A 72,089-nucleotide genomic window follows, 5' to 3' on the forward strand; every position below is an offset into this window, starting at 1 on the left:
TATTTCTTTGATCTTTTGATTTTATAAATTTTGTAGGAAATAAGTGGAAAAAGAAGCAAAATAGCACAAAATCAGCTCAAAAGAAGAAAAGAAGAATTTTGGGGCACGCTTTGAAGATTGAGCATGCTTTGGAACCTTAGAAAAGCGTGGCCCATGACCATAGAGCCTTGGCATTAGCATCATGAATTATCATGCATTAATGCTTATGCATGCATGAAACATTTAACTAATAAAGCCAATGAATGCATGCATTCTTTGCCAAGGTGTTAATGAAAGCGTGCATGAAACCTTTATTAAGTAATGCCATGAACCAAGGAGAACAAGGAAGGAAGGCCAGCGCTCAACCAAGGGAGCGCTCAACAAAGGCCAACGTTCACAAGGCTGGCGCTCAAAGAAGTGAGCGCTACGCTCACAAGTGTGAGCATTCTCGTGCCTTAGAAGCAAGGAAAGCAAGGCCAAAGCAAGGAGCGCTCAAAGAAGTGAGCGCTACGCTCACAAGTGTGAGCATTCTCGTGGCCCTCACCAAGGAAATAAAGGAAGCGCAGCACTCACAAGAGGTAACACCAAGGCTCGAAGGGGGAGCACCCAAGGGAGAGCTAGACATAGCGCTCAATTAAGGAAGCATAGCGCTCACTAAAAAGAACGCCAAGGATCGAAGAGGGGGCACACATTGAAGCAACAAGGAGTAGCGCTCACAATTTGAGCGCAGCGCTCACTTAGTGAACGTTAGGAGAGCTAAGCCCACGAAGGAAGCATGCTTGGCCAAAGAAAAATGAATGCTACACTCACAAAACCAAACGGAGCACTCCCCCTGGGAGCTAACCACATACACCATGACCCATGCCACTTGAACCAAGCCATCCGGATCCACTCTTCTTCAAATCCAAAATTAAAAAGCCCATGGACATGACTCAAAGGCACAAGAAACAATTAGATTAGGAATTTCATTTTAAATTGTAATTTGTTTTCAATTTCAATTTCATTTTTATTTTGTACAACCTATATAAAGGCATCAATTTCATTTCATAAGGAGGCTGGCTCTGCTAGAGAGCAATAGGAGTAGGAGTAGAATAGAAAACTCTCTTTGATACACTTTTAATTTTCTGCACTCTTTACATTTCAAAAATCAATTCAGCTTTACGCAATTTCCTTTCCTGCAATTCTGTTCTTCTGCACTTTCACAATTTTGTTTCCCTTGAGTTTGATTTACTCTTCTGCACATTTACATTCTACAACTTTACAATTGAGCTTGCTGCAAATCTGAATTTACTTTCATGCAATTTAGTTCTTATACAATTGTTTTGCATTTTACAATTCTTGCTGTGATATGAATTTACTCTTCCTGCAATTTAAATTTTCAGTCACTTATTCTCAAGATCTCTTCAATTGCTTGCTTTACTGCTTTCTTTAATTTCCAGCACCCAGCCCCCTTTACATTTGATACAATTTACTTTTCTTGCTCTTTAAGCTTCTGCCATTTTAAGCTTCTGTCCACTTTACTTTCTGCAATTTACAATTCATTGCAATTTACTTTCTGCCAGTTCAATTTCATCCAATTCACCAATGTTAGCTTGACTAAACTAATCACTCACTAAAGTTGCTTGATCCATCAATCCCTGTGGGATCGACCTCACTCTTGTAAGTTATTACTACTTGATGCGACCCGGTACACTTGCCGGTGAGTTTTGTGTGGAATCTTTTTTCCCTCATCAACATGATCCTACCTTCATGCACATATTCCTTCTTCAATGTCCCTGTATTAGTATGAGCTTTTTAGCTAAACAATGCCCCTGTACTAGTACCATACAATCTCTAATTATAATCAATCAAAACATATATAAAATATTAGGACAATTCTATGCTAAATTTCTTTTTGTTCAAACCCTACTAATCTCTAGGAAATGCTCAAAATGTTTGGTATAGATAAAATTATAATTTATCATCAGTACCTTAATTTTCTTCATGTATGTATGGATATGGATTTTAAATTTGGATTTTGAATTCTGGTGGTTAAAGTGGTTAGAAAACAGAGTGTACAAGCGAAAGTGCGAAATTTATGTAATTGATATAAATGAATACTAAATATTTACTAAAAAAATATGATATAACAAAATTACAAAATTATAAGTAACTATTCTATCCTAACCAAATCTCTAATGAGATACAAAGTGGCAATTGATAACGCTACTCCACCTTAACCAAATCTCTTCTAAAGATATCCTAAACGGATAACTACTCTACCCAAACCAAATATCTCACACAAAGATACAAAGTGGTAATCTGTGATACTCCACCAAAAATCAAGTCCCAATATACATCCAAAATATAAAGAGAAGATACCCAAAACACAAAACCAATCTTCTCTAATCAAAAGAGTGACTAATGACTCAGTATACATAACGAACTAGTATAAAGCCCGCACGATGTGCGAGTTGTGTACGTAATCTATTTTATTGTATTCAGATATAACTTGTTTTCAAATAGATTGGTATATATTAATGAAAAAATTTAATTTACTTAGTATGTAGATAACCTAATTAGTTATATTGATATAGAATTTGACTTTAAAAATTAATGTATAAACCCTGGCATAGTTATATTGTTTAATATTTTAGTTAAAATTAATATATTTTTTATAATTTTTTTCATTTGTTAACCTTCAAAATATATTTTAACTAAATATATAAAAAAATTGTAGGTGAAATTAGTATTATGTATATTTGAAAGTAACTATGGACATAATTTTTCTTAATATATTAATAGACCATTACGTAAAGATATCAATTGTTAAATTAATATTGCGTCCAATTTATAAAAGAATGCTCTCATATTGGTGATAAATAAATTAGTTAAATTTTTTTAATAACATCAATTAGAAATATTTTTTAATTCAACATGAATATAATATTTGTTGATATTTCATAATTTCACTCTACATTCATGTTTAGTTAATAACAAAAGAGTTTATTAGTCCAATAAAAGAACTGAATTTCCTGTCACTCCCAATAAAAATATATAAACAAAAGTGGTCTTATGAATAACAACCCGTTTTTTTGAAATATACAATTGGTTTTCTTACTCATTAATCACTTATAAGTCTTACTGTACACAGTATTTTTTTGTTTCAATTTGAATCTGACTTAAGCCATTGTAAAGATAAAAAGGTGAGTAATAAAAATGAGGCTTCATAAAGATAAGTCACATTTTAAACTTTTTTATGGTCATTGTAAAAATAAGATGATTAATAAGCTTCCTAATTATAAATCACATTGTCACGGGTCTATTTATGAGCCAGCTGTAACGGTTTGCAATAATTAATTACCCTACCTAACAAAGACCAACCCATGAAAGTGGGAAGCTTTTTTCCTTATACCAAATAGAGTGGAATCGGCAAATGAATTTATTGCTTCGGCTTCACTGTGAGTTGAACAGGTTGGGTTGATTGGCAAGTTAATACATAAACCCAACTTAAAATCTTCTCTAATAGAAACTGAGCTTCCCGTTTTCATTAGAACATAGCTGTTTGTTACTATTTAGTTTTGTTTGTAGCTGTTTTTTTAATTCGTCTCCCATTTATGATGGATAATCATATCTTGTGTTGAGTTAAATCAATGAGCTCATCGGGAATTTCGCTAAGTGTGCTAGACTTTGCCCAAGAATTGGGGTGTATGTCCATTGAAGGTAAGCACAAATTTGGGTTAATGTACTCTACTGTATATACTCTTTTTTTTATTTTCTTTAATTTTATTTTTATTTGAACTCCATCTTGTTGATGATGATGCTTTTTTGTTTTGTGAAGGACACTGAGCTCCATATACTGGATATCGAGATGGGAAGCCTAAATTTGTATTGTCGTAAGGTTTAAAATTCAGAGAATTTGCTAACTAAATTAGATTTGCATTTGATGTTGTTGTTTGTGATTGGCAAATCAACGTAGGCAATTAAATATTCATGAAATGTTTAATCTTTTAGGATTGACACGTTTGAAAGAATGGTTGGTGGAATATTCGTAGATATCGATTGCACCAAGGATACAAAGGATCCTCATACATAAGAAATAGGTGTTAAGGTACTATCTTTACAATTTGACCAAAGAATTTTTAGTTTGTTAAGTTTGTATTGAGTGAAACAATGTAATTTGTATTGTTTGCCAACTTCTAGTTTGGCATACGAAGATTTGGAGTTTCACTATCTGTAAGATACTTGGTCACGGTTGGGTGGGCTCCGCCTTTAAAGATTGTAGGCGTCGTGCGGAATATTTGAGGTTAACCCATGTCCTAATAACTTGTGAAAATAGAAAGTTTTGTTTTTTGTATGCTATGGTTGATTTGTACGTTTAATTTACTTTGTTGATAGTATTAAAAAATAGTAGATTAGTTTCTGCCAATCTTATTGAAATTGTAAAGGAAGTAATTGTTGATAACGATAAAGAAATTGTTATTAAGTCTATGAGAACATAAGTATGTTAAAAGTGCTATGTTGACCACACATTTGACTAGAACCATTGTAGGGATATTGCATGGGTAATAACTAATCATGGAATAAAATTAACTAAGCAAAGGGAATGTGAATGCGTAATGACCTCTCAATTAAGTCTTCAATACCATAAAACAACAGCATGTGACATGGAAAGCCAGGTGGCTATGTCTTGGATAATAATTGACAAATTTAATGCATCTAATTGTGCCTATAAACTAAAAGAAATTTGGAATCAACAATGATTTTATAAATAACTTAATAAGGTGTTAATTTGGCCCCAAGTGGTCATTCACAACTAATTTGTTGTGTGTTGAAAGATTTCATTAATAATATAAGCATTGTAAATCTCTGTGGAATAAGTCCTGCCAGCTATACGAATATATCCTACAATTTATATGCGATTGTAATCACCTAATTCTAAACTGAACAATCTAATATCACATTAATAAAACATTTAATAAGGATGGGTAAATAATAAGTTAAATGCAACCAAATGGGTGTGTTACTTTTAATTGGTATGCAGATTCAATCTAATCTACGTTTTGAAACACCTCTTTGTATACCATATTATCTGTTTTCTTCTTTTAGTGATCGTCATCACATATTAAAACCTTGAGCCTCCTCCTATGAGTAACCCTGGATACAGCCACGTACAACTGTCCATGTGTGAAGACAGGTTTCTTCAAAACCAATCCGACATTTGATAATGATTGTCCTTGGCTCTTGTTAATTAACATAGCATAGAAAACCATGATAGAAAATTGTCTCTTTTGGAATCTGAATGGTATCCTATGATCAGATGGAGTTAGCGTCATACGCGGAATAAAGACTTTCTACTCTGTGTCGTTCTCTGTTAGGCTTCTTGCTTCGATGATGTGGTTCTCCAATTTAGTCACCACTAACCTAGTACCATTACATAGACCTGCAGAGTGGTCTATATTCCTTAACAACATAATCGGGGTCCCTACTTTGAATGTTAACTTTTGGTTAGGAATTCCGGAGCATCTAATAGTGTCGAGAAATTCTGGTGTATGTATTGATGCCAACATATCGTTGTTCGCCTCATTTTGACATGTCATGTCAGAACTATAATAAATTTTGGCTTTTTCAGGGTTCAGGCTCATCATGAAACTATTTATTTCATCCACCATTTAGAATATAGGTGCAAAAATGGCTTTGTCTTTAATGTGTGCTATTGGAACACCTAAACAATTCAGGGTATGTTGCTTTGTAAATTTCAAGTATAAGGTCATCCGAATTTTCAATAAGATTATCGTCAGGAATTTGAATATTGTCTATCCCCTCAATCGATGTTCTACATTTACCATCTCCTATTGCAAGAATCCATTCAGCAAGCAATCTAAGATCATTGTTGCTGTCATCATCAACCTTAGCTCTGAGTCTCATGTTCTTTGTTAGTGTCAAAAGCTTGCAACTATTCCACAGGTAAGATGAGTTTATTGTTGCGTTTACAATATCTTGTCTACTACCTTTTATGTATCATCGGTAATATTTGACAAAAATCACTCCCAAATACAGTATTTTTTCCTTCGAATGGCTAGTCAAGGCTTTCTGGATTATTGAATCGCAATAGGTCTTTCATCATCCGGTCAAGAACTTCAATGCAAAATCTATTTACCATCGGAGCTTCATCTCATGTAATAAGCTTGGCCCTTATAATCAAAACTGCCAAAGCACTATTTTGCTTTATATTGCATGTTGAGAATTCATCCAGGTTGATTGGGATTGCAAATCGCAAATGTGATGTTCTTCCACCAGGTAATAACAGGAATGCGATTCCACTCGAGGCAACCAATAGAACAATTTGCCCTTTTGACCTCATCGTAATAACTAGGGTCTTCCAAACAAATGTCTTTTTCAGTGCCGCCATAATCTTATAGAAAAAACACATCACTTTGTCCGTTGTTCATAACTGCCATGATGGTGTCAAATACCTTTTTTTTGTTCATCAATTAGCTTTGTCAAAGAGTCAGCTAGTTCTGCGCTAAGCCTACGTTTATCATAGCGCAATTAATTTAATATCAACCTGTTAGCCCCCGACTGAAACAACTGTTGTGAGGATAGGTCGATGTTTGGAAATGACATGGATGAAATCTCTTTTAAACTCTTGTAGGATTTAAGAATCTTTTCAATTTCTAAAAGAGTAAGATCCATCATCTCTTGACTTATCAGCTGTATATCTGTAAAGAGAAGCCACAGAAAGTTTTTAATTATTAATTATATAAAATCTAAAATAGGTAATATTGAACTAATTTCTTCGAATAAATAATCCAAGAATGCAAAATGTGTGGTATGATTGAGTAAAATCGAATTTTTCAATGGTAAAGATAGATCAATTCTAAATATAAGCCTCGATGCCGAATATGATTACATGTGTTTTAACAAATAAAAATATGTGAAAATAATTATTTATTTTAGTAATTAAAATAATTAAATTATTTATTTTAAAAAACCATATAAAAGACATGCATATCAGACAAATATTAAACATATGTGGTGTTCAAAATATATTTAACACGTGAATATAACAACTTAATAAAGTGCTTGTATATATTATACTTTATAGATTAAAATAAAAGACTTATTAAGCCACTAATATTGTTTTACCAATATATAATTAATCGATAGAAATTATCAAATACTAAAACCAAACTAATAAAAAATATTATGGCACCTACTATATTTAGTAGGTACGATCAAATAAGGCATTATTTTCATTCTAGTGCTAATTTACACTTGTTTGCTTTTGCAAACTCTGATTGCGGGTTAGATTTGGACGATCGCAGATTCACATGTGGCTATGGAGTATATCTTGGTTCAAATTTTATCTCCTGGTCTAGTAGGAAATATGCATTTACCGACCCTTCCAATATTAAGGGTGATTACCGTGCATTAGCAGCCACTGATACAGAAATTGTATAGATATAAAACCTTTTAAAAGAGTTATGTATATACACATTGCATGTAATGAGAGTGGGTTTTGTTGAGTTTTGTCCAATTTGATTGAATTTGATTGTCAACAAAATTTGAATGTATAATAAAACTGTATAACATAATATTCATAATTTTATATATATAATATTATAATTACATATTTATTACATCTAAAATTACACAATTATTCTAGTGATAATCAATAAATGTTAAATAAGATAACTGATGGTTGTTTTGGTTAATTATTTTTTATTTTTTTAAATATTATAGTAATACAAGCATAATTTTTTCTTCTTTGTTTAAAAATTAAGATGACTAATTAGGAGTAGGAGTAGGCAGATACATCATTCTCTTCTTAATTGAACTAAAATCATCTTGATATTATTTTTATTTCCAAAGAAACTGTATTAGTTTGTTACAACTACATTCTATTGCATGGCATTATTGTCGGACGATGAGGAGAATGTTTCCAAACTCTAAGATTTAAAATCAAATCACTTATTACACATAGCAGATCTTACGCACTTACTTGAAAAAGAGTTTGAAAAAATTGTTCCTACTCCATCTGATATTGTGAAGGGAATGGTAAAGATGAACTCATCCCTTGCATTAGGGGCTTTAATGGGTTTGCTATGGACCACCAAGCACTCAAATCTTGGTTACACTAATATCCTCGTTATCTCTTACACCTTCTCCTTCTTCGCCTTCTTGACATGTGCAATCTTAGGCGAGGCCCATCGCATCCATGCCTTCTCCAGACCTAATATAAAAAAAGAACACTATATTTTTAGGTGGTGCTATGTCGCTGGTAAGATAGTGTTTGGCGTAGCTTTTGCTTACGGGGTTATCCTATTCGTGTTGACGGTGGCCTTTCAGGAAAATATGTTGCTAAAAACACATGACACATGTCATAGTGGTCTTCTTTCTTTTTTTTTTTCGTCTGATGAGGACACATTTGTAGAAAGCCTTCCTACGTTACTCTGTAATTTTATTTTTTCTATTTTCCTGTACTTCATCTCGGCTACTGATCTTGGTCTATGGTGTCCTTAGTTTAATTTGCTTCATATCATAAGAATGAATAAATATGTGCAGAAATATTATAATCAATCAAAACATATATAAATCTTAGGACAATTCTATGCTAAATTCCTTTGTGTTCAAACCCTACTAATCTCTATGGAATACTCAAAATGTTTTAGTATAGATAAAATTAAAGTATATCATCAGTACCTTAATTTTCTTCATGTATGTATGGATATGGATTTTAAATTTGGATTTTGAATTCAGGTGGTTAAAGTGGTTAGAAAACGGAGCGTACAAGCGAAAGTGCGAAATTTACGTAATTGATATAAATGAATACTAAATATTTACTAAAAAAATATGATATAACAAAATTACAAAATTATAAGTAACTATTCTATTCTAACCAAATCTCTAATGAGATACAAAGTGATAATTGATGACGCTACTCCACCTTAACCAAATCTCTTCTAAAGATATCCTAAACGGATAACTACTCTACCCAAACCAAATATCTCACACAGAGATACAAAGTGATAATCTGTGATACTCCACCCAAAACCAAGTCCCAATATACATCCAAAATATAAAGAGAAGATACGCAAAACACAAAACCAATCTTCTCTAATCAAAAGAGTGACTAATAACTTGGTATACATAACGAACTAGTATAAAGCACGCACGATGCGCGAGTTGTGTACGTAATCTATTTTATTGTATTCATATATAACTTGTTTTCAAATAGATTAGTATATATTAATGAGAAAATTTAATTTACTTAGTATGTAGATAACCTAATTAGTTATATTGATATAGAATTTGACTTTAAAAATTAATGTATAAAATCTGGCATAGTTATATTGTTTAATATTTTAGTTAAAATTAATATATTTTTTATAATTTTTTTCATTTGGTAACCTTCAAAATATATTTTAACTAAATATATAAAAAGATTTGTAGGTGAAATTAGTATTATGTATATTTGGAAGTAACTATGGACATAATTTCTCTTAATATATTAATAGACCATTACGTAAAGATATCAATTGTTAAATTAATATTGCGTCCAATTTATAAAAGAATGCTCTCATATTGGTGATAAATAAATTAGTTAAATTTTTTTTAATAACATCAATTAGACATATTTTTTAATTAGACGTGAATATAATATTTATTGATATTTCATAATTTCACTCTATATTTATGCTTAGTTAATAACAAAAGAGTTTATTAGTCCAATAATAGAACTGAATTTTCTGTCACTCCCAATAAAAATATATGAACAAAAAGTCACATTTTAAACTTTTTTATGGTCATTGTAAAAATAAGATGATTAATAAGCTTCCTAATTATAAAGCACATGTCACGGTTCTATTTATGAGCCAGCTGTAACGGTGTGCAATAATTAATTACCCTACCTAACAAAGACCAACCCATGAAAGTGGGAAGCTTTTTTCCTTATACCAAATAGAGTGAAATTGGCAAATAGATTTATTGCTTCGGCTTCACCATGAGTTGAACAGGTTGGGTTGATTGGTAAGTTAATACATAAACCCAACTTAAAATCTCCTCTAATAGAAACTGAGCTTCCCGTTCATTAGTACATAGCCATTTGTTACTATTTAGTTTTGTTTGTAGCTATTTTTTTAATTCGTCTCCCATTTATGGTGGATAATCATATCTTGTGTTGAGCTAAATCAATGAGCTCGTCGGGAATTTTGCTAAGTGTGCTAGAGTTTGCCCAAGAATTGGGGTGTATGTTCATTAAAGGTAAGCACATATTTGGATTAATGTACTCTATTGTATATACTCTTTTTTTTATTTCCTCTAATTTTATTTTTCTTTGAACTCCATCTTGTTGATAGTGATACTTTTTTGTTTTGTGAAGGACACTGAGCTCCGTATACTGGATATCGAGATGAGAAGCCTAAATTTGTATTATCGTAAGGTTTAAAATTCAGAGAATTTGCTAACTAAATTAATTTTGTACAAGCAAATTGAATTTCTTATCAAACAATTCAAAAGTATGCTAAGATGAAAATGATTTTCAAGAATCCCCTGCATCAAATAAAATTAGAAATTTAATGTGGGTTTCAGATATATTGCATTTGTAATGAAAACGGAAAAAAGCAAACATTGTTATTACCTTTTGAGGGGATCAATCTCAGTGTATGTACATGTTTGGGATGTGAGCAATCTTGGCCCGATCTTCTCTAATTTCACGGTCGTATTTTTGCTTTAGGATTGGACACCCAGAGATGGTTAGTGTGCGTATGTTGGTAAGGCAACGGTCAGCTTCATCCAATGACTCTAATTTAGGGCAATGATAAATATCTAAACGCCTTAGTGATTGGAGGTTGCCAATCTGCTCTGGTAAAGCCTTCATGTTCCCACAATAACCGAAGCAGATTTTCTGCAGAGAAGAGAGCGCATGAGGAGGACCACGACCTTGTGTGTGTTTCCTGAGGTCAAGCTTGTCGTCATCGAAACTTATATTCAACTCTTGAAGTTGAGAAGGAAGATATTGCAAGTGTCGTGACAGAATCTGAATGGCTGACGATTCGAGAATTTGGAGCGATGTGAGGTTTTTCATCCAGTCCTCTGCCATTGCTTCTATCTCTGTAACCCCCCCAAGCCGCAAATGCTTGAGATGAGAGAGAGGAGAGATGGATGAAGAGTCATGCTTAACCATACATATTTGATGAGTTTGAAAAACTCTAAATTAATATGTGATGACTAAACATTATTAATATAATTAAATTGCAAAATTAATTTTAGATTAAATGCTGATTAAATTAAATTTGCAATGCAGGTGTTTACTATTGGGCCAATAAATAAAAATTGTTGCAGGCCCAAATCAAAATATATATTCAGCTTTTGTTGCATGTTTTTTTGTATTGTATGGCTGAATTAATTATTATACTTGGGCCAGTTTGATTTTTGCATTTGTTTTAGTTGATGGACTTAGTCATCTTATGAGGCGCTCGTCTTCCTTTTTTTGTTGGTTGTTAGAGTTGATGCTTTCTTCTTTTTATCGTAGGTTCTTGCGAAGACATATTCTTTATGAATTGTTGAATTTGATGCACTTTCTATTGTGTTATTTGGTTCCATCTTTGTATGTATGTTCTTCTTTCAAAGATGTGTCTTGAATTTGTATCGTTTTCTTTCTCCTTAATCTCTTGATGGGGTGGTGCTTCAATGTCATTATTTTTCTGAAATGTCATTAGATTTGAAGCAGTTGTACCCAGTAAGTTTTTTGCATCGCCATCAAATAGTACAAAAGTTGTTGTAACACTTTGATCTAAAACCTTTAATTGAATTCTGAACCTAAAATAAGTATTGGGCTAGCAACTAATAATTTAATAGATGAGATTATGAAAAGTATATAGAGTTACCTTATTGTTGGATATTATGGTGTTTGATTATATGTGCCACAAATATAGTTGTTTCTTTTTTTTATATGCTTTCATCTGACACTTTTTACATTTAACATAGTTCCATCCTAATTTGTCATCAATTTCGTTTATAGTTGCTAAAATTGTGAAGCTCTTTTCCTATCCTAATATTCAATTTATGTTATCATTAGGTATATGGTATTTGAGTAAGTATGAATGTATGATGCATGTTGTGATTTTTTTTGTCATACTTGATCATCAGATTCTCATTGCAGTTCGAAAATAAATTTTTTTGTGCTAAATTTGATGTTATGTGAAGGAATAGTGATAAAAGATTTATATATATAGTTTAAATGGTATGGAATTTAAATACTTATAACGTAAAATTATTATGATTAATAATATTATTATGACATTTGTAATATGGATGTTTATTACCTTTAGTGAGTTATTTATAAAAATTAATAAATTAATTGTTATGGTTATAAATTTATTGTATTATTTATAACGGTAAGATATAATAAATATAGGAATATGAATTCAATGTATTTGGAGGTTACAAATTTATTGGGTTCTATTTTTTAGTTTTTTATTTGTATCTAATATGAAAATGTATGTCTAATATCATCTTTTTTGGTTTCGTTTTGATACTCTTTTAATAAATTTGTTTTTTTTTTAGTTTTCAAAATATTCTTTTCAAAATTTATATTGGTAAAATAAAATAGAATTTATTTTTAATAATAAGTAAAAACTATAATAATAGTTCTTTGTACCTAGTGTTACTTTTAAAGATTAAAATGATTATTTTTTTTTACCAAAGATACAGAGACTCGAACTCGCGACCAATATGGGAGACTATGCCATTTGAGATATAACTCATTGGCAAAAAATAAAATGATTATAATAAACATAATTATAATAGTAAAATATAATTTTCATTTTTTAAACTTTTAATTTATAAATTAATTGTTGCAGTTATAAATTTATTGTATTGTTTATAACGGTAAGATATAATAAATATAGAAACATGAATTCAATGTATTTGGAGGTTACAAAGTTATTGGATTCTATATTTTAGTTTTTTATTTGTATATTTTATTTTTTTGCTGATTTGGAAATAATAGTTGATTTGGCAAGAATTTAGTGGTTGATTCTAAAATTGTGCCAAATAAGCAATATTGCTGACATGGCATTAATATGAGAAAAGAAATGTCTCAAAAGTAATGTGGTGCATGCTTATGTATCTACTTTTATATATTAAGAATAGATTTGATGTTGTTGTTTGTGATTGGCAAATCAACGTAGGCAATTTAACATTCATGAAATGTTTAATCTTTTAGGATTAACACGTTTGAAAGAATGGTTGGTGGCATATTCGTAGATATCGATTGCACCAATGATACAAAGGGTCCTCATACATAAGAAATAGGTGTTAAGGTACTAACTTTACAATTTGACCAAAGAATTTTAGTTTGTTAAGTTTGTATTGAGTGAAACAATGTAATTTGTATTGTTTGCCAACTTCCAGTTTGGCATGCGAAGATTTGGGGTTTCACTATGTGTAAGATACCTGATCACGGTTGGACGGGCTCTGCCTTTAAAAGTTGTAGGCGTCGTGCGAAATATTTGAGGTTAACCCCTGTTTTAATAACTTGTGAAAATAGAAAGTCTTGTTTTTTGTATGCCATGGTTGATTTGTACGTTTAATTTACTTTGTTGATAGTATTGAAAAATAGTAGATTAGTTTCTGTCAATCTTATGGAAATTATAAAGGAAGTAATTGTTGATAATGATAAAGAAACTATTATTAAGACTATGAGAACATAAGTGTGTTAAAAGTGCTATGTTGACTACATAATTGACTAGAACCATTGTAGGAATATCGTCTTTTTCTAAACTTTGTGATATGAAATGGTAAGAAGTGCAAAAACTTCCTAATGTCAAATTGAAAACAAATGTCATTTATCTGCGTGGGTAATAACTAATAATGGGATAAAATTAACTAAGCAAAGGGAATGTGAATGCATGATGACCTCTTAATTAAGTCTTCAATACCATAAAACAACAACATGTGACATGGAAAGCCAGGTGGCTATGTCTTGGATAATAGTTGACAAATTTAATGCATCTAATTGTGCCTATAAACCAAAAGAAATTTGGAATTAATAATGATTTTATAAATAACTTATTAAATTGTTAATTTGGCCCCAAGTGGTCATTCACAACTAATTTGTCGTGTGTTGAAAGATTTCATTAATAATATAAGTATTGTAAATCTCCGTGGAATAAGTCCTGCCAGCTATACGGTATATCCTACAATTCATATGCGATGTAATCACCTAATTCTAAGCTGAACAATCTAATATCACATTAATAAAACATTTAATAAGGATGGGTAAATAATAAGTTAAATGCAACCAAATGGGTGTTTTGTTATCTTTAATTGGTATGCAGATTCAATCTAATCTACGTTTTGAAACACTTTTTTGTATATTATATTATCTGTTTTCTTCTTTTGATAATCGTCATGACATATTAAAACCTTGAACCTCCTCCTATAAGTAACCCTTGATACAGCCACATACAACTGTCCATGTATGAAGACAAATTTCGTCAAAACCAATTCGACATTTGATAATGATTGTCCTTGACTCTTGTTAATTAACATAACATAGGAAACCATGATAGAAAATTGTCTCTTTTGGAATTTGAATGGTATCCTATGATCAGATGGAGTTAGCGTCATACGCGGAATAAAGACTTTTCACTATGTGTTATTCTCTGTTAGGCTTCTTACTTCGATGATGTGGTTCTCCAATTTAGTCACAACTAACCTAGTACCATTACATAGACTTGCAAAGTGGTCTATATTCCTTAACAACATAATCGGGGTCCTTACTTTGAGTGTTAATTTATGGTTAAGAATCCCAGAGCATCTGATAGTGTTAAGAAATTATGGTGTATGTACTGATGCCAACATATCGTTGTTCACCTCATTTTGACATGTCATGTTAGAACTATAATAAATTTTGGCTTCTTCTGGATTTATGCTCATCATGAGACTATTTCATCCACCATTTGGGGTATAGGTGCGAATTTGGCTTTGTCTTTAATGTGTGCTATTGGAACACCTGAACAATTCAGGGTATGTTGCTTTGCAAATTTCAAGTATAGGGTCATCCTACTTTTCAATAAGATTATCGTCAGAAATTTGAATATTTTCTATTCCCTCAATCGATGTTCTACATTTACCATCTCCTATTGCAAGAATCCATTCAGCGAGCAATCTAAGATCATTGTTGCTGTCATCATCAACCTCAGCTCTGAGTCTCATGTTCTTTGTTAGTGCCAAAATCTTGCAACTATTCCACAGTTAAGATGAGTTTATTGTTGCGTTTACAACATCTTGTCTACTACCTTTAGGTATCATCGGTAATATTTGTCAAAAATCACTCCCAAATACAATAGTTTTTCCTCCGAATGGCTAGTCAAGGCTTTCTGGATTATTGAATCTCAATAGGTCTCTCATCGTCCTGTCAAGGACTTCAATGCAAAGTCTATTTACCATCGGAGCTTCATCCCATATAATAAGCTTCGCCCTTATAATCAAATCTCTAATGCACTATTTTGCTTTATATTGCACGTTGAGAATTCATCCAGGTTGATTGAGAAATCGCAAATGTGATGTTTTTCCACCAGGTAATAACAGGAATATGATTCCGCTCGAGGCAAGCAATAGAACAATTTGCCCTTTCGACCTGATCGCAATAACTAGGGTCTTCCAAACAAATGTCTTTCCAGTGCCGCCATGACCATATAGAAAAAACACATCACCTTGTCCGTTGTTCATAGCTACCATGATGGTGTCAAATACCTTCTTTTGTTCATCGGTTAGCTTTGTCAAAGAGTCAGCTAGTTCTGTGCTAAGCCTAGGTTTAGCATAGCGCAATTAGTCTAATATCAACCTATTAACCCCCCGACTGAAACAACTGCTGTGAGGATAGGTCGATGTTTTGACATGGATGGAATCTCTTTTAAACTCTTGTAGGATTTAAGAATCTTTTCAATTTCTAAAAGAGTAAGATCCATCATCTCTTGACCTATCAGCTGTATATCTGTAAAGAGAAGTCACAGATGGTTTTTAATTATTAATTATATAAAATCTAAAATAGGCATTATTGAACTAATTTCTTCGAATAAATAATCCAAGAATGCAAAATATGTGTTATGATTGAGTAAAACCGAACTTTTCAATGGTAAAGATAGATCAATCCTAAATATAAGCCTCGATGCCGAATATGATTACATGTGTTTTAACAGATAAAAACATGTGAAAATAGCCACACGCAAAAATATTTTATCTGATTAGCACAAACAATTCTTGATGTTAAAAATATACCAATTTTTTTGTCATTGACACATGTTGCTTAAATACATTGTCCGTATTAAATAGTCATGTTGAGTGGCCTATTTAGTCTTCCTGCTTATAAAATAATATAATCAATGAGATGCCAAAAACTATGTGTGTGCATGTATGTCTTGGCCATGGTATGTATTGTGGTAGGACCATAATTATGTTTCATTCTTAGTTAGCTAATGAATTAAAACATAAATTATGTGTAACATCTAATATGGGAACTTATTATTTGAAACTTGAAATAGTAGTGCACATAGCAACATACCATGATTCTCGTACAAGTTTCGTTAAATATATAGGATATCTTCTGATAGGATTTTCCAACTCCTTTCCCATATATTCTGGCCTTGCTATTGAGTTTGATATTAGAAGAGTTGCAAACAACTTTCTTAGGTATTTATCGGAACTCCAATGGCTTGCTTCCTCGATAGCATCAATGTACTCCTTGGCATAATCAAGAATACCTTTCGCATAACATGCATCTCTATAGGTGGGGTACACAACATCGTCAATGGTTCTAATATCCTCATAGCTTGTTGGGCCTCTAAAAAAATTTAACAATATCGAAGATAATAAATTTCACCAGATCTAAGAGGAACAAAGAATATCCGTCCAATTACGGAATGTGATTTCTGTGGAAACCATTTTCTTGGTGTCGAATTCCAAACAAACTTAGCAGGAAACTCTACATATGTTAGAGTGCGGGCTCCATTGTACTTCTTATTTGCTTCAAATCATCTTAGGAACATCAAGTCTTTTACGGACGCTTTTCTGGCAACATCTTGTAGGTTGTCATCATCTTGGAAAACTACTGGTCGCTCACCAAGCAAGTGAAAACCCAAACGTACAACTAATGGGTCTCTATAATGAATGTTATAACCAAATATCCTCCATGTTGCTTCACATGGGAATATGTATCTATAGTCATAATACATATGGACTTCATCACACTCATCATTCTCTACATCCGTGTTAGCACTGTTGTAGAACGAAGCAGTGACTCGATCATTCCCTTTGTTACATACTTGATTGATCTTGATTAGTTGCACCACTCCACATTAATGTGAGTGCCATACCTCAGTAATAGTTTTCCGTTATGTGGGACAATATATCTATTATCAAGATCAATCCCAGATTTAATTATTGTCTTTCCATCTTCCTTTAGTTTGTGAATAGGATATTCATCCTCATCAACCGTTGTACTATCAACAAATCTCTTGAAAAAATGTCTTATGCACTTTTCATTTTTCATGCATGGTGAGTCCTGTTCAATGGTTCCACCTAGTCCGTGCATCATGTGTTTCTCTACAGCTTCATAGTATGCTGGATCGGCCACTTTATCTAGTATCTCAGCGCATATAATCTGATCAATATCTTTTGGGGTTGGATATTTACCATCTATATGTAAAAACACTAGAATATGCGCATGTGGCAAGCCTCGCTTTTGGAATTCAATGGTGTATACAACTAGAAGTATTTAGAAATTTTGTTAGTTAAATAAATGAATTTTTTTGAGAGACAGAAAAGAGCTATGATGATGCATTATCCTGTGCCCTTCTAACATCCCTGTCAATAACCTTTCTTTGTAAATTTTTCAATGTATGAAATATTAAAAAGTATAAAAAGATGGTTCTGCCTTATAATATAGTTACGAATTGATTTCTAATGTGTTTGATCTATATTTTTTGTCGTAGTATAAGGCTAATGATCTAAATCGTAAAATACTATACAATTAGAAACCCTAAGATTATGAATGGTCAAATACAAATTTAAATCTTAGTATACCAATTAATAGCAAGGTTGGATATTTACTTGCAGTAACCCTTCCAAAAATCCTTTTCTTTCTTATGTCTTGTATGAGCCGATCAAGTTTCACTTTGAAAGCTCTACAAACAACATATGGTCTGTCTTTGGCATTAAGTTTCCTATTCTTAAGAAAATCTTCTAGTTCTAGCCACTTAGGATTGCAAATGAATGTCAAAAAGAGATCTGGATAGCCAGCCACTCTACAAATAGTCATTGCATCTTGATAATTTTGTATCATGTATCTCAGACCTCTTATGAATGATGATGGTAGTATGATACGTTTTTCCTTTGATGAAGGCGTTGTTTCACCTCTCAAGACAGCTTCTGCTAAACCCCTATACATCTCACACCTAAATTTGTCCTAGTCCAAGCGAATATACATCAACCTTAAAAACTCAATCATTGAATATGCATCCACCAAGAATTGTTGAAATAGTCTCTTTGCTTAAGGAAACAATAAAGGATACTGTAATCCCAAGTATCCAGGGTTAAGTTTGTTTATTCTCTGTAGCCTTCCCCCTCGTGTCTCAACCATAATATCCCTATCTATTTTCTCGAGATCAAAATCACTAACTATCAACGCAACTACTTCATTCGTAGATGGGAAATTATACCTTCTTCCATCTTTTCCATGCTTGCCTAATAATCTTAACTTTACATTAGATTTGTTATCAACTGCTATTTTTTCCCAGCCATGCAAAATGCCTTGACTAAAATATTTTGTTCATCTAGCATCAACCTCAAGTCCCCAACTATGTCTTCATGAATCTTATTAGTTTCTTCTCCACTGCATGACACGTTATAAAGGAATACACTTTTAATTGTCAAGTAATCTGGGTAAACAATCTAAATCATGTGTTAATAAAAAAAAGTGTTCGTATTGTACATATATGACATACCTTACTGCTGAAATGCGGTTTTGAATCTCATTATGTGTATCAAAAATATAAAGTTGTGCAAATTTTGCTGTGTCTCCTTCTTGTGATAAGAAATTTCCCATCAAGTGGTAATTTCTCACCATATAACACAAACGTACATGGTCCTCTCCAACAGCTCGAGCACAATCAATCTTGGCACCCATAGAAATGAATTGGAACATACTATTGTATGTCCTAATGTTTTCACGAAAGTGCTTGCTTCTACCGTCATCACCAAATAACAAATCATATAAGACTTTAGGAGCATCTTGTATTTGAGGGATTTGAACTTGGCCGCTTCTACAGCAAAATGTGTATTTCGGGTGATTTGTGTTGTAGTGTTTTTCTATCCTCTCGTCATACAAAAAAGTGCATGGCAATATTCACACTCGTGCCTTGCATATCCCATGTGCCAATATTCTGCAAAATAGGATGAATAAAAGTTTGTGCATATATTACCAAACCCTGAGAATGATCCATTCAATTAAGAGTTTGGTTTTATCGCCAAATTACTTTCGTTATACCTTCGTCTACTATTTGTGCCCGATTAGCAGATCTTCCATTATTGCGGCATCTGCTGTAGCCTATAAATTTTTTTATGTCAACTAAAATTCAGATGAAAATTCATTAACTAATTGAATTTTCAACCTTCCTTATTGTGCTCCTTTTCTGAGCAACTTGGTTGGGCAAGGGATTTACGTTTGATACTCTAGGCTTCTTCTTTTGTTGGGACGCTGTTTGATTTTTCCCATACCACACACCAAATTATTATTATTTAAAACTTGATTTGATAATGAGCTTTGAAGAACCATGACCAAATAACAAAACATGTTTCAAAGAATATTAACTGATTAGCTGATACTTACTGGCTGCTTGAATAATATGGTGAGCTGAGTTCATCTCAGTACTAATCATATCATACTCATTTGAGATCCCCCCGCATGAACTATTTGTATTAGGAGCATTAGTTCTTGACTAGTTCCCTGTTTTTGTGTTGATGTTAGTAAAATATTCATTCTAAAATGACCAAAAATGTTTTAGTTTAATGATATTTAACAACCAACCTAATCGATCTCTCCTGTAATAGTTTTATCTTTTCCTAGCCATCTTTAGGGATCTCTCTCTTCTTGCCTCTCGTCCCCCTACACAAATCCATTTCAAACAATTTGAGGAACAAAATGAATACTATTTTGTGGTATCTTAATTTTGGTAAAAGGTTTACCATAGTGTTGGAATCATATCATCTTTGTTGACTAGATACATATTCAAAATATTGGATTATATTATAGTAAGAAATCACTTTATACATGAAGAAGAAGCTCTTTTGGCATGAACCATATAACCTATGTGGCCGAGCATTTGAGTTCCTGCAGTCGTCGTACTTAGAGTTTCCACCGCTCCTAAGTGAACTTGGTTTTCCTTATCCTCACAGCAAATGGTGGACACAGTGTGTTTTGTATAACTGATAGGTGCTGCAAAGACATGTTCGTTTATAACCTTTGGTCTTAATCTTAAATTCGTTTGTAAGAAAAATGAAAACATTAAACACCTGTCATTCTATCTTTCTGCCCTTGGCTATTTGGGCTAGTTAATTTGTTAATCTTCCTCTTTGTTTTGGTCAGTGTGGAGCTTTGTTGTTCTGTCAATCAACATTGGATATGAAGAAACACGATTTAAAATAATTTTGAAGACTCTAGGAAAAAATTCACATGTGAATAAACTTGAGTCTATGATGTTATGTGAACTTTGCATTATAAATTTAAAATCTATACACTTACCAACATTCTGACTCAACGAGTTCAAGCTTAGTTCTGTGAAGGGTTGTACTTGAGTCACTACATTTCCTTCGGCCAGTTATGATATCCTCATCTTACATTTTTCATCTATAGCACTCCTGTGTTTACTCCTAGCAATAGATCGAGATGGACTTTAATGAACCCATTTGATTACATATAGGTGGACACCGGATAAAGTCTTACTCTGCATACATTAAGGTTCTATTTAGATGCCTTGTAAAAAATAAAACAACTTAGATATATGATATGTTAATACCCATGGACATTGAATGTGTATACTATATACCATGAGAAAGAACAATTGAAAAGTTGAAGTCTCCTTTCTATACCAGCTGGAGCTAGTTAATTTAATAGATTTTTTTGTAAACTTGATTAATCTACTTCACTATATGTTTGAAGAGGTGTTCTGGTAACACATGAGTAAACCTCACCTTTTTATCCCCGCCAAAAAATAACTAATAAATAAAATCTACTTTTAATACATGATTGAAACTTACATAACATTATTCGCAGCACTGGGTCGATGCAACCAGTAAGCCATGTGTCAGCTGAAGCAAGAATGAATGAATACATATATGTATTAAAGGTGATACGATTAGAATAAGTGGTCTTATGTAGGATGCATCCTAATTCTCCGTATCTATATTGTCCTTTCTCACCATTGAACTTGGATTTGTTTACTACTTATGTGTTGAAATCACATGATGCTGGTCACATGAACAGATTTAGTTGAAAGAGTGTGGGGTAACTGCCCTCATTGGATTTTAAATCATTTTCTAATAATATATAATAATAAAATTTATTTGCCTTCATTATATAATTAATTTTGAGTCTATTATGTTATTAAATAAATTTGTTAGATTTAACTTAATAAATGTATAAAATTACTACAAATTGATTTGATTTTAAAAAGATTATTGTATTAAAATTGTTTTAAAAGAAATATTAGAGAATTATAATATTTTTTTATTACTATTAGTAAATATGATATACTAATATTTTACTATTATATTATTAAAATTTATAGTTTAGAATTTAAAATTTAGGAAGTTGGTCAAAAATAAAAAACTTCATTAATGTTAACATTGTACTTATTTTAATAATAAATTTAAAAAAATAACTAATAAAACTATTAGAAACATATTGACGGTTTAATAAAAAAATGAATAGTCAAAATAAATATGTAACTCTAATATGAATTATCCCAAAAGTCTAAACCCAACCTACCGCCACATTTCTCTGCTCTTTGACGTTCTGTATTTTTTAAATTTTTTTCTATTGTTGTGTGTTTTGTTGAATAATTATATTATTGTGTATTTTTTATTGTTTGGTTCATGTTTATTTTTAATTAAAGTTTATTAATATTTTTTTAAAAAAAAGTTTGCTGTGTATCGTTGTTGTGCTTTTAGTTTTTTTAGAATTGTGTATTTTTTTTATAACGATCTTTTATGTATTAATTAATTGTTTAGGTTTATGATTTTTTTAATAATAACAAAACATTTAAAAATAATTTTTTTTTGCGTGTTAGCATTGCTCTTATTTGCATTTTAAATTAAAAATAACTAATAAAAATATTAAAAGTATATTGACTATTTGTTAAACAAATAAAATTCAAAATGAATAAATAATAATTCTAATCTTACTTACCCAAAAAGTCCAAACTCAACCCTCTCGTGGTGCTGCTACCTTTCTCTATTCGTTTATCTTTTTTTTTTTTTTGTAATTTGTATAGTAATTATATTATCATAAATGTACTTGTTGACTGCTTATGTGTTGAAATCACATAGTCCTGCCCGCATGAATAAATTTAGTTGAAAGAGTATGGAATAAGTGCTCCTATTAAATTTTATAAATAATTTTTTAATAGTATATAGTAATAAAATTTATTTGTCTTTATTATATAATTAAATTTTACTCTATTATGGTATTGAATAAATTTATTAGATTTTAATTTAAAAAATGTATAAAATTATTGTGTTAAATTGATTTGAAGTTAAATAAAAATATTGTATTAAATTTGTTTTAAAAGAAATATTATAGAACTAATTTTTTTCCAACAAGTCAATATTTTAGACAAAAATTCAATTTTTATATTATTAGAATTTATAGTTTAGGATTTAAAATTTAATATTTAGAATTAACGATGTTGGCAAAAAATAATTAATTTCGTTAGTGTCAGCATTGAACTTGTTTTAATATTAAATTAAAATAACTAATAAAACTACTGTTAGAAACTTATTGACTATTTAATAAAAAAAATGAATAGTCAAAATAAATGAGTAAGTCTCATATTAATTAATAATTACCCCAGAAACAAAAGTTATTTATACTCCGACCATAACTTTTTCTTTTCATCCAAGGTGAGACTTTATACCTTTCAGGCTTTCAGAACTTATATATAGTGCACAATTATAATAATATTGCAGTAAAATCTAATGGGATGCTTCTATAAAGACGCAGAAAATATTTTTTTAATATTTTTTAATAATTAAAATTTAATATATATAATCACTTAAATTATGTTATTTTTATTAAAATTAGATCAAACAAATTAATTTGATCGAAAAATAGTAAATCAAATTTTGAATTTGTCTAAATTAATATTATTTTTTATAAAAAATGACTATAATACCCCTATTATATAAAATAACTAAAATACTCTTATTATATATATTAATTTTGAGAATTCTAAATTCTATCCCTTTTTTTTCTCTATCATTATAGGGTTAGAATTTGAAATTTTCAAAATTAATATATATATATATATATATATATATATATATATATATATATATATATATTAGTTGTGTTTTATAATAGGAATTTTGTAGTAATTTTTTATAAAAAATATTAATTTATATCGGTTTAAAAATTTAATTTATTAATTTTTTTTGTTAAACTGATTTGTCCAGTCTAATTTTAATAAAAATAATACAATTTAATTGATTATATGTATTAAATTTTAATTTTTAAAAAATATTTTTAATAAAAAAACGTTTTTGACATCTTAATTGATTCTTGAAGCAAGAAAAAGTAGTGAATACAAAAAAAAAAAAGAGAGAAGGCGAAAAAAAAAAGAGAAGAAAGAAAAAGCAAGCAGAAAAAGTCAATAGCCCTTTAAACCAAAAGGCAAGGGTAAAATAAAAAAGATCCAAGGCTTTGAGCATAAGTGGATAGGAGGGCCCACAGGAATAAAATCCTGGCCTAAGCGGCTAAACCAAGCTGTCCCTAACCATGTGCTTGTGGCGTGAAGGTGTCAAGTGGAAACTTGAGACTGAGCGGTTAAAGTCGTGGTCCAAAGCAAAAAGAGTGTGCTTAAGAGCTCTAGACACCTCTAATTGGGGACTCTAGCAAAGCTGAGTCACAATCTTAAAAGGTTCACCCAGTTATGCGTCTGTGGCATTTATGTATCCAGTGGTAATACTGGAAAACAAAATGCTTAGGGTCACGGACAAGACTCATAAAGTAGCTGTGTTCAAGAATCAACATACTATACTAGGAGAGTCAATAACACTATCTGAATTCTAAGTTCCTATAGATGCCAATCATTCTAAACTTCAGAGGATAAAGTGAGATGCCAAAACTGTTCAGAGGCAAAAAGCTACTAGTCCCGCTCATCTTATTGCAGCTAAGTTTCATTGATATTTTAGAGTCTATAGTATATTCTCTTCTTTTTATCCTATTTGATTTTCAGTTGCTTGGGGACAAGCAACAATTTAAGTTTGGTGTTGTGATGAGCGGATAATTTATACACTTTTTGGCATTGTTTTTAGTATATTTTAGTTAGTTTTTATTCCTTGGGCACAAAATTTCAAGCAAGGGAATAGAGGTGGATCAAGCAAAGGTAGAGGTAATTGAAAAATTACCACCACCTGCCAATGTTAAGGCAATCAGAAGCTTCCTAGGGCATGCAGGATTCTACAGAAGGTTTATAAAGGATTTTTCAAAAATTGCAAAACCTCTGAGTAACCTGCTAGCTGCTGACACACCATTTGTGTTTGACACAGAGTGTCTGCAAGCGTTTGAGGTTCTGAAAGCCAAACTGGTCACAGCACCAGTCATCTCTGCACCAGACTGGACATTACCATTCGAACTAATGTGCGATGCCAGTGACCATGCCATTGGTGCAGTGTTGGGACAGAGGCACAACAAGCTTCTGCACGTCATTTATTATGCTAGCCTTGTTCTAAATGACGCACAGAAGAATTACACAACCACGGAAAAAGAGTTACTTGCAGTGGTTTATGCCATTGACAAGTTTAGATCCTATTTAGTACGATCAAAAGTGATTATGTACACTGATCATGCTGCTCTTAAATACTTACTCACAAAGCAAGATTCAAAACCGAGGCTCATAAGATGGGTGTTGCTTCTGCAAGAGTTTGATATAGAAATAAGAGACAGAAAAGGGACAGAGAACCAGGTAGCTGATCACTTGACCCAGATAGAACCAGTAGCTGGGGCGTCCCTCCCCTCTATTGAGATCTCTGAGACCTTTCCAGATGAGCAACTCTTTGCCATTCAGGAAACACCATGGTTTGCAGACATTGCAAACTATAAAGCTGTGAGATTCATACCCCAAGAGTACAGCAGGGTGCAAAGAAAAAAATTAATTTCAGATGCCAAGTACTACCTATGGGAAGAGCCATATCTCTTTAAGAGATGTGCAGACGGAATGATTCGAAGATGTGTACCTAGACAGGAAGCACAAAAGATCCTATGGCATTGCCATGGATCACAGTATGGGGGGTGATGAGCGGATATTTTATACGCTTTTTGGGGTTAATTTCATATAGTTTTTAGTATGAATTAGTTAGTTTTTAGTTTATTTTCATTAGTTTCTAGGCAAAATTCATAATTCTGGACTTTACTATGAGTTTGTGTGTTTTTCTGTAATTTCAGGTATTTTCTGGCTGAAATTGAGGAAGCTGAGCAAAAATCTGATTCAGGCTGAAAAAGGACTGCTGATGCTGTTGGATTCTGATCTCTCTGCACTCAGAATAGAATTTCTGGAGCTACAAGAGTCCAAACGGCGCGCTTCCAATTGCGTTGGAAAGTAGACATCTAGGGCTTTCCAACAATATATAATAGTCTATACTTTGCTCGAGGATAGACGACGTAAATTGGCGTTGTCGTAAACTGGCGTTCAACGCCAGTTCCATGTTGCAGTCTGGCGTCCAGCGCCAGAAACAAGTTACAAATTGGAGTTCAACGCCAGAAAAGGATCCAAAGCTGGCGTTGAACGCCCAAAACAGCCCTATGCACGTGATTTGCTTAAATCTCAGCCCCAGCACACACCAAGTGGGCCCCAGAAGTGGATTTCTGCATCATCCATCTTAGTTACGTATTTTCTGTAAACCTAGTTTACTAGTCTAGTATTTAAACAACTTTTAGGGACTTATTTTGGATCTCATGACATTTTTAGATCTGAACTTTGTATTTTGACGGCATGAGTCTCTAAACCCCATTGTTGGGGGTGAGGAGCTCTGCTGCATCTCGATGAGTTAATGCATTTCTTTCTGTTTTCCATTCAAACACGCTTGTTCTTATCTAAGATGTTCATTCGCGCTTAACCATGAAGGAGGTGATGATCTGTGACACTCATCACCTTCCTCACCCTATGAACGTGTGTCTGACAACCACCTCCGTTCTACATCAGATTGAATGAGTATCTCTTAGATCCCTCAATCAGGATCTTCGTGGTATAATCTAGAATTGATGGCAGCATTCATGAGAATCCGGAAAGTCTAAACCTTGTCTGTGGTATTCCGAGTAGGATTCTGGGATTGAATGGCTGTGACGAGCTTCAAACTCCTGAAGGCTGGGCGTTAGTGACAGACGAAAAAGGGTCAGTGGATTCTATTCCAGCCGGATTGAGAACCGACAGATGATTAGCCATGCTGTGACAGAGCACTTGGATTATTTTCACTGAGAGGATGGGAAGTAACCATTGACAACGGTGACACCCTACATACAGCTTGCCATGGAAGGAGCCTTGCGTGTGAGAAAAGGATTACAAGAGAAAAGCTTAGATGAGAAAGATGCAGCATCTCCAAAACCCCAACTTCTTCTCCATTACTGCGTAACAAGTATTTATCTCATGCTCTTTTATTTAATTGCAAACTAAATTAATAATTATTAATATCCTGACTAAGAATTACAAAATAGCCATAGATTGCTTCAAACCAACAATCTCCGTGGGATCGACCCTTACTCACGTAAGGTATTACTTGGACGACCCAGTGCACTTGCTGGTTAGTTGTGCGAAATTGTAAGAGAGTAATGTGTGACAATTTCGTGCACCAAGTTTTTGGTGCCGTTGCCGGGGATTGTTCGAGTTTGGACAACTGACGGTTTATTCTGTTGCTTAGATTAGGAAAATTTTCTTTTTTGGTTTAGAGTCTTTTATTATTGTTCTTGTTAATTATTTTAGAATCCTTATTTTCTTTTCCAAAAATATCTTTTTCGAAAATTTTATTTTTTTTTTAATTGAGTTTTTCTGTTTGAGTTTAGTTTCATGTTTTAAGTTTGGTGTCAATTGCATGTTTTTATTTTCTTTTTTTAAATTTTCGAAATTTTTGTTCTTTGTTCTTTCTTCATCTTCAAGCTGTTCTTGTTTATTTTCCTTGTTTGATCTTTAGTTGTTCTTATTCTTTGTCTTCTTGTGTTTTTCTTATGCTTTTATTTTAATCATTAGTTTCTAAAGAAAATCTTATTTTTTTTATACAATATTAAAACACATTAAATTTACTGCCCAATTGGTTAGAGCGTTGGTCTATGTTCTTGGTAATTGGGTATTTTCTTTTTAAAATCTTTCTTTTCAAAAATAATTTTTCTTCAATTGAATCTTGTGTCAAACTTTAAGTTTGGTGTTTTCTTGTTAATCTTTCTATAATTTTCGAAAATTTTAGTTTGGTTTTCTAAAAATTTTAAGTTTGGTGTTCTTTATTCATGTTCTTGTTGTTCTTGTGAGTCTTCAAAGTGTTCTTGAGTCTTCATTGTATCTTGATCTTAAAATTTTTAAGTTTGGTGTTCCTTGGTGTTTTCCCTCCAAAATTTTCGAAAACAAGGAGCATTAGATCTAAAAATTTTAATTCTTGTGCTATTTTATTATTTTTCTCTTCCCTCTTTAAATTCAAAAATATCTTTTCTCTCTATTTTAAAGCATTTTTTTTTCGAAAATCACTTTTTAAAAAAAAATTCAGATTTTTTTATTTCAAAATTTAAAATCCTTTTCAAATCATATCTTTTCAAATCAAATCCTTTCAATCATATATTTTTCAAAAATTTCCTAACAACATTTTTTATTTTATTTTCTCTCTTCATTTTTCGAAAATCTTCACCCATTTTTATTTATTTTATTTTAATTTATTTTATTTTTGAAATAAATAAATAATTAAACAAATAAAAATATTTTTTCTTATTTTACATCATCTCCCTTTCTCCATCATGGACCTAAGCAGAAATGAACAGTCCAGGAGGACTCTGGGGTCATATGCTAACCCCACTACTGCTGCATATGGGAGTAGTATCTGTATACCCTCCATCAAGGCAGGCAGTTTTGAGCTAAATCCTCAGCTCATTGTCATAGTGCAGCAAAACTGCCAGTATTTCGGTCTTCCGCAGGAAGAACCTACTGAGTTTCTGGCACAATTCTTGCAAATTGCTGACACAGTACGTGACAAGGAGGTAGATCAGGATGTCTACAGACTATTATTGTTTCCATTTGCTGTAAAAGATCAAGCTAAGAGATGGTTAAATAACCAACCTAAGGACGGCATAAAGACATGGAAACAGCTGTTAGAAAAATTCCTGAATCACTATTTTCCTCCAAAACGGATGACACAGCTAAGGCTGAGCATCCAAGGCTTCAAACAAGGAGATAATGAATCCCTTTATGATGCCTGGGAGAGATACAAAGAGATGCTAAGAAAATGCCCCTCTGAAATGTTTTCGGAGTGGGTTCAGTTAGACATCTTCTATTATGGGCTTACAGAAAGACCTCAAATCTCTCTAGATTACTCAGCTGGTGGATCTATCCACATGAGAAAGACAGTTGAAGAAGCTCAAGAGCTCATTGATACAGTTGCCAGAAATCAACATCTGTACTTAAGCAGTGACCCTTCCATGAAAGAAGAGGTTAAAACAGTGACTGCTGAACTCAGTCCTGTACAACAAGCTGCTGAATTCAATCAGCAATTGGACTTTCTAACAAAGCAGTTAGCCGAGTTCAAGGAGATGTTACAAGACACAAGAATAGCTAATACAAATATGGAAGTGTAGTTAAGGCAAACAAAACAGCAGCTGTCAAAACAGATAACAGAAGAGTGCCAAGCAATTCAATTAAGAAGTGGGAAAACATTAACTACCCCACCTCAAGGCAGCAGGAAGCCAAGAAATGAGCAAATCACCCAAAATCCCTCTGAGGACAGTAAGAGCCCGGGGAAAAATAATTCTGGCGTTAAAACGCCAGAAATTGGGTGGAAGGCTGGCGCTGAACGCCTAGACCATGCTCAGGACTGGCGTTTAACACCAGAAACAAGCAATAAACTGGCGTTGAACGCCCAAAAGAGGCATAGTTCTGGCGTTCAGATGCCAGGAACAGATGAGGAGTTGGCGTCTAACATCACTCCAGCCTCTGACTCTGGCATTCAAATGCCAATGAGGGATCAGACACACACAAGTGCTGATGACAAACCCTCTAAAAAGGCTTCTCCAACCACCTCTGTAGGAAATAAACCTGTAGCAACTAAGGTTGAAGAATACAAAGCCAAAATACCTTATCCTCAAACTCCGCCAAGAGGAGCAGGATAAGCAATTTGCTCGTTTTGCAGACTATCTCAGGACTCTTAAAATAAAGATTCCGTTTGCAGAAGCACTTGAGCAAATACCTTCGTATGCCAAGTTCATGAAAGAAATCTTGAGCCATAAGAAGGATTGGAGAGAAACAGAAAGAGTTCTCCTCACTGAAGAATGTAGTGCAGTCATCCTGAAAAGCTTCCCAGAAAAGCTTAAGGATCCCGTGAGCTTTCTAATACCGTGCATATTAGAAGATAATTGTACCAAGAGAGCTTTATGTGATCTTGGGGCAAGCATCAATCTAATACCTGCATCCACCATCAGAAAGCTTGGTTTAACTGAAGAAGTTAAACCAACCCGGATATGTCTCTAACTTGCTGATGGCTCCATTAAATACCCATCAGGCGTGATTGAAGACATGATTGTCAGGGTTGGGCCATTCGCCTTTCTCACTGACTTTGTAGTACTGGAAATGGAGGAGCACAAGAGTGCTACTCTCATTCTAGGAAGACCTTTCCTAGCGACTGGACGAACTCTCATTGATGTCCAAAAAGGGGAAGTAACCCTGAGAGTCAATGAGGAGGAGTTTAAGTTGAATGCTGTCAAAGCCATGCAGCATCCAGACACACCAAAAGACTGCATGAAAGTTGATCTCATTGACTCTTTGGTAGAGGAGATCAACATGGCTGAGAGTCTCGAATCAGAGTTGAAAAACATCTTTAAAGATGTTCAGCCTGATTTGGAGGATTCAGAGGAAATGAAAGAGCCTCTGAAATTTCTTCAGAAAGAGGAAAAACATCCTAAACCCGAGCTTAAACCATTACCACCATCCCTGAAATATGCATTTCTGGGAGAAGGTGACACTTTTCCAGTGATCATAAGCTCTGCTTTAAATCCACAGGAAGAGGAAGCACTAATTCAGGTGCTAAGGACACACAAGACAGCTCTTGGGTGGTCCATAGGTGACCTTAAGGGTATAAGCCAAGCTAGATGCATGCACAAAATCCTATTGGAGGATAATGCCAAACCAGTGGTTCAACCACAAAGGCGGCTAAATCCAGCTATGAAGGAAGTGGTGCAGAAAGAGGTCACCAAATTACTGGAGGCTGGGATTATTTATCCTATTTCTGATAGCCCCTGGGTGAGCCCTGTCCAAGTTGTCCCCAAAAAGGGAGGCATGACAGTGGTTCATAATGAAAAGAATGAACTGGTTCCTACAAGAACAGTTATAGGGTGGCGCATGTGTATTGACTACAGAAGGCTCAATACAGCCACCAGAAAGGATCATTTTCCTTTACCATTCATAGACCAGATGCTAGAAAGACTAACAGGTCATGATTATTACTGCTTTTTGGATGGCTATTCAGGCTACAACCAAATTGCAGTAGATCCCCAGGATCAAGAGAAAACAGCATTCACATGCCCATCTGGAGTGTTTGCTTACAGAAGGATGCCATTTGGGCTGTGTAATGCGCCTGCAACCTTTCAGAGATGCATGCTCTCTATTTTCTCTGATATGGTGGAAAAATTTCTGGAAGTCTTCATAGATGACTTCTCAGTATGTGGAAACTCATTCAGCTCCTGTCTTGATCACCTGACACTTGTTCTGAAAAGATGCCAAGAGACCAACCTGGTTTTAAACTGGGAAAAATGTCACTTTACGGTGACTGAAGGGATTGTCCTTGGGCATAAAATTTCAAACAAGGGAATAGAGGTAGATCAAGCAAAAATAGAGGTAATTGAAAAATTACCACCACCTGCCAATGTTAAGGCAATCAGAAGCTTTCTGGGGCGTGCAGGATTCTATAAGAGGTTTATAAAGGATTTTTCAAAAATCGCAAAACCTCTGAGCAATCTGCTAGCTACTGACACGCCATTTGTGTTTGACATAGAGTGCCTGCAGGCGTTTGAAACGCTGAAAGCTAAGCTGGTCACAGCACCAGTTATTTCTGCACCAGACTGGACATTACCATTTGAGCTAATGTGTGATGCCAGTGATCACGCCATTGGTGCAGTACTGGGACAGAGGCATGACAAGCTTCTGCATGTCATTTATTATGCTAGCCGCGTTTTAAATGATGCCCAGAAAAACTACACAACCACAGAAAAAGAATTGCTTGCAGTGGTTTATGCCATTGACAAGTTCAGATCATACTTAGTAGGATCAAAAGTGATTGTGTATACTGACCATGCTGCTCTTAAATATCTACTCACAAAGCAGGATTCAAAACCCAGGCTCATAAGATGGGTGTTGCTTCTGCAAGAGTTTGATATAGAAATAAGAGACAGAAAAGGGACAGAGAACCAAGTGGCTGATCATCTGTCCTAGATAGAGCCAATAGAAGGGGCTCCTTCCCCTCTCTTGAGATCTCTAAAACCTTTCCGGATGAGCATTTGTTTGCCATTCAGGAAACACCATGGTTTGCAGACATAGCAAACTATAAAGCTGCAAGGTTCATACCCAAAGAGTACAACAGGCAACAAAGAAAAAAACTAATTACTGATGCAAAGTACTACTTATGGGATGAACCATATCTCTTTAAGAGATGTGCAGATGGAATCATCCGTAGGTGTGTGCCTAAAGAAGAAGCACAGAGGATCCTATGGCATTGCCATGGATCACAATATGGAGGCTATTTCGGAGGTGAGCGGACAGCCACTAAGGTCCTCCAATGTGGTTTCTACTGGCCTACACTCTACAAGGATTCCCGAGAGTTTGTATGTAACTGTGACAGTTGTCAAAGAGCTGGCAATCTGCCTCATGGTTACGCCATGCCTCAACAAGGAATCTTAGAGATTGAGTTGTTTGACGTATGAGGGATTGGCTTCATGGGACCTTTCCCGCCATCATACTCAAACACTTATATTCTGGTGGCAGTTGACTATGTATCAAAATGGGTAGAGGCCATTGCCACACCCACTAATGATACTAAAACAGTACTGAAGTTCCTCCAGAAATATATCTTTAGCAGGTTTGGTGTCCCTAGAGTACTAATTAGTGATGGGGGCACTCACTTCTGCAACAAACAGCTTTACTCTGCCATGGTCAGGTATAGGATTCGCCACAAGGTGGCAACTCCATATCATCCACAAACTAATGGGCAAGCTGAAGTCTCTAACAGAGAACTAAAAAGAATCCTGGAACGGACTGTAAATACCCGTAGAAAGGATTGGGCAAGAAGGTTGGATGATGCTCTGTGGGCTTACAGAACAGCATTCAAGACTCCTATAGGGACCTCTCCATACCAACTTGTGTATGGCAAAGCATGTCACCTGCCCGTGGAACTGGAACATAAAGCCTACTGGGCAACCAGATTCTTGAATTTTGATGCCAAATTAGCTGGAGAATAAAGATTGCTTCAGCTAAATGAGCTAGAGGAGTTCAGATTCACTGCTTTCGAAAATGCCAAGCTTTATAAAGAGAAATAAAAAAAGTGGCATGACAGAAAGCTGTCATCTAGAATCTTTGAACCAGGACAGAAGGTTCTGTTGTTTAACTCTAGACTCAGGCTATTCCCCGGGAAACTGAAATCCCGGTGGAGGGGACCATATGTGATTACAAGTGTATCACCATATGGTTATGTGGAGCTTCAAGATATTGATTCTGATAAGAAGTTCATTGTTAATGGACAGAGAATCAAGAACTATCTTGAAGGCAACGTTGAGCAAGAATGCTCAAGGCTGAGGCTAGATTAAAAGCTCAGCAAGGTCCAGCTAAAGACAATAAAGAAGCGCTTGTTGGGAGGCAACCCAATTTTTATTTATCTAATTTTATTTTTATTGTTTTTCATGTTTTATTAAGTTCATGATCATGTGGAGTCACAAAATAAACAGAAAAATTAAAAACAGAATCAAAAATAGCAGAAGAAAAATCACACCCTGGAGGAAGGCCTTTCTGGCGTTTAAACGCCAGTAAGGAGCATGGATCTGGCGTTCAACGCCAGAACAGAGCATGGTTCTGGCGCTGAACGCCCAAAATGGGCAGCATCTGGGTGTTTGAACGCCAGAATTGCACCCTGGAGAAGAGCTGGCACTGAACGCCCAGAACAAGCATGGTTCTGGCGTTCAACGCCAGAAATGGGCAACAAATGGGCGTTCAACGCCCAAAACAAGCACCAATCTGGCGCTGAACGCCCAGAGTTGTGTGCAAGAGCATTTTACATGCCTAATGGGTGCAGGGATGTAAATCCTTGACACCTCAGGATCTGTGGACCCCACAGGATCATCTCAGGATCTGTGAATCCCACAGGATCCCCACCTACCTCCACTCATACTCTCCCCTCTTCTCAATCATCCTCTCTTCCCTATTACCTCTTCACCACTCACATCCACCCTTCTTCTCCATATCTTCTTCTCCTTCTTCTATTCTTTCCTCTTTTGCTCGAGGGCGAACAACATTCTAAGTTTGGTATGGTAGAACATGTGGCTGCAAATCAAGAGATCCCTGAGATACCTCAGGGGATGCACTTCCCTCCACATAATTATTGGAAGCAACTCAGGGAAGGAATACCAAAAATCACTAGGAATTAAGCCACAAAGGCAAGGAAGAGACATAAAGAAGCTCAAGGACATCATTGGACCTTCAAGAAGGCGCCACCATCACTAAGGTGAACTCATTTCTTGTTCTTAAATTCTCTGTTTTTCAATTTTTATGCTATATGTTTGTCTATATTTGTGTCTTTACTTCATGATCATTAGTATTTAGTAACTTTGTCTTAAAGTTATGAATGTCCTATGAATCCATCACCTCTCTTAAATGAAAAATGTTTTTAATTCAAAAGAACAAGAAGTACATGAGTTTCGAATTTATCCTTGAACTTAGTTTAATTATATTGATGTGGTGACAATACTTTTTGTTTTCTGAATGAATGCTTGAACAGTGCATATGTCTTTTGAAGTTGTTGTTTAAGAATGTTAAATATGTTGGCTCTTGAAAGAATGATGACAAGGAGACATGTTATTTGATAATCTGAAAAATCATAAAATTGATTCTTGAAGCAAGAAAAAGCAGCAAAGAACAAAGCTTGCAAAAAAAAAAGGGCAGAAAAAGCCAAAGCTCTTAAAACCAAAAGGCAAGGGTAATAAAAAGGATCCAAGGCTTTGAGCATCAGTGGATAGGAGGGCCTAAAAGAATAAAATCCTGGCCTAAGCGGCTAAACCAAGCTGTCCCTAACCATGTGCTTGTGGCGTGAAGGTGTCAAGTGAAAACTTGAGACTGAGCGGTTAAACTCGAGGTCCAAAGCAAAAGAAGAGTGTGGTTAAGAACTCTGGACACCTCTAATCGGGGACTTTAGCAAAGCTGAGTCACAATCTAAAAAGGTTCACCCGATTATGTGTCTGTGGCATGTATGTATCCGGTGGTAATACTGGAAAACAGAGTGCTTAGGGCCACGGCCAAGACTCATAAAATTAGCTGTGTTTAAGAATCAACATACTGAACTAGGAGAATCAATAACACTATCTGAACTCTGAGTTCCTATAGAAGCCAATCATTCTGAACTTCAATGGATAAAGCGAGATGCCGAAACTATTCAAGAGGCAAAATGCTACAAGTCCCGCTCATTTGATTGGAGCTATGTTTCATTGATAGTTTGGAATTTATAGTATATTCTCTTCTTTTTATCCTAATTGATTTTCAGTTGCTTGGGGACAAGCAACAATTTAAGTTTGGTGTTGTGATGAGCGGATATTTTATACGCTTTTTGGGGTTAATTTCGTATAGTTTTTAGTATGAATTAGTTAGTTTTTAGTTTATTTTCATTAGTTTCTAGGCAAAATTCATAATTCTGGACTTTACTATGAGTTTGTGTGTTTTTCTGTAATTTCATGTATTTTCTGGCTGAAATTGAGGAAGCTGAGCAAAAATCTGATTCAGGCTGAAAAAGGACTACTGATGCTGTTGGATTCTGACCTCTCTGCACTCGGAATGGAATTTCTGGAGATACAGGAGTCCAAACGGCACGCTTCCAATTGCGTTGGAAAGTATACATCCAGGGCATTTCAATAATATATAATAGTCCATACTTTGCTCGAGGATAGATGACATAAACTGGCATTCAACGCCAGTTCCATGTTGCAGTCTGGCGTCCAGCGCCAGAAACAAGTTACAAATTGGAGTTCAACGCCAGAAAAGGATCCAAAGCTGGCGTTGAACGCCCAAAACAGCCCTATGCACGTGATTTGCTTAAATTTCAGCCCCAGCACACACCAAGTGGACCCCAGAAGTGGATTTCTGCATCATCCATCTTAGTTACGCATTTTCTATAAACCTAGTTTACTAGTCTAGTATTTAAACAACTTTTAGAGACTTATTTTGGATCTCATGATATTTTTAGATCTGAACTTTGTATTTTGATGGCATGAGTCTCTAAACCCCATTGTTGGGGGTGAGGAGCTCTGCTGCATCTCGATGAGTTAATGCATTTCTTTCTGTTTTCCATTCAAACACGCTTATTCTTATCTAAGATGTTCATTCGCGCTTAACCATGAAGGAGGTGATGATCCGTGACACTCATCACCTTCCTCACCCTATGAATGTGTGCCTGACAACCACCTCCGTTCTACATCAGATTGAATGGGTATCTCTTAGATCCCTCAATCAGGATCTTCGTGGTATAAGCTAGAATTGATGGCGACATTCATGAGAATCCGGAAAGTCTAAACCTTGTCTATGGTATTCCGAGTAGGATTTTGGGATTGAATGGCTGTGACGAGCTTCAAACTCCTGAAGGCTGGGCGTTAGTGACAGACGAAAAAGGGTCAGTGGATTCTATTCCAGCCAGATTGAGAACCGACAGATGATTAGCCATGCTGTGACAGAGCACTTGGATTATTTTCACTGAGATGATGGGAAGTAACCATTGACAACGGTGACACCCTACATATAGCTTGCCATGGAAGGAGCCTTGCGTGTGAGAAAAGGATTACAAGAGAAAAGCTTAGATGAGAAAGATGCAGCATCTCCAAAACCCCAAATTCTTCTCCATTACTGCGTAACAAGTATTTATCTCATGCTCTTTTATTTAATTGCAAACTAAATTAATAATTATTAATATCCTGACTAAGAATTACAAAATAGCCATAGATTGCTTCAAACCAACAATCTCCGTGGGATCGACCCTTACTCACGTAAGGTATTACTTGGACGACCCAGTGCACTTACTGGTTAGTTGTGCGAAATTGTAAGAGAGTAATGTGTGACAATTTCGTGCACCAGGGGGCATTTCGAAAGTGAGCGAACAACCACTAAGGTTCTTCAATGTGGTTTCTACTGGCCTACTCTCTATAGGGATGCCCGAGAGTTTGTGCGTAATTGTGACAGTTGCCAAAGAGCTGGTAACCTGCCTCATGGTTACGCCATGCCTCAACAAGGGATCTTAAAGATTGAGTTATTTGATGTATGGGGTATTGACTTCATGGATCCTTTCCCACCATCATACTCAAACACTTATATTCTGGTGGCAGTGGACTATGTATCTAAATGGGTAGAAGCAATTGCCACATCCAATAATGATACTAAGACCGTGTTGAAATTCCTTCAGAAACATATCTTTAGCAGGTTCGGTGTTCCCAGAGTACTAATCAGTGATGGGGGCACTCATTTCTGCAATAAACAGTTGTCCTCTGCTATGGTCAGATATGGGATTAACCACAAAGTGGCAACTCCGTATCATCCACAGACAAATGGGCAAGCTGAAGTCTCTAATAGAGAGCTAAAAAGAATCCTGGAACGGACTGTAATTGCCCGCAGAAAGGATTGGGCAAGGAGCTTGGATGATGCTCTATGGGCATATAGAACAGCATTCAAGACCCCTATAGGAACCTCTCCATACCAACTTGTGTATGGCAAGGCCTGTCATCTGCCCGTGGAGCTGGAGTATAAAGCCTACTGGGCAACCAGATTCCTAAACCTGGATGCTAAGTTAGCTGGTGAAAAAAGATTGCTCTAGCTAAATGAGCTAGAGGAATTCAGACTCAGTGCCTTTGAAAATGCCAAAATCTATAAGGAAAAGGCAAAGCAGTGGCATGACAAGAAGTTGTCATCCAGAGTCTTTGAGTCAGGACAAAAAGTTCTGCTCTTCAACTCTAGGCTCAGACTATTCCCAGGAAAACTAAAATCCCGATGGAGGGGTCCGTATGTGATTACAGGAGTGTCACCATATGGATATATTGAGCTTCAAGATATTGATTCTGACAGAAAGTTCATTGTTAATGGACAGAGGATCAAACATTATCTTGAAAGCAACTTTGAGCAAGAATGCTCAAAGATGAGGCTTGAATGAGTCTCAGCAGAGGTCCAGCTAAAGACAATAAAGAAGCGCTTGCTGGGAGGCAACCCAGTCATTGGAAGGTTATTTGATTTACTTAATAGAAGTTTAATATATATTCTTTAAGGTTGATCATCAAAATTGAAGGAATTCACAGAGTTACAGAAGGATTCATTGAAAAAAGCAGAGAAAAGAAGCTTGCTGGCAAGAAAACGCCAGTAAGGGGCACTCTGGGTGTTTAACGCCAGTAAAGGCACCATTTTAGGCGTTAAATGCCAGAATGGGCACCATTCTGGGTGTTTAACGCCAGAATTGCAGCATCCTGGGCATTCAGCAAAACGCCCAGTGATAAAGGGGTTTCTGGCGTTTAACGCCAGCCAGGGCACCTGGCTGGGCGTTAAACGCCCATAATGGCCACCAAATGGGTGTTAAACGCCAGAATGGACACCATTCTGGGCGTTTAACGCCAGAAAGGCAGGGGAAGGAGATTTTGCTTTCCACTTCAAATTTTTTCACACTTTCATGTTTTAACCCATAATTTCCTACATAAACATGTTACAAATTTTCATCATTCACCCTCACATTTCAAAAATTCAACAATTTCCTCAATTATTTTTCAAATCTCTTTCAAATCCTTTCCAAATCTTCTTCAAAAACTCAAGTATTTTCTCAAATTCTTTCCATATCTTCTCAAATCTCTTCCAAAACTTGCGAAATTTCTCCCCCTCCCTTATAAATACACATTCGGCTATCCCCCTCTCTTCAATTCGAATTTGCTTCTCCTCCTCTCTCTCCCCTTTCCTTTCTTTTTTCTTGAGGGCAAGCAAACCTCTAAGTTTGGTGTGCTTTTCCGTGACCACTAAGCTAAGGCTCATCAAGATCATGGCTCCTAAGGAAAAACAATCCAATTCAAGAGGCAAGAAAGAGAATACTCCAAAGAATTTTTGGAGTCAAGAGAGGTTCTTAACCAAAGAACATGCGGACCATTACCTCAAAATAATGGGTCTAAGGTCAGTGATTCCGGAAGTTAAATTTGATCTGAAAGAAGACGAATATCCGGAGATCTAAGAGCAAATTCGAAACAGAGGATGGGAAATTCTAGCCAACCCTGAGACAAAGGTTGGAAGAAACATGGTTCAGGAATTCTACTCAAATCTATGGCTGACAGATAAGCAGAGAATGACTGGAACTGCTTTCCATACCTACAGAACCATGGTCAGAGGGAGAACTATTTACTTCCATCTGGACAAAATAAGAGAGGTCTTCAAACTACCTCAACTACAAGATGATCCTGACTCCTTTAACAGGAGAATGGTGAGAGCAGATAAGGGGTTGGACCAAGTTCTAGAGGACATATGCCTCCCTGGAACTAAGTGGATAACCAATTTAAAAGGTGTCCCAAACCAACTCAAGAGGGGAGATCTCAAACCAGTTGCAAGAGGTTGGCTAGACTTCATTGGGCGTTCTATATTGCCCACTAGCAACCGTTCTGAGGTCACTGTCAAGAGGGCAGTGATGATTCACTGCATTATGCTGGAAAAAGAAGTGGAGGTTCATCATCTAATTTCTTGTGAGATTTACAGAATTGCAAACAAGAACTCCACTGAAGCCAAACTGGCTTACCCAAGCTTAATCTCTCTTCTATGTAAAGATGCTGGGGTGAGGATGGGAGTAGATGAATTCATCCCAATTGATCATCCAATCACCAAGAAGTCAATGGAAGGACAAATGCAAGACAACTCTATCAAGAGGAAGGCGCAGGAATTCCTCCCTGAACTTCCTGAAATTGACTACTGGGCCCGCCTAGAAGCATCTGTTGCCAAGCTGCAAGAAGCCATGGAACGAATCAAGGAAGAACAGGATAATCAAAACTGCATGCTCTGCAAATTGCTGAAGGAACAAGAGAAGCAGGGGCGTGAGCTACAGGAGCTAAAGCGCCAGAAGCTCTCCCTTGAAGGGTCAAACACCCCACAAATTGAGGGAGCATCCACTTCTCAAAATCAAGGTTGTTGAGTCCTAACTCTGTGATAACCTTTATTAGTAGGAACCTATTTTAGAGTCATTTAAATTTCTGTTTTTATTTTTCTGTCTTCTATTATTATTGGTCTTCTCTTATATTTATTTTTGAGTCTTGTCTTTATTTCATGATTAATAAAATTTAAAGTTTATGTCTTAAAGCTATGAATGTCCTATGAATCCATTCACCTCTCTTAAATGAAAAATGTTCTTAATTGAAAAAGAAAAAGAAGGGCATAAATTTCAAATTTTATAACAGACTAATTATTTTGATGTGGTGGCAATACTTTTGTTTTCTGAATGTATGCTTGAACAGTGCATATGTCTTTTGAATTTGTTGTTCATGAATGTTAAAATTGTTAGCTCTTGAAAGAATGATGGAAAAGGAAAAATGTTACTGAGGATCTGAAAAATCATAAAAATGATTCTTGAAGCAAGAAAAAGCAGTGAAATCAAAAAAAAAAAAAGAAGAGAAAAAGCAAGCAGAAAAAGCCAATAGCCCTTTAAACCAAAAGGCAAGGGTAAAAATAAAAAGGATCCAAGGCTTTGAGCATCAGTGGATAGGAGGGCCTACAGGAATAAAATCCTGGCCTAAGCGGCTAAACCAAGCTGTCCCTAGCCATGTGCTTGTGGCGTGAAGGTGTCAAGTGAAAACTTGAGACTGAGCAGTTAAAGTCGTGATCCAAGGCAAAAAGAGTGTGCTTAAGAACCCTGGACACCTCTAATTGGGGACTCTAGCAAAGCTGAGTCACAATCTTAAAAGGTTCACCCAGTTATGTGTCTGTGGCATGGATGTATCCGGTGGTAATACTGGAAAACAGAGTGCTTTGGGCCACGGCCAAGACTCATAAAGTAGTTGTGTTCAAGAATCATCATACTTAACTAGGAGAATCAATAACACTATCTGGATTCTGAGTTCCTATAGAAGCCAATCATTCTGAACTCCAAAGGATAAAGTGAGATGCCAAAACTGTTCAGAGGCAAAAAGCTAAAAGCCCCGCTCATCTAATTAATATTGATCTTCATAGATGTTTTTGGAATTTATTTTATATTCTCTTCTTTTTATCCTATTTAATTTTCAGTTGCTTGGGGACAAGCAACAATTTAAGTTTGGTGTTGTGATGAGCGGATAATTTATACGCTTTTTGGCATTGTTTTTAGTATGTTTTTGGTATGTTTTAGTTAGTTTTTATTATATTTTTATTAGTTTTTATCTAAAATTCACTTTTCTGGACTTTACTATGAGTTTGTGTGTTTTTCTGTGATTTCAGGTATTTTCTGGCTAAAATTGAGGGACCTGAGCAAAAATCTGATACAGAGGCTGAAAAGGACTGCAGATGTTGTTGGATTCTGACCTCCATGCACTCGAAGTAGATTTTTTGGAGCTACAGAAGCTCAATTGGCGCGCTCTCAATTGCGTTGAAAAGTAGACATCTAGGGCTTTCCAGAAATATATAATAGTCCATACTTTGCCCAAGATTTGATGGCCCAAAGCGGCATTAAAAGTCAGCATCAGAATTTCCGGCGTTAAACGCCGGAACTGGCACAAAAGTGGGAGTTAAACGCCCAAACTGGCACAATAGCTGGCGTTTAACTCCAAGAGAAGTATCTACACGAAAATGCTTCAATGCTCAGTCCAAGCACACACCAAGTGGGCCCGGAAGTGGATATTTACGTCATTTACTCATTTTTGTAAACCCTAGGCTACTAGTTCTCTATAAATAAGACCCTTTTTGCTATTTTATCTTTACCTCATGACACATTACACGTTTCATTTTGTATCTTCTACGGCATGAGTCTCTAAACCCCATGGTTGGGGGTGAGGAGCTCTGCTGTGTCTTGATGGATTAATGCAATTACTACTGTTTTTCCCATTCAATCATGCTTGTTCTATTCCAAGATACCACTTGTTCTTCAACCTGATGAATGTGATGATCCGTGACACTCATCACCATTCTCACCTATGAACGTGTGCCTAACAACCACCTTCGTTCTACCTTCGATTGAGTGTGTATCTCTTGGAGTCCTTAATCAGAATCCTCGTGGTATAACCTAGAATCCATTGGCGGCCATTCTTGAGAATCCGGAAGGTCTAAACCTTGTCTGTGGTATTCTGAGTAGGATTCAGGGATTGAATGACTGTGACGAGTTTCAAACTCGCGAGTATTGGGCGTTAGTGACAGACGCAAAAGAATCACTGGATTCTATTCCGACATGATCGAGAACCGACAGATGATTAGCCGTGCTGTGATAGAGCGCGTTGAACATTTTCACTGAGAGGACGGGAGGTAGCCATTGACAACGGTGAAACCCAACATACAGCTTGCCATGGAAGGAGCCTAGCGTGCTTGAAGAAGAAGACAGTAGGAAAGCAGAGATTCAGAAGATGGAGCATCTCCAAAACCTCAACCTGTTCTCCATTACTGCAAAACAAGTATTTATTTCATGTTCTTTTACTTTTTACAATTAAATCTCAGAGTTATTGATATCCTGACTAAGAGTTACGAGATAACCATAGCTTGCTTCAAGCCGACAATCTCCGTGGGATCGACCTTACTCACGTAAGGTATTACTTGGACGACCCAGTGCACTTGCTGGTTAGTTATGCGGAATTACACAAGTGTGATTGTGATTTCGTGCACCAGTCATCATTGATGTAGCAAAGGGAGAGTTGATTCTACAGTTATGGGAAGACCACATCTTGTTCAAGATGCCTAACCCTAACTCTCCCTCTAACAAAAAAGAGATAGTTGTGCAACACCTAGTGTTCCAACCCTCTCTCTCAGTGCAGAGTTATACAAAACCCCCCAGACACCAATTCTAAGTTTGGTATTGGGCGGCCATCATCAAGCACTGAGAATAAAGATACTATGAAGAAGGTACCTAAAGGCTTGAGGGACAAGAAAATTCCCACTGAAGGCCTCTCACCTGGCATGAGAGTTGTCTTCACTAACAACCCAGTTATTCCATACATAGTAAACCGGATCCTATCTCTAGAGCATGTAGAACTCATCCATGAGAGTACAGGCAAGAAGTTCACTGTAAGGGGCGAAATTCTGAGCCTCTATCCATCTCCGTAAGGAGCTAAGTCAAGCTAGTGACATTAAAGAAGCGCTTGTTGGGAGGCAACCCAACCATAATTTGTTAGTTTTGTTGTTCCTTAAGTTTATAGTTGTTTCTTTAAGTTTGTGATCATGTGCAGTAGCCAGAACAGAGACAAAGACATTCAGAGATAGAAATAGAGCACCCTGGAGTGAGTCCCTTGCTAGCGTTCAACGCCAGACAAGGAGGAAAAAAGGGCATTCAACGACTCAAATAGGTAAGAAAGTTGGCGTTGAACGCCAAGAGAGGAGTCCCAACTGGGCGTTCAACACCCAATAAGAGCAGCATTGCTGGCATTGAACGCCAGCCAGGGAGCAGAGGCTGTGCGTTCAACGCCCTAAAGAAGGCAGAGGCCTGGCGTTAAACGCCAAGAAGGGTGTCCCCAATGGGCGTCCAACGCCCTATATGGAGCATGCAGCTGGCGTTGAATGCTAGCTAAGGAGCAGGAGCTGGGCGTTCAATGCCCATAATGGGGCAAGAAATTCAAATTCCCTAGCTTCTAAGAACCAGTGGGTCCTACATAATCTCCACCTACCCCACTCTCTTACTTTCACTCTTCCCCACACTTTCTTCCCCATAAACCTTCAACCAATCACATCCATATCTCTTCCAAAAATCCATCATAACTCCCACCAAACCCCCCACCCACTTCAAATTCAAATATTTCCCACCCAATTCCCACCCATTCATTCAAACTATACCCTATCCCACCCTTATAAATACCCCTTCTTCCAACCCTTCATACACACACCTCATACACAAAAGCCCCCACTTAGCCGAAATACTATCTCCCTCCATCTCCCCTATTCTCTTCTTCTTCTACTCTTCCCCCCCTCTTTTGTTCATATTTTGATCGAGAATGAGCAAAGCTTTTAAGTTTAGTGTTGGAAAAGCCTTGCTTTTTATTTTCTATTCACACTTATGGCACCCAAAGTCGAGAATCCTCTAGAAAGAGGAAAGGGAAAGCCATAGCTTCAACCTCCGAACCTTGGAAAAGGAAGAGATTCCTTACTAAGACTCATCAAGACCACTACTATGAAGTAGTGGCAAAGAAGAGGGTGGTTCCTGAAGTCACTTTTAGGCTCAAAAAAGAATGAGTGCCTGAATATCTGACAAGAAATCCAGAGGAGAGGTTGGAAAGTTTTAACCAATCCTATCCCGGAAGTTAGAATCTTGATGGTGCAAGAGTTCTATGCCAATGCATGGGTCACTAATCATCATGATACAAGTGTAAACCCAAGCCCCAAAAATTGGAGCACCATGGTCCGAGGGCGACCCTTAGATTTCAGCCCGGAAAGTGTAAGATTGGCGCTCCATCTGCCAGTAACTATTCAGATGTGAATAGCCACTAGTCCCGCTCATCTAATTGAAACTGAGCTTCATTGAAAACTCTAAAATTTATTGTATCCTTCTCTTCTTTTAATCCTACTTTGTTTTTGGTTGCTTAGAGACAAGCAACAATTTAAGTCTAGCGTTCTGATAATTGATGAGCGAATAATTTATACCCTTTTTGGCATTATTTTTAGGTAGTTTTTAGTATATTTTAGTTATTTTTTATTATATTTTTATTAGTTTTTATTCAAAAATCACATTTCTAGAATTTACTATGAGTTTGTGTGTTTTTCTGTAATTTCAGGTATTTTCTAGCTGAAATTGAGGGACCTGAGCAAAAATCTGATTTAGAGGCTGAGAAAGGACTGCAGATGCTGATGGATTCTTACCCTCCTGCACTCAAAATGGATTTTATGGAGCTACAGAAGCCCAATTGGCACACTCTTAATTGCGTTTGAAAGTAGACATCTTGGGCTTTCCAGCAATATATAATAGTCCATACTTTTTCCGAGATTTGATGGCCCAAACTGACGTTAAACGCCAGCCATAAACTTTCTAGCGTAAAACGCCAAAACTGGCATACTTTTCGGCGTTAAACGCCCATTTTGGCACCCAGGGTGGCGTTTAACTCCAATGTGGGGCATATGCACGTGGAAGATTGAAATCTCAGCCCAAACACTCACAAAGTGGGTCCCAGAAGTAGATTTCTGCACTTAGTTACTCATTTTCTGTAAACCTAAGTTACTAGTTTAGTATAAAAACTACTTTTAGAGATTTATTTTGAAACTCATGACATTTTTACATTCCATATTGTATCTTTGATGGCATGAGTCTCTAAACCCATAGGTGGGGGTGAGGAGCGCTGCTGTGTTTCAATGGATTAATGCAATTACTATTGTTTTCTATTCAATAACGCTTGATTCCATTCTAAGATACTCACTCGTACTTCAATCTGGAGAAGATGATGATCCGTGACACTCATCATTATTCTCACATTTATGAATGCGTGCCTGACAACCACTCCCATTCTATCTGAGCTCAACGTAGTCATTGGGCGATAGCTTGAGTGCGTATCTCTTGGGTCTCTGATCCACGGACCGAGTCCGTGAGATCAGAACCTTCGTGGTAAAGGCTAGAACCAATTGGCAGCATTCCTGGGATCCGAAAAGTCTAAACCTTGTCTGTGGTATTCCGAGTAGGATCTGGGAGGGAATGACTATGACGAGCTTCAAACTCACGAATGTTGGGCGTAGTGACAGTGTGCAAAAGGATAGAGAGATCCTATTCCGACATTAGTGAGAATCGACAGATGATTAGCCGTGCGGTAGCTGTACCTGGTATTTTTCATCCGAGACGAGAAATCTGACAGTTGATTAGCCGTGCAGAGACCGTGCCTGGTATTTTTCATCCGAGAGGATCATACAGCTTGCCATTGAAGGAAGCAGAGATTCAGACGACAGAGCATCTCTGGAACCTTAACCTGTTCCTCATTACTGAATCACAAGTACCTTTTAATTCATGTTATTTACTTTTCATAACAAAATCATTTTTATCATTAATCTCCTGACTAAGATTTACAAGATAACCATAGCTTGCTTCAAGCCGACAATCTCTGTGGGATCGACCCTTACTCACGTAAGGTATTACTTGGACGACCCAGTGCACCAAGTTTTTGGCGCCGTTGCCGGGGATTGTTCGAGTTTGGACAACTGACAGTTCATCCTGTTGCTTAGATTAGGAAGAATTTACCTTTTTGGTTTAGAGTCACTAAATTTGAGTCCTTTATTATTGTTTTTGTTAAAATTTTAAAATCCTTGTTTTCTTTTTTCTAAATTTCTTTTCAAAAATTTTTAATAAATAAATTAAAAAAAACCAATAAACTAATAATTGAGTCTTCTGTTTGAGTTTAGTTTCATGTTTTAAGTTTGGTGTCAATTGCATACTTTTATTTTTTCTTTCAATTTTTCGAAATTACATGTTCTTAGTTCTTTCTTGATCTTCAAGTTGCTCTTATTTATTTTCCTTGTTTGATCTTTAGTTTTTCTTGTTTTGTGTCTTTCCTTGTTTTTCTTGTGCATTTTCAAATTATTAGTGTCCAAAGTATAAAAATTTTTTAAGTTTGGTGTCCTTTGTGTTTTTATTTTCTTAAAGATTTCCAAAATTTGTTCTTGGTGTTCATCTTGATCTTCAAAGTGTTCTTGGTATTCATCTTGACATTCAAAGTTTTCTTGTTTGTTTTCTTTGTTTTGATCTAAAAATTCTAAGTTTGGTGTCATTTTATTGTTTTTCTCTTTCCTTATTAAATTCAAAAATATCTTTTCTCTCTATTTTAATTGAATTTTCGATTTTTTTTTTTAAATTCAGATTTTTATTTTAAAATTTTTATTTTATCTTATCTTAGTTTTAAATTTCAAAATTCAAATCTTCTGCAAAAAAACATATCTTTTTCAAAATCTTATCTTATCTTATTTCAAAATTCAAAATTCAAAATTTAAAATTCATATTTCAAATTTCAAAATTTCAAAATTTCAAAATTCAAAATTCAAAATTTAAAATTCAAAATTTAATTTTTGAATTTAAAATTTAAATTTCAGAACTTTTTAATTTAAAAACTTATCTTCTCTTACCTAACTTATCTTATCTTTTCTAATCTCAAATCTTTTTAAATTTTTTTCAAAATCTTTTTCTTTTTTTATCTATAATTTTCGAATTACTTGTTCTATTTTATTATTTTGATTAATTTTTTAAGTTTGGTGTTTTCTTGTTAAGAAAGTTTCAATCTTTACAGTTTTAAAGTTATATCTTTTTCAAATCTTTTCTTTTATTTATTTTCTTACAAGTATCTTTAATTTTAGGACATATCTCTTTCAAAACCTCCTAACCACTTTCTCTCTTCATTTTTCGAAAATCATATCCAAAATTTTTCAAATCTTTTTAATTAATTAATCATTTTAGTATTCGAATCTCTTTTATTTCTTTTCCTTTTAGTTTTCGAAACTTATATTCTATTTTCCAAGTATTTATTTTATTCTCTTTTAAATTTGGTTTATCCTTAATTAAATAAAATAAAATTTCTATTTACAATCCACATCATCTCCCTTTCTCCATCATGGACCTAAGTGAAAATGAATAGTCCAGAAAGACTCTGGGGTCATATGCTAACCCCATTGCTGCTTCATATGGGAGTAGTATCTGTATACCCCCCATCAGAGCCAGCAACTTTGAGCTAAATCCTCAGCTCATTATCATGGTGCAGCAAAATTGCCAGTATTTCGATCTTCCACATGAAGAACCTACTGAGTTTCTGGCACAGTTCTTACAAATTTCTGACATAATACGTGATAAGGAAGTAGATCAGGATGTCTACAGATTATTACTATTTCCATTTGCTGTAAAAGATCAAGCTAAGAGGTGGTTAAATAACCAACCCACAGCAAGCATAAGAACATGGAAACAATTATCAGACAAATTCCTGAATCAATATTTCCCTCCAAAAAGGATAACATAGCTAAGGTTGGACATCCAAGGCTTTAAACAAGAGGATAATGAATTTCTTTATAATGCCTGGGAGAGGTACAGAGAGATGCTAAGGAAATGCCCCTCTAAAATGTTTTCAGAATGGGTGCAGTTAGACATCTTTTACTATGGGCTTACAGAAAAGGCTCAGATATCTCTAGACCACTCAGCCGGTGGATCTATACATATGAGAAAAATAATTGAAGAGGCTCAAGAGCTCATTGATATAGTTGCTAGAAATCAGCACCTGTACTCAAGTGGTGAGACCTCCATGAAAGAAGAGGCTGAGGCAGCATCCACTGAACTTAGTCCTCTAGAACAAGTTGCTGAACTCAATCAGCAATTGTTTTTTTATAACAAAACAGTTAGCAGAATTTAATGAGATGCTACAAGACACTAAAAATGCTAACAAGAATATGGAAGCACAATTGGATCAGACAAGGCAGCAGTTATCTAAACAGATAATAGAAGAATGCCAAGCTATTCATTTAAAGAGTGGAAAGACATTGAATGTCTCAACTTAAAGTAGCAGAAAGCCAAAAAAGGAACAACTGACAGAGGATGACCAAACCACTACCCAAAATCCCTCTAAGGATAGTAAGAGCCCAGAGAGGAATGATTCTGGCGTTCAAATGCCAGAAAAGGGTAAACAGTTGGCGTTAAACGCCCAAGGGATGGCCAATTCTAGCATCCAAACGCCAGAAAAGGGTGGCAATCTGGTGTTAAACGCCCATGCAGCACCCAATTCTGGCGTTCAAACGCCATTAAGAGATCAGACACTTGCAAGTGCTGATAACAATCCCCTTAGGTAGGCTTATCCAACCACTTCTGTAGGAAGTAAACCTGCAGCAACTAAGGTTGAAGAATATAAAGCCAAGATGCCTTATCCTCAGAAACTCCGCCAAGCAAAATAGGATAAACAATTTGCCCGCTTTGCAGACTATCTTAGGACTCTTGAAATAAAGATTCCGTTTGCAGAGCCACTTGAGCAAATACCCTCTTATGCTAGGTTCATGAAAGATATCTTAAGTCATAAGAAGGATTGGAGAGAAACTGAAAAAGTTTTCCTCACTGAAGAATGCGGTGCAGTCATTCTGAAAAGCTTACTAGAAAAGCTTAAAGATCCCGGGAGTTTTGTGATACCATGCACATTAGAGGGTGCTTGTACTGAGACAGCTCTATGTGATCTTGGGGCAAGTATCAACCTAATACATGCATCCACTATCAAAAGGCTTGGTTTGACTGATGAAGTTAAACCAACCCGGATATACCTCCAACTTGCTGATGGCTCCATTAAAATTCCATCAGGCGTAATTGAGGACATGATTGTCAAGGTTAGGCCATTCGCCTTCCCCACTGACTTTTTAGTGCCGGAAATGGAGGAGCACAAGAGTGCAACTCTCATTCTAGGAAGACTATTCCTAGCAACTCGACGAACCCTCATTGACGTCCAAAAAGGGGAGATAACCCTGAGAGTCAATGAGGATGAGTTTAAGTTGAATGCTGTCAAAGCTAAGCAGCATCCAGACACATCAAAAGATTGCATGAGCACTGATATTATTGACTCCCTGGTAGAAAAGGTCAATATGACTGAGAGTCTTGAATCAGAGCTAGAGGACATTTTTAAAGATGTTCAACCTGATCTGGACGAATCAGAGGAAATAAAAGAATCTCTGAAAACTCCTCAGGATGAGGAGAAACCTCCTAAACCCGAGCTCAAACCACTACCACCATCCCTGAAATATGCATTTCTGGGAGAAGATGGCACTTTTCCCGTGATCATAAGCTCTGCTTTAGAACCACAGGAAGAGAAAGCACTAATTCAGGTGCTAAGAACACACAAGATAGCTCTTGGGTGGTCCATAAGTGATCTTAAGGGAATTAGCCCAGCCAGATGCATGCACAAGATTCTATTGGAGGATGATGCTAAGCCAGTGGTTCAACCACAGAGACGGCTGAATCCAGCCATGAAGGAGGTGGTGCAGAAAGAGGTCACTAAGTTACTAGAGGGTGGGATTATCTATCCTATTTCTGATAGCCCCTGGGTAAGCCCTGTCCAAGTTGTCCCTAAGAAGGGAGGCATGACAGTGGTTCATAATGAAAAGAATGAATTGGTTCCTACAAGAACAGTTACAGGGTGGCGTATGTGTATTGACTATAGAAGGCTCAATACAACCACCAGGAAGGATCATTTTCCTTTACTAGTCATAGACTAGATGTTAGAGAGACTAGCAGGTCATAAATACTACTACTTTTTGGATGGCTATTCAGGTTACAACCAAATTGCAGTAGATCCTCAAGACCAAGAAAAAACAGCATTCACATGTCCATCTGGAGTATTTACCTACAGAAGGATACCGTTTGGTCTGTGCAATGCACCTGCAACCTTTCAGAGGTGCTTGCTCTCTATCTTCTCTGATATGGTAGAAAAATTTCTGAAAGTCTTCATGGATGACTTCTCAGTATTTAGAGACTCATTCAGCTCCTGTCTTGACCATCTAGTACTTGTTCTGAAAAGGTGCCAAGAGACTAACCTGGTTTTAAACTGGGAGAAATGTCACTTTATGGTGACTGAAGGAATTGTTCTTGGGCACAAAATTTTGAACAAGGGAATAGAGGTGGATCAAGCTAAGGTAGAGGTAATTAAAAAATTACCACCACCTGCCAATGTTAAAGCAATCAGAAGCTTTCTGGGGCATGCAGGATTCTATAGAAGGTTTATAAAGGATTTTTCAAAAATTGCAAGTCCTCTGAGCAATATGCTAGCTGTTGATACACCATTTGTCTTTGACACAGAGTGTTTGCAGGCCTTTGAGACTCTGAAAGCTAAGCTGGTCACAGCACCAGTCATTTTTGCACCAGATTGGACATTACCATTCGAACTAATGTGTGATGCCAGTGATCATGCCATTGGTGCAGTATTGGGACAGAGGCATAACACGCTTCTACATGTCATTTATTATGCTAGCCGTGTTTTAAATGACGCACAGAAGAATTACACAACCACAGAAAAAAAGTTGCTTGTAGTGGTTTATGCCATTGACAAGTTAAGATCTTATTTAGTAGGATCAAAAGTGATTGTGTACACTGATCATGCTGCTCTAAAATATCTACTCACAAAGCAGGATTTAAAACCCAGACTCATAAGATGGGTGTTGCTTCTGCAAGAGTTTGATATAGAAATAAGAGACAGAAAAGGGACAGAGAACCAAGTAGCTAATCACATGTCCCAGATAGAACCAATAGCAGGAGCGTCCCTCCCTCTTACTGAGATCTCTTAAACCTTTCCGGATGATCAACTCTTTGCCATTCAGGAAGTACCATGGTTTGCAGACATTGCAAACTATAAAGCTGTGAGATTCATACCCAAAGAGTACAGTAAATAGCAAACAAAAAAATTGATTTCTGATGCAAAGTACTACTTGTGGGATGAACCATATCTGTTTATGAGGTGTACATACGGAGTAATCCGTAGATGTGTGCCTAGAGAAGAGGCACAGAAGATCCTATGGCATTGCCATGGATCACAATATGGAGGATATTTCGGAGGTGAGCGAACAGCCACAAAAGTTCTCCAATGTGGTTTCTACTGGCCTACTCTCTATAGAGACTCTCGAGAGTTTGTACGTAATTGTGACAGTTACCAGAGAGCTGGTAATCTACCTCACAGTTATGCCATGCCTCAGCAAGGGATCTTAGAGATTGAGTTGTTTAATGTATAGGGTATTGACTTCATGGGGCCTTTCCCACCATCATACTCAAACACTTATATTCTGGTGGTAGTAGACTATGTATCTAAATGGGTAGAGGCAATTGTAACTGCAACACCCACTAATGATACTAAGACAGTAATGAAGTTCCTCCAGAAGCACATCTTCAGTAGGTTCGGTGTCCCTAGGATACTGATCAGTGATGGAGGCACTCATTTCTGTAATAAACAGCTTGACTCTGCTCTGGTCAGATATGGAATTAACCATAAAGTGGCCACTTCATATCATCCACAGACAAATGGGCAGGCTGAAGTCTCGAATAAAGAACTAAAGCGAATCCTGGAACGGACTATAAGTACCTGTAGAAAGGATTAGACAAGAAGTCTGGATGATGCTCTGTGGGCATATAGAACCGCATTCAAGACTCCTATAGGGACCTCTCTATACCAGCTTGTGTATGGAAAAGCCTGTCATCTGCCAGTGGAACTAGAACACAAGGCCTAGTGGGCAACCAGGTTCCTAAACCTTGATGCCAAGGTAGCTGGAGAGAAGAGATTACTCCAGTTGAATGAGCTGGAGGAGTTCAGACTAAATGCTTTCAAAAATTCTAAAATCTACAAGGAGAAAGCAAAAAGATGGCATGACAGAAAGCTATCATCTAGAGTCTTTGAGCCAGGACAGCAGGTTCTGCTGTTTAACTCTGAGCTCAGATTGTTCTCTGGGAAATTAAAATTCCAGTGGAAGGGACCATATGTGATTACAAGTGTGTCACCATATGGATATGTAGAGCTTTAGGATATTGACTCTGACAAAAATTTCATTGTTAATGGACAGAAGGTCAAACATTATCCTGAAGGCAATGTTGAGCAAGAGTGTTCAAAACTGAGACTAAACTAAAAGCTCAATAAAGTCCAGCTAAAGACAGTAAAGAAGCGCTTGCTAGGAGGCAATCCAGCCATTATTAAAAATTATATGTTTATAATAATTATATAAGTCTATTTAATTTTGTTATTCATGTTTTGTTAATACATTTCAGTGAACAAGTCAAGAAAATGAAGGTTCAGAACATAAAGCAGAGGAATAACAGAGAAAAAGAGCTCACTGGCGTTAAAACGCCAGTAAAGAGGCATTTTGGGCGTTAAACGCCAAAATGGCTATCATTCTGGGCGTTTAACGCCAGTAAAGGTATCATTCTGGGCGTTAAACGCCAGAATGGGCAGCATTCTGGGCATTCCAAAAAATGCCCAGTAAACCCTGACTGGCGTTAAATGCCCAAAGAGGCAGTAAAGTGGGCGTTAAACGCCAGACTGGATAGCATTCTGGGCGTTTAACGCCAGGATGACACAAGGGAGGTAATTTTGTTTCCAATTCAATTTTTTTCAATTTTTCATGTTTTAATTCATAATTTTTTGCATCAAACATATTTTAAACGTTCATCTTTCAATTTCTGTTTCAAAAATTAATAATCTTTTCAATTCCTTTTAATTCTTTTTCAATTCTTTTCAATTCCTTCCAAAACGTTTTCAAAACTTACATATCTTTTCAAATTCTTTTCAACTCTTTTTAATTTTTCTTGCATAAAGTAATAAGTTTTCAAAATTAATTGCATCATTCTTCTTCTACTCCCTTCTATGTTATTTTGCTCGAGGACGAGCAAAGCTTTTAAGTTTGGTGTGGAAAAGCTCAACTTTCTGCTTTCCATAACCACTAATGGCACCTAAGGCCGGAGAAACCTCTAGGAAGAGGAAAGGGAAGGCAGTTGCTTCCAACTCCAAGTCATGGGAGATGGAGAGATTTATCTCAAAAGTCCATCACTAGAAAGAGGATAGAGCAAACAAGAGATCCCACTCATGGACCTCAACAAAGGCAAGGAAGAAACATAGAGGAGCTCAAGAACTCCATTGGTTCTTCAATGGAAGAAGAAGCCACCATCACTAAGGTGGACCTGTTCCTTAATCTCCTTATTTATTTTCTTTCCTGTTGTCTGCTTTTATGTTTATGTTTTGACTATGTTTGCGTCTTCATTACATGATTATTAGTGTTTAGAGTCTATGTCTTAAAGCTATGAATGATTCCATGAATCCCTCACCTTTCTTAAATGAAAAATGTTTTTATTTGCAAAAGAACAAGAAGTACATGAATTTCGAATTCTATCTTGAAAATAGTTTAATTATATTGATGTGGTGGCAATACTTTTTGTTTTCTGAATGTATGCTTGAACAGTGCATATTTTTGACAGTGAAGTTTATGAGTGTTAAAATTGTTGGCTCTTGAAAGAATAATGAAAAAGGAGACATGTTATTGATAATCTGAACAATCATAAAATTGATTCTTGAAGCATGAAAAAGCAGTGAAAAACACAAAGCTTGTGAAAAAATGTGGCAAAAAATAAAAAAAAAGAAAGAAAAAGAGAAAGCAAGCAGAAAAAACCAATAACCCTTTAAACTAAAAGGCAAAGGTAAAAAGGATCCAAGGCTTTGAGCATTAATGGATAGGAGAGCCCAAAGGAATAAAATCCGAGCCTAAGCGGCTAAACCAAGCTGTCCCTAACCATGTGCTTGTGGCGTGAAGGTGTCAAGTGAAAAGCTTGAGACTGAGCAGTTAAAGTCGTAGTCCAAAGAAAAAAGAGTGTGCTTAAGAGCTCTGGGCACCTCTAACTGGGGACTCTAGCAAAGCTGAGTCACGATCTGAAAAGGTTCACCCAGTTATGTGTCTGTGGCATTTATGTATCCGGTCGTAATACTGGAAAACAAAATGCTTAGGGTCACGACCAAGACTCATAAAGTAGTTGTGTTCAAGAATCAACATACTAAACTAGGAGAATCAATAACACTATCTGAATTCTGAGTTCCTATGGATGCCAATCATTCTGAACTTCAAAGGAAAAAGTGAGATGCCAAAACTGTTCAGAAGCAAAAAGCTACTAGTCCCGCTCATCTTATCAAAACTAATCTTCATTGATGTTTTTGGAGTTTATTGTATATTCTCTTCTTTTTATCCTATTTTGTTTTTAGTTGCTTGGGGACAAGCAATAATTTAAGTTTGGTGTTGTGATGAGCGGATAATTTATACCCTTTTTAGCATTGTTTTTAGGTAGTTTTAGTATATTTTACTTACTTTTTATTATATTTTTATTAGTTTTTATTCAAAAATCACATTTCTGGACTTTACTATGAGTTTGTGTGTTTTTCTGTAATTTCAGGTATTTTTTGGCTGAAATTGAGGGATGATGAGCGGATAATTTATACGCTTTTTGGCATTGATTTTAGTATGTTTTTAGTAGAATCTAGTTACTTTTAGGGATGTTTTTATTAGTTTTTATGATAAATTCACATTTCTGGACTTTACTATGAGTTTGTGTGTTTTTCTGTAATTTCAGGTATTTTCTGGCTGAAATTGAGGGACTTGAGCAAAAATCAGATTCAGAGATTGAAGAAGGACTGCTGATGCTGTTGGATTCTGACCTCCCTGCACTCAAAGTGGATTTTCTGAAGCTACAGAACTCAAAATGGCGCGCTTCCAGTTGCGTTGAAAAGTAGACATCCAGGGCTTTGCAGAAATATATAATAGTTCATACTTATTTCTCGAGTTTAGAGGATGCAAAAGGGCGTTGAACGCCAGTTCTACGCTGCAGTCTAGAGTTAAACGCCAGAAACACGTCACAAACCATAGTTGAACGCCAGAAACACGTTACAACCTGGCGTTCAACTCCAAAAGAAGTCTCTGCACGTGGAAAGCTAAAGCTCAGCCCAAGCACACACCAAGTGGGCCCCGGAAGTGGATTTATGCATCAATTACTTATTTCTGTAAACCCTAGTAACTAGTTTAGTATAAATAGAACTTTTTACTAGTCTTTTGGACATCTTATGATTGTTTAGTTCATCTTTGGGATCATAGAGATCACGTTTGGGGGCTGGCCTCTCGGCCATGTCTGAACCTTTATCACTTATGTATTTTCAACGGTAGAGTTTCTACACTCCATAGATTAAGGTGTGGAGCTCTGCTGTTCCTCATGAATTAATGCAAAGTACTACTATTTTTCTATTCAATTCAACTTATTCCGCTTCTAAGATATTCATTCGCACTTCAACCTGAATGTGATGAATGTGACAATCATCATCATTCCCCCATGAACGCGTGCCTGACAACCACTACCGTTGTACCTCAGATTGAATGAGTATCTCTTAGATCTCTTAATCAGAATCTTAGTGGTATAAGCTAGATTGATGGCGGCATTCATGAGAATCCGGAAAGTCTAAATCTTGTTTGTGGTATTCCGAGTAGTATTCAGGGATTTAATGACTGTGACGAGCTTCAAACTCGCGAGTGCTGGGCGTAGTGACAGACGCAAAAGGAGGGTGAATCCTATTCTAGTATGATCGAGAACCTCCAGATGATTAACCATGCAGTGATAGCGCATCGGACCATTTTCACATAGAGGATGGGATGTAGCCATTGACAACGGTGATGCCCTTACATAAAGCCAGCCATAGAAAGGAGTAGGATTGATTGGATGAAGACAGCAGGAAAAGCAGAAGTTCAAAGGAACAAACGAATCTCTATACGCTTATCTGAAATTCTCACCAATGATTTACATAAGTATTTCTATCTTTTCTGTTTATTTCTTTATTAATTAATATTCGAAAATTCCATATCCACTTAATATCCGCCTGACTGAGATTTACAAGATGACTATAGCTTGCTTCATACCAACAATCTCCGTGGGATCGACCCTTACTCACGTAAGGTTTATTACTTGGACGACCCAGTGCACTTGCTGGTTAGTTGTGCGAAGTTGTGAAGTTATGTTTGGACCATGGTTCTGTGCACCCATTTTTGGTGCCATTGCCAGGGAAAAGAACGAACAAATAATTTTACAAATTCAAAGATCTGAGTAAGAATTTCGCATACCAAGTTTTTGGCGCCGTTGCCGGGGATTGTTTGAGTATGAACAACTAACGGTTCATCTTGTTGCTCAGATTAGGTAATTTTATTTTAATTTTAAGTTTTTGTTTTTTTTTCTTTTAAATTTTTGAAAAAAAAATATATTTTAAATTATTTTATGTTCTTCAGAATTTTTAAGAATGAATTCTAGAGTTTCATGAAGCATGTTGAAGCCTGGCTGACTGTAAAGCCATGTCTAAATTCTTTTGGACTGAGGCTTCCAAACCATCAGCATAGAGGCAAGTTAATTTGATAAGTAATGAGCAGTATATTCTGATATTACATGCTGAAGCTTGGCTGGCCATTGGCCATGTCTAGTGTTTTGGACTGGAGCTTTCATTGAAAGCTTGGCTGGCTAGTGAGCCATGTCTAATTCCTGGACTAAAGCTTTAGACTAAGAATGCAAGATTCCTGGAATTCATATTAAAAATTTTGGAATCCTTATTTTTCTTTTTCAAATACTTTTCGAAAAACCAAAAAAAAATTTAGAAAATCATAAAATCAAAAAAAATATTTTTGTGTTTCTTGTTTGAGTCTTGTGTCATATTTTAAGTTTGGTGTCAATTGCATGTTTTCAAGTTTGCATAAAAATTTCGAAAAATTCATGCATTCATAGTGTTCTTCATGATCTTCAAGTTGTTCTTGGTAAGTCTTCTTGATTGATCTTGATGTTTTTCTTGTTTTGTGTCTTTTCTTGTTTTTCATATGCATTTTTCGTTTGTTAGATTCTAAAAATGAAAGATTTCTAAGTTTGGTGTCTTGCATGTGTGTCTTTTCTTAAAAATTTTCAAAAATATGTTCTTGGTGTTCATCATGATCTTCAAAGTGTTCTTGGTGTTCATCTAAATATTCATAGCATTCTTGCATGCATATATTGTTTTGATCTAAAATTTTCATGCATTGAGTCTTTTTCATGTTTTTCGCTTTCATTATTAAAATTTAAAAATAAAAAAATATCTTTCCTTTTTTCTCTCATAACTTTCGAAAATTAGATTTGACTTTTTCAAAAAATTTTAAATTTAATTGTTTCTTATTAGTCAAATCAAATTTTTAATTTAAAAATCTTATCTTTTTCAAATCGTTTTCAAAAATCATATCTTTTTCAATTTTCTTAATTAATTTCAAAAATTTTTAAAAAATATTTTTCAAAAATCTTTTTCTTATCTTTACCTCATGATTTTCGAAAATATCATCATAAATTAATGTTTTGATTCAAAAATTTCAAGTTTGTTACTTGCTTGTTAAGAAAGATTCAAACTTTAAGTTCTAGAATCATATCTTGTGATTTCTTGTGAATCAAGTCATTAATTGTGATTTTAAAATTCAATTATTTTTCAAAACTAATTTCAACCATATCTTTTCAAAAATATCTTTTATCTTATCTTTTTCAAATCATATCTTTTTAAAATTTTATCTTTTTCAAAAATTTGATTCTAAAATATCTTTTCTAACTTCCTATCTACTTATCTTTTTAAAATTGATTTTCAAATCTTATCTTTTTGTTTCAATTATATCTTTTTCAAAACTATCTAACTAATCCCCTCTCTCTTATTTTCGAAAATTCCCTCTCTCCTTTTTCAAAATTCCTTTTTAATTAACTAATTATTTTAATTTTAATTTAATTTCAACTTTAATTTTCGAAATTTAACTTTAAATTTTAATTTTTAATTTAATTAATTTCGAAATTCTCCCTCTCTCATCTCCTTCTATTTATTTATTCATCTACTAACACTTCCTCTCACCCAAATTCGAACCCCTTCTTCTATCTGTGTTCGAATTTTCTCTTCTTCCCTTCTTTACATTACATTCTTTTCTTCTTCTACTCACATAAGGGAACCTCTATACTGTGTAAAAAGGATCCCTATTATTATTTTTTCTGTTCCCTCCTTTTTCATATGAGCAGGAGCAAGGACAAGAACATTCTTGTTGAAGCTGATCCAGAACTTGAAAGGACTCTAAAAAGGAAACTAAGAGAAGCTAAATTACAACAATCCAGAGACAACCTTATTGAAAATTTCGAACAAGAAAAGGAGATGGCAGCCGAAAATAATAATAATGCAAGGAGAATGCTTGGTGACTTTACTGCACCAAATTTCAATTTACACGGAAGAAGCATCTCTATCCCTACCATTGGAGCAAACAATTTTGAGCTGAAACCTCAGCTAGTTTCTCTAATGCAACAAAACTGCAAGTTTCATGGACTTCCATCTGAAGATCCTTTTCAGTTCTTAACTGAATTCTTGCAGATATGTGATACTGTAAAGACTAATGGAGTAGATCCTGAAGTCTACAGGCTCATGCTTTTCCCTTTTGCTGTAAGAGACAGAGCTAGACTCTGGTTGGACTCTCAACCTAAGGATAGCCTGAACTCTTGGGATAAGCTGGTCACGGCTTTCTTAGCCAAGTTCTTTCCTCCTCAAAAGCTTAGCAAGCTTAGAGTGGATGTTCAAACCTTCAAACAAAAAGAAGGTGAGTCCCTTTATGAAGCTTGGGAGAGATACAAGCAACTGACCAAAAAGTGTCCTTCTGACATGCTTTCAGAATGGACCATTCTGGATATTTTCTATGATTGCCTGTCTGAATTAGCTAAGATGTCATTGGACACCTCTGCAGGTGGATCCATTCACCTAAAGAAAATGCCTGCAGAAGCTCAGGAACTCATTGACATGGTTGCTAATAACCAGTTCATGTACACTTCTGAGAGGAATCCTGTAAACAATGGGACGCCTCAGAAGAAGGGAGTTCTTGAAATTGATACTCTGAATACCATATTGGCTCAGAACAAAATATTGACTCAGCAAGTCAATATGATTTCTCAAAGTCTGAATGGAATGCAAGCTGCATCCAACAGTACTCAAGAGACGCCTTCTGAAGAAGAGGCTTATGATCCTGATAACCCTGCAATAGCAGAGGTAAATTACTTAGGTGAACCTTATGGAAACACCTATAACTCATCATGGAGAAATCATCCAAATTTCTCATGAAAGGATCAACAAAAGCCTCAACAAGGCTTTAATAATGGTGGAAGGAACAGGTTTTAACAATAGTAAACCTTTTCCATCATCCACTCAGCAAAAGACAGAGAACTCTGAACAAAATACCTCTAATTTAGCAAACTTAGTCTCTGATCTATCTAAGACCACTCTGAGTTTCATGAATGAAACAAGGTCCTCCATCAGAAATTTGGAGGCACAAGTGGGCCAGCTGAGTAAAAGGGTCACTGAAATTCCTCCTAGTATTCTCCCAAGCAATACAGAAGAAAATCCAAAAGGAGAATGCAAGGCCATTGATATAGCAATCATGGCCGAACCCATAAGAGAGGAGGAGGACGTGAATCCCAAGGAGGAAGACCTCCTGGGACGTCCAGTGATCAACAAGGAGTTTTCCTTTGAGGAACCAAAGGAGTCTGAGGCTCAACTAGAGACCATAGAGATTCCATTGAACCTCCTTATGCCATTCATGAGCTCTGATGAGTATTCTTCTTCTGAAGAGAATGAGGATGTTACTGAAGAGAAAGTTGCCAAGTACCTTGGTACAATCATGAAGCTGAATGCCAGTTTATTTGGTAATGAGACTTGGGAAGATGAATCTCCCTTGTTCACCAATGAACTGAGTGATCTGGAGCAACTGAGATTGCCTCAGAAGAAACAGGATCTTGGAAAGTTCCTAATACCTTGTACCATAGGCACCATGATCTTTAAGGCTCTGTGTGAGCTTGGTTCAGGGATAAACCTCATGACCCTCTCTGTAATAGAGAAACTGGGAATCTTTGGGGTGCAAGCTGTTAGAATCTCATTAGAGATGGCAGACAATTCAAGAAAACAGGCTTATGGACAAGTAGAGGACGTATTAGTAAAGGTTGAAGGACTTTACATCCCTATTGATTTCATAGTCCTAGATACTGGGAAGGATGAGGATGAATCCATCATCCTTGGAAGACCCTTCCTAGCCACAGCAAGAGCTATGATTGATGTGGACAGAGGAGAATTAATCCTTCAACTAAATGAGGACAACCTTGTGTTTAAAACTCAAGGATCTCTCTCTGCAACCATAGAGAGAAAGCATGAAAAGCTTCTCTCACTACAGAGTCAACAAGAGCCCCCACAGTCAAACTCTAAGTTTGGTGTTGGGAGACCACAACCAAACTCTAAGTTTGGTGTTGGAAAGTCTCAACAATGCTCTGAACATTTGTGAGGCTCCATGAGAGCCCAATGTCAAGCTAATGACATTAAAGAAGCGCTTGTTGGGAGGCAACCCAATTTTTATTTATCTAATTTTATTTTTTATTTTATTGTTCTTTCATGTTTTATTAGGTTCATGATCATGTGGAGTCACAAAAACTACACAAAAAAAAATCAGAATGAAAAATAGCATTGAAAAATAGAACACCCTAGAGGAGAGCTTACTGGCGTTTAAACGCCAGTAAGAAGCATCTGGTTGGCGTTCAACGCCAGAACAGAGCATGGTTCTGGCGTTGAACGCCCAAAACAATCAGCATCCTGGCGTTCAAACGCCAGAAATGCACAATGAGGAAAGCTGGCGCTGAACGCTAGTAAGAAGCATCTGGCTGGCGTTCAACGCCAGAAACATGCTGCATCTGGGCGCTGAATGCCCAGAACAAGCATCAATTCGGCGTTTAAACGCCAGAATTACATGCAAAGGCATTTTACATGCCTAATTGGTGCAGGGATGCAATTCCTTGACACCTCAGGATCTGTGGATCCCACAGGATCATCTCAGCATCTGTGGACCCCACAAGATCCCCACCTACCTCCACTCATACTCTTCCCTCTTCTCAATGTTCATCTACTCTTCCCCATAAACCTACCTCATAAACTCCACCTACCTTCAAAATTCAAAATCACTTTCCCACCCAAACCCACCCCATATGGCCGAACCTTACCCACCCTCCCTTCCCTATATAAAGCCTTCCATTCTTCTTCATTTTCACACAACATAACCCCCTCTTCTACACCTTGGCCGAATACACATCTCCCCTGCTCCTCCATATTTTCTTCTTCTTCTTCTCCTCTTCTTTCTTTTCTTGCTCGAGGGCGAGCAATATTCTAAGTTTGGTGTGGTAAAAGCATAAGCTTTTTTGTTTTTCCATTACCATTGATGGCACCTAAGACCGGAGAATCCTCTAGAAAAGGGAAAGGGAAGGCAAAAGCTTCCACCTCCGAGTCATGGGAGATGGAAAGATTCATCTCCAAAGCCCATCAAGACCACTTCTATGATGTTGTGGCCAAGAAGAAGGTGATCCCCGAGGTCCCTTTCAAACTCAAGAGAAATGAGTATCTGGAGATCCGACATGAAATCCAAAGAAGAGGTTGAGAAGTTCTAACAAACCCCATCCAACAAGTCGGCATCCTAATGGTTCAAGAGTTCTATACTAATGCATGGATCACTAGGAACCATGATCAAAGTAAGAACCCGAACCCAAAGAATTATATCACTATCGTTTGGGGGAAATACTTAGATTTTAGTCCGAAAAATGTGAGGTTGGCGTTCAACTTGCCAAACATGGAAGAGAACGCACGCCCCTACACAAGGAGAGTCAACTTTGATCAAAGGTTGGACCAAGTCCTCATGGACATATGTGTAGAAGGAGCTCAATGGAAGATTAACTCAAAAGGCAAACCGATTCAACTAAGAAGACTGGACCTTAAGCCTATAGCTAGAGGGTGGTTGGAGTTCATCCAACGCTCCATCATCCGCACTAGCAACCGATCTGAAGTTACTGTGGATCGGGCCATCATGATTCATAGCATCATGATTGGAAAGCAAGTAGAAGTTCATGAAATCATCTCCCTTGAACTCTAAAAAATAGCCAAAAAGCCCTCCCCCTTGGCAAGGCTAGCTTTTCCTCATCTCATTTGCCATCTATGTTACTCAGCTGGAGCTTTCATAGAAGGAGACATTCCCATTGAGGAAGAAAAGCCCATCACTAAGAAAAGGATGGAGCAAGCAAGAGAGCCCACTCATGGAGCCCAAGAAACGCATAAGGAAGCTCATCACCAAGAAATCCCTGAGATACCTCAAGGAATGCACTTTCCTCCACAGAATTTTTGGGAGCAAATCAACACCTCCCTAGAAGAACTGAGTTCCAACATGGGACAACTAAGGGTGGAACATCAAGAGCACTCCATCATCCTTCATGAAATTAGAGAAGATCAAAGAGCAATGAGGGAGGAGCAACAAAGACAAGGAAGAGACATAGAAGAGCTCAAGTACATCATTGGTTCCTCAAGAAGGAAACGCCACCATCACTAAGGTGGACTCATTCCTTGTTCTTATTTTTATCTGTTTTTCGTTTCTTTATGCTATATGTGTGTTTATGTTTTGTGTCTTATTACATGATCATTAGTATTTAGTAACTATGTCTTAAAGTTATGAATGTCCTATGAATCCATCACCTCTCTTAAATGAAAAATGTTTTTAATTCAAAAGAACAAGAAGTACATGAGTTTCGAATTTATCCTTGAACTTAGTTTAATTATATTGATGTGGTGACAACACTTTTTGTTTTCTGAATGAATGCTTGAACAGTGCATATGTCTTTTGAAGTTGTTGTTTAAGAATGTTAAATATGTTGGCTCTTGAAAGAATGATGACAAGGAGACATGTTATTTGATAATCTGAAAAATCATAAAATTGATTCTTGAAGCAAGAAAAAGCAGTGAATACAAAGCTTGCAGAAAAAAAAAAAAGAAGAGAGAAAAAGCAAGCAGAAAAAGCCAAAGCTCTTAAAACCAAAAGGAAAGAGCAAAAAGCTAAAAGCCCTTAAAACCAAAAGGCAAGGGTAATAAAAAGGATCCAAGGCTTTGAGCATCAGTGGATAGGAGGGCCTAAAGGAATAAAATCCTGGCCTAAGCAGCTAAACCAAGTTGTCCCTAACCATGTGCTTCTGGCGTGAAGGTGTCAAGTGAAAACTTGAGACTGAGCGGTTAAAGTTGAGGTCCAAAGCAAAAGAAGAGTGTGCTTAAGAACCCTGGACACCTCTAATTGGGGACTTTAGCAAAGCTGAGTCACAATCTGAAAAGGTTCACCCAATTATGTGTCTGTGGCATTTATGTATCCGGTGGTAATATTGGAAAACAAAGTGCTTAAGGCCACGGCCAAGACTCATAAAGTAGCTGTGTTCAAGAATCAACATACTGAACTAGGAGAATAAATAACACTATCTGAACTCTGAGTTCCTATAGATGCCAATCATTCCGAACTTCAATGGATAAAGTGAGATGCCAAAACTATTCAAGAGGCAAAAAGCTACAAGTCCCGCTCATCTGATTGGAGCTATGTTTCATTGATAGTTTGGAATTTATAGTATATTCTATTTTTTTTATCCTATTTGATTTTCAGTTACTTGGGGACAAGCAACAATTTAAGTTTGGTGTTGTGATGAGCGGATAATTTATACGCTTTTTGGCATTGTTTTTAGTATGTTTTTAGTAGAATCTAGTTACTTTTAGGGATGTTTTTATTAGTTTTTATGATAAATTCACATTTCTGGACTTTACTATGAGTTTGTGTGTTTTCTGTAATTTCAGGTGTTTTCTGGCTGAAATTGAGGGAGTTGAGCAAAAATCAGATTCAGAGGTTGAAGAAGGACTGCTGATGCTGTTGGATTCTGACCTCCCTGCACTCAAAGTGGATTTTCTGGAGCTACAGAACTCAAACTGGCACACTTCTAATTGCGTTGGAAAGTAGACATCCAGGGCTTTCCAGCAATATATAATAGTCCATACTTTGCTCGAGTTTAGATGACGCAAAAGGGCGTTGAACGCCAGTTCTACGCTGCGGTCTGGAGTTAAACGCCAGAAACACGTCACAAACCAGAGTTGAACGCCAGAAACACGTTACAACCTGGCGTTCAACTCCAAAAGAAGTCTCTGCACGTGGAAAGCTAAAGCTCAGCCCAAGCACACACCAAGTGGGCCCCGAAAGTGGATTTATGCATCAATTACTTATTTCTGTAAACCCTAGTAACTAGTTTAGTATAAATAGAACTTTTTACTAGTCTTTTGGACATCTTATGATTGTTTAGTTCATCTTTGGGATCATAGAGATCACGTTTGGGGGCTGGCCTCTCGGCCATGCCTGAACCTTTATCACTTATGTATTTTCAACGGTAGAGTTTCTACACTCCATAGATTAAGGTGTGGAGCTCTGCTGTTCCTCATGAATTAATGCAAAGTACTACTATTTTTCTATTCAATTCAACTTATTCCGCTTCTAAGATATTCATTCGCACTTCAACCTGAATGTGATGAACGTGACAATCATCATCATTCCCCCATGAACACGTGCCTGACAACCACTACCGTTCTACCTCAGATTGAATGAGTATCTCTTGGATCTCTTAATCAGAATCTTCGTGGTATAAGCTAGATTGATGGCGGCATTCATGAGAATCTGAAAAGTCTAAACCTTGTCTGTGGTATTCCGAGTAGGATTCAGGGATTGAATGACTGTGATGAGCTTCAAACTCACGAGTGCTGGGCGTAGTGACAGACGCAAAAGGAGGGTGAATCCTATTCTAGTATGATCGAGAACCTCCAGATGATTAGCCATGCAGTGACAACGCATCGGACCATTTTCACAGAGAGGATGGGATGTAGCCATTAACAACGATGATGCCCTTACATAAAGCCAGCCATGGAAAGGAGTAGGATTGATTGGATGAAGACAGCAGGAAAAGCAGAAGTTCAAAGGAACAAACGCATCTCTATACGCTTATCTGAAATTCTCACCAATGATTTACATAAGTATTTCTATCTTTTCTGTTTATTTCTTTATTAATTAATATTCGAAAATTCCATATCCACTTAATATCCGCCTGACTGAGATTTACAAGATGACTATAGCTTGCTTCATACCAACAATCTCCGTGGGATCGACCCTTACTCACGTAAGGTTTATTACTTGGACGACCCAGTGCACTTGCTGGTTAGATGTGCGAAGTTGTGAAGTTATGTTTGGACCACGGTTCTGTGCACCCGTTTTTGGTGCCATTGCCAGGGAAAAGAACGAACAAATAATTTTACAAATTCAAAGATCTGAGTAACAATTTCGCATACCAAGGGACCTGAGCAAAAATCTGATTTAGAAGCTGAGAAAGGACTGCAAATGCTGATGGATTCTGACCCTTTTGCACTCGAAATGGATTTTCTGGAGCTACAGAAGCCCAATTGGCGCGCTCTCAAATGCGTTAAAAATTAGACATCTTGGGCTTTCCAGCAATATATAATAGTCCATCTTTTTCCCGAGATTTGATGGCCCAAACTGACGTTAAACGCCAACTATAAACTTTCTGGCGTAAAACGCCAGAACTGGTATACTTTTTGGCATTAAACGCCCATTTTGGCACCCAGGGTGGCGTTTAACTCCAATGTAGGGGATATGCACGTGGAAGATTGAAAGCTCAGCCCAAACACTCACCAAGTGGGTCCCAGAAGTGAATTTCTGCACTATCTGCACTTAGTTACTCATTTTCTGTAAACCTAAGTTACTAGTTTAGTATAAAAACTACTTTTAGAGATTTATTTTGAAACTCATAGACATTTTTACATTCCATATTGTATCTTTGACGGCATGAGTCTCTAAACACCATAGGTGGGGGTGAGGAGCTCTGCTGTATTTCAATGGATTAATGCAATTACTATTGTTTTCTATTCAATCACGCTTGATTCCATTCTAAGAAACTCACGCGTACTTCAATCTGGAGAAGATGATGATCCGTGACACTCATCATTATTCTCACATTTATGAACACGTGCCTGAAAACCACTCCCATTCTATCTAAACTCAATGTAGTCATTGGGCGATAGCTTGAGTGCGTATCTCTTGGGTCTCTGATCCACGGACCGAGTCCGTGAGATCAGAACCTTCGTGGTAAAGGCTAGAACCAATTGGCAGCATTCCTGGGATCCGAAAAGTCTAAACCTTGTCTGTGGTGTTCCGAGTAGGATCTGGGAGGGGATGACTGTGAGGAGTTTCAAACTCACGAATGTTGGGCACAGTGACAGTGTGCAAAAGGATAGAGAGATCCTATTCCGACACTAGTGAGAACCGACAGATGATTAGCTGTGCAGTAGCTGTACCTGGTATTTTTCATCCGAGACGAGAAATTCGACAGTTGATTAGCCGTGCAGAGACCGTGCCTGGTATTTTTCGTCCGAGAGGATCATACAGCTTGCCATTGAAGGAAGCCATGCGTGTTTGGAGAAGAAGGCAGTAGGAAAGCAGAGATTCAGACGACAGAGCATCTCCAGAACCTCAACCTGTTCCTCATTACCGAATCACAAGTACCTTTTAATTCATGTTATTTACTTTTCATAATAAAATCATTTTTATCATTAATCTCCTGACTAAGATTTACAAGATAACCATAGCTTGCTTCAAGCCGACAATCTCCGTGGGATCGACCCTTACTCACGTAAGGTATTACTTGGACAACCCAGTGCACTTGCTGGTTAGTTGTGCGGAGTTGTGAAAAGTGTGATCACAATTTTGTGCACCAATAAGCGGATATTTTATACGCTTTTTGGCATCATTTTCATATAGTTTTTGTCATATTTTGTTTAAGTTTTATTATATTTTCATAGGTTTTAGTGCAAAATCCAAATTTTTGGATTCTACTTTGAGTTTGTGTATTTTATGATGATTTTAGGTATTTTCTGGCTGATATTGAAGAGTTTTGGCAAAGTCCGATTCAGAGGCAAGGAAAGCGTAGCAGAAGCTGTCAGGATCTGACCTCCGTACATTCAAACGAGCATTTCTGGAGCTACAGAGGTCCAAATGATGCGTTCTCAACGGCGTTGGAAAGATAACTTCTAGAGCATTCCAGAAATATATAATGGTTTATACTTTTCTTCAAAGAAGTATGCCCATTCTGGGCATTAAATGCCAAGGAGCTACCCCCTAGCTGGCGTTCAACGCCCTAAAGGAGCCCCAAAGCTAGTGTTGAACGCCAACCACCCCCCTAGTAGGCGTTCAATGGCCAAAACAAGCACAAGGCAGCACTAATCACTCCCCTTATAGGCGTTCAATGCCCATTCCTCCAAGTGGACGCCAAGCTCAGCCCAAGTACTCATCGCACCTCTAGTCTATTCTATCATAAATTTTTGTACTTCTTAGTTATTAGATTAGTATATATAGGAGAAGATCAACCATGTTTAGGATCTTCTTCCCCCACTTTTACTTTCAAACATTATTATACAGTATGAGCAACTGAACCTACTAGGTTAAGGTTAGGAGCTCTGATAATTCTTATGGACTAATAATATCATTGTTCTATTTCAATCTATGCTTGATTCCATTCTAAGATGTATCTTCGTTCTTCATCCTAATGAATTGAGAGTGTAACTTGACCGCCATCCCTATTCTACATGGGTTCTTGTGAGTCCTTGATGGGATAGTATTGAACCGCAACCGTTCTTATATCATTGATTTCACACCTATTCAATAACACTTTATTTATTCTATTTTTATGCGTTTTTCACAACAACGATCTTTTCTAATCGCCTGACTAAGATCCACAAGGTATCCATTGCTTGCTCAATCCGACAATCTCCATGGGATTCAACCCTCACTCACCTAAGGTATTACTTGGACGACCTGTTGCACTTGTCGGTTTATCCGTGCAAAACTTGCGGAGTTCAATTTCGTGCACCAACTACACCGGCCTCAACAAAGCTTGTCCAAAAGACCTATATCCCCTACCCAATATTGATGCTTTGGTGGATTCTTCCTCATGATACCAGTACCTATCATTCATGGATGCGTACTCGGGATACAATCAAATCCCGATGTATAAGTCGGATCAGGAGAAGACATCGTTCATCACGCCCAGAGCAAACTACTACTACATGGTCATGCCTTTTGGATTAAAAAATATAAGGGCCACATACCAAAGGTTGATGAATAAGATGTTTGCACCTCACCTCCGAAACTTAATGAAGGTATATGTGGATAACATGTTAGTAAAAACCAAGGATGAGGCCAACCTTCTATCCGACCTCTCACAAGTCTTCGACACCATAAGAAGACATGGGATGAGGCTAAATACCATCAAATGCACCTTCACAGTAGAGGCCGAAAAATTCCTAGGTTTTATGCTCACACAAAGGGAGATTGAGGCTAACCTTGATAAGTGTAGAGAAATCTTAGAGATGAGGAGTCCAACTTGTTTAAAAGAAGTCCAACAACTGAATGGCCGACTCGCAGCCTTGTCCAGATTTTTGGTAGGATCAGCCTTGAGATCCTTGCCACTTTTTTCACTACTTAGAAAAGGATGCCGATTTGAATAGACCTTTGAATACGAAGAGGCCTTTCAAGAATTTAAGAAATTCTTAAGTGAACCACCCATCCTTACCCGGCCACAAGCGGGACAAGAGTTGGTGTTGTACCTAGCTGTCGCTGAAAAGGCAGTAGCATCAGCATTGATACGGGAGGATGAGGTTGGACAACACCCAATTTATTTCACTAGCAAAGTCTTACAAGGGCCAGAGTTAAGGTTCCAAAAAATAGAAAAATTTGCATACGCCTTAATCATGGCATCTAAGAGACTCTGACCTTACATCCAAGCACACAACATAAGAGTCTGGACAAATCAACCCATGAAGCAGATACTCCAAAAGACCGACATAGCAGGTCGGATGGTGCAATGGGATATAGAGCTATCCGAGTTCAACCTAAGATACGAAACTCGGATAGCCATCAAAGCTCAATGCTTCACCGACTTTTTCGCAGAAATATACAGGCGATCAGATTAAGACCTCCACGACTTGGGAACTCTATGTAGATGGGTTCCAATAAGGTCAGAAGTAGAGCGGGCATAATACTGGTCAATAAAGAAGGAACTCAAATAGAAGTTTCTTTGAAATTTGAGTTTTCCGCTTCCAACAACCAGGTCGAGTATGAAGCCCTGATTGCAGGACTAAAACTTGCCAAAGAAGTAGGAGCGACCAAAGTAGTGATCTTCAGTGACTCCTATATAGTAACTTCACAAATCAATGAAGAATACTAAGTAAAAGACTCTAATATGAAGAGATACTTAGAGAAAATGCTTAAACATCTTCAACAATTTAAAGACACTGAAGTCCGACATATAATTCGGAAACTTAATAGCCAAGCAAATGCCCTTTTTAAATTGGCAAGTACCAAACCTGGGGGAAACAACAGAAGCCTGATACAAGAAACCCTCAAAGAACCCTCCGTTATCAAGTTAGATAATAAATTGGATGTTCTATCCATTTTCGGCTTAAACCTCGGATGGATGGTTCCCTTTATCGAATATCTAAAATTCGACATCCTTCCCGAGGAGCAAAAGGAAGCCAAGAGGGTTTGGAGGAAAGCCCAGAACTACACCTTGGTACAAAATGTTCTCTATAGAAGGAGAGTATCTGCACCTTTACTAAAATGTGTTCCGACTGATAGAACTGAAGAAGTCTTGGAGGAAGTACATAATGGCATCTGTGGAAACCACCTCGGGCACGGTCTCTGGCTAGAAAGGTAATCCGAGCTGGTTTCTTCTAGCCGACTTTGTAAAAGGATGCTACTGACTTTGTTAGAAAGTGTCCACCCTGCCAAATGCATGCCAACTTTTACATCGCTCCACCCGAAGAGGTCATCTGTATAACCTCTCAATGGCCTTTTGCGAAATAAGGGTTGGACCTACTCAGACCGTTCCCTCAAGCGCCTAGACATGTTAAATACCTAATTGTGGAAGTGGATTACTTTACTAAGTGGATAGAGCAGAGCTATTAATTACTATCACAGCTCAAAGAAGTCAGAAATTCCTATACAATAATATCATTACTCGGTTCGGAGTCTCTCACTCCATTACCACAGATAATGGTACATAATTCACCGACTCTACATTCAGGAATAACAAGTTTGAGGATCAAGCATCAGTTCACGTCGGTAGAACATCTTCAAGCTAATGGGCAAGCTGAAGCAGCCAATAAAGTCATATTAGCTTGGTTAAAGAAAAAGCTGCAAGATGAAAAAGGAGCTTGGGCAGAAGAACTCCCGCAAGTCCTATAGGCCTATCGAACAACACCTCATTCCACGACTGGAGAAATATCCTTCCGACTTACATATGGAATAGAAGCCATGATCCCAGTAGAGGTAACTGAGCAAAGTCCAAAGGTGAGATTTTATGATGAGGGCAGAAGAAATGTTGTAGCCCATAAAGATGAACTCGAATTCCTCCCAAAAGTCTGAGAACAAGCCCAAATAAGAGAAGCAGCGTTAAAGCAAAGGATGTCAGCCAGATACAACAAAAAGGTCGTACAAAAAAGTTTTTCCACAAACGACTTGGTCCTGATAAGGAATGACATCAGAGTAAACAAGTCGAGCGAAGGAAAGCTCACTGCTAACTAGAAGGGACCTTATAAGATCTCTGAAGTCTTAGGGAAAGGCTATTACAAAGTGTCTGACCTGAACGGAGCTGAACTCCCAAGGTCATGGCATGCGTGCAACTTAAAAGATACTATAGCTAGAAAAAAAAATAAATTATTAATTATAATACTTTTAAAATTAAAAATAAATTATTAATTAATAATATACTAATTTAATTCTCTAATTTAAAAACAAATAGTTTTTCACAATTATAATATAATTTGTATAATTTACGTTTACTGTAATTAGTAATAAATTAAAATATTATATTTCTCCTAATAATACCATCATATATATTGTTAGCATTAATTAATTTAAAATATTAATAGTTTAATAACATATAAATATTATCTTGCTTATAATTACATAATAATATTCACATTCTTTTCGTAAATATAGTTCTTTTAATATTAGAATAAAAATTATTAATTAATGGTATAATAAAAAACATCAAAATAAAATCATACCCAATAAATCAATACATTAAAAAATAAAATCTCAAACTAATTACCTATAATAAACTAATTCCCTTAAAAAAATAAATTATGATTAATAGACTAATTCCTTTAATTAGAGTATATGTATTTAACTATAATATTGTTAAAATTAAAAAATAAATTATTAATTACTGATATAATAATTTGATCTTTAGTTTAAGAACAAATAATTATGTACAATTGTAGTATAATTTGTATTATTTATATATAATATAATTAATATAAATTAAAATATTATTTTTTTCTAATAATATAATTATATATATTCCTGCTGTTAATTGATTTGAAATATTAATATACATATTTTAATTTTAATAATATATAAATATTATCTTTTTCATAATAATATATTAATATCTATATTTATTAAATAACATTAGTTATTAATATTAGGTTTAATTACTATGTTGGTCCCTATAGTTTCGTAAAATTTTCAATTAGGTCCCTATACTTTTTTTCTTTTTAATTAGGTCCCTGCACTAATTTTTTTTTTCAATTAAGTCCCTCTTAGTAGTAATTGGCTTAATTTATAAGGACCTAACTAAAAAAGGAATTGGTATAAGGACCTAAATAAAAGGGAAAAAAAAGTGTAGGGACCTAATTAAAAAAAAATTTGGTGCAATGACTCAATTAAAAGGAAAAAAAATATAGGGACCTAATTAAAAATTTCGCAAAACTATAGGAACCAACAGAGTAATTAAACTTTAATATTATA

At 36.2% G+C, this 72,089-nt stretch overlaps 3 protein-coding genes and 1 non-coding gene across 4 annotated transcripts; 1 reads left to right on the forward strand and 3 right to left on the reverse strand.

Moving 5' to 3' along the window:
- Positions 1–5,312: 5,312 nt before the first annotated feature.
- On the reverse strand, positions 5,313–5,886 carry LOC148550408 (uncharacterized). The gene is made up of 2 exons (XM_088494482.1): positions 5,684–5,886; positions 5,313–5,610 (listed from the first exon to the last, which is right to left on the reverse strand). The coding sequence occupies exons 1-2, from the start codon at positions 5,884–5,886 to the stop codon at positions 5,313–5,315; spliced, it is 501 nt and encodes a 166-aa protein (XP_088350608.1).
- Positions 5,887–14,903: 9,017 nt separating this feature from the next.
- LOC148550409 (uncharacterized) lies at positions 14,904–19,153 on the reverse strand. Its single transcript, XM_088494483.1, has 8 exons — positions 18,972–19,153; positions 18,778–18,859; positions 18,079–18,433; positions 17,343–17,733; positions 16,532–16,810; positions 15,608–15,778; positions 15,102–15,211; positions 14,904–14,980 (listed from the first exon to the last, which is right to left on the reverse strand). The coding sequence occupies exons 1-8, from the start codon at positions 19,151–19,153 to the stop codon at positions 14,904–14,906; spliced, it is 1,647 nt and encodes a 548-aa protein (XP_088350609.1).
- Positions 19,154–58,900: 39,747 nt separating this feature from the next.
- Positions 58,901–59,008, reverse strand: LOC148550410 (small nucleolar RNA R71). Its single transcript, XR_015893632.1, has one exon. It is a non-coding gene; the product is annotated as a small nucleolar RNA R71 (small nucleolar RNA).
- A 10,508-nt stretch (positions 59,009–69,516) lies between these two features.
- LOC148550411 (uncharacterized) lies at positions 69,517–69,990 on the forward strand. The gene has a single exon (XM_088494484.1). It carries the CDS (start codon positions 69,517–69,519, stop codon positions 69,988–69,990), a length of 474 nt encoding a protein of 157 aa, XP_088350610.1.
- Positions 69,991–72,089: the final 2,099 nt, after the last annotated feature.

Source organism: Arachis ipaensis, chromosome B7, assembly GCF_059453495.1.
Source record: "Arachis ipaensis isolate K30076 ecotype BB chromosome B7, ASM5945349v1, whole genome shotgun sequence".
Taxonomy (NCBI): domain Eukaryota; kingdom Viridiplantae; phylum Streptophyta; class Magnoliopsida; order Fabales; family Fabaceae; genus Arachis; species Arachis ipaensis.

Excerpts from the sequence above, each read along its gene's own strand:
- LOC148550408 (XM_088494482.1), bottom strand. The coding sequence starts at position 5,886 with ATGAGACTCAGAGCTAAGGTTGATGATGACAGCAACAATGATCTTAGA. Across the intron at positions 5,611-5,683 it reads ACATACCCTGAATTGTTTAG|TTTCATGATGAGCCTGAACC; the intron begins GTGTTCCAATAG and ends TGAAATAAATAG.
- LOC148550411 (XM_088494484.1), top strand. The coding sequence starts at position 69,517 with ATGAAGAGATACTTAGAGAAAATGCTTAAACATCTTCAACAATTTAAA.
- LOC148550409 (XM_088494483.1), bottom strand. The coding sequence starts at position 19,153 with ATGGGTGCCAAGATTGATTGTGCTCGAGCTGTTGGAGAGGACCATGTA. Across the intron at positions 18,434-18,777 it reads AACAAAATATTTTAGTCAAG|GACAAATTTAGGTGTGAGAT; the intron begins GCATTTTGCATG and ends CGCTTGGACTAG. Across the intron at positions 14,981-15,101 it reads GATTCTTGCAATAGGAGATG|GTGTTCCAATAGCACACATT; the intron begins GTAAATGTAGAA and ends TGAATTGTTCAG.